Genomic DNA, 72,089 nt, shown 5'->3' with positions numbered 1-72,089 from the left:
TGCATTCTCTCACCCTTACTATGTATATAAATCTCTGCTATTTAAAGTACCATGTTTACTTGAGTCTAGTGCACCATCAAATGTAATGCACACCTTAATTTAAGGTATACATTACAAAAAAAGTGTTTGTGAAAGAAGAAAGGAGAAGCAGCACTTTTCTACCAGGTGGAAGCTGGCGACTTTGCCAGCCTTGGCTTGATGGAAGACAATGCCACTTCTCCTTCACCTCTCAGCTGAGAGAGGAAAGAAAAAAGGCTTTGTCTCTCATTCAAATAAATATGTTAACTTTCCATGTACCTAATTAAGTGTACTATACCCTGGTTGTTTTTGCTGCAAAACACCAACACAGCTACCACCTTGAAAACTTGCAAAAGTGTTCTTCGGTGTAAGAAAAGAAAATCTAAACAGCTGCCAATCCAATGTTGTAGCCTTAGAGCCAAGTGTTTTCTCACCTTAATACCATCCTTGTACCTTTCTAAAAAAATCTTTCCATTTCTTTAATTTTGTAGTGATTTTTTCTCTGATAAAAATTAGTGATAAAGGATACTCCTCTCTTATGCACATTTAACTTATTAACATAAATGTGTGAGTACTTCACATGTTCAAACGAAACCCCCAAGACAAATAAATGTGCCTTTAGAATTAATGTGTACAAAATGTATTGTTTTAACTGGCAATTGTGTTGAGCATAATGACTTTGCTATGTGCTACAAGCCATAGGCTGAAATGAAAGTGTGTTATACTGCATAAGTTGTTAACTAAGAAACATGGTGCTATGGCACATATGTCCTGTGTATATCCTTCAATTTATTGGTATATTCTTGGAATGAACATACATAATGGATTTGAAAATCTGAATCTCCTATTTAAACAAAGTTATTAATTATTATTATTATAATTGGTAAACCTAGTAGTTTGGAATAGAAAAAAATAATAAAAACAGACAAGAAAAGAGAAACATCTTGACTATAACTATTCTTCCTAGGGTAACAGGACCACTGTCATACCATCTGTTGTTTTATGGGTTTGGGTCAATTGTTTTATCTCTTGCAGTAAGGTTATTATCTGAAAGTTACCTAGTTAACTTTCTTTTTTGTTCTACCCTGAATGAAAAGATGCCATAGGTCTACCTTTAGAATCTTCCACGCCAGTTTTGTAGTGGTAGTATTTTTCTTTTCTAGATAAAAGAAATGTATAGCATTCTGCATATGTTTCCTGAAGTTTCTGTCTGTGGGAGTGAATCTGAAAATTTGAGTTCTTTGTGTGTTTGGGCCTACACTCATTCTTTCTTTATAACCACATTTTTTTTGGTTTTCATAGCTGTGATTCTCAATTTTTCCCCAAAAGCTCCACAGAAACGCATGCATACAGGAACACAATTTGCAACTTAATTTGGAGAAAAGTAGAGATGTCACAATATTCCTCTGCTTAGAGGCCTGACAGATTCCAGAAGCATCCGTTATCATTAGAACCCAAGCAAGCAAAAACCGATCCATAGTCCTTCAACGCAAAGCAAACAGCACCCATCAAATTGCTAATAGGAGTTATAGACCACTTGAAAAAACAGATCAATACACTCGCCTGTCTTTTCTAGCAGGTGCAAAGCATATTGAAGTGCTGTCTGGAGGCCCAATTATGTTTTCTTGACTGCTGGCATTTCCCCCACTTAAATTCTCTTCACTTTTCTAATCAGATGTTTGAGCAATACAAGATCTCATATATGCAGGAGAGGGGGAGCTAGATAATAGATATGGTAGATAGCAAAAAAACCAGCTCTGGGACCTAGGAATGTTTGATCTAGAGAAGAGAAGGTTAAGAGGTGACATGATAGTGATGTTTAAGTATTTGAAAGGATGTCGAATTGAGTTGGGGGGGGGGGGGGAGCTTGTTTTCTGCCCAGAAAATTTCCAGACTTTTGCATGTTGGATACAAGATTTAGGAAATTCCAGATGTGGGGAGATGCTTAGGGATATGTTTTAATATTTTCATTGCAGATTTAACTTTACATGTGAGCACACTAAACCACATATATACCTCCAAACGTGCTTATATGAATGAGATTTTTACAAATGTCAAAAGTGCAGAATATATATACAATGGGCCAAATGACCAAGAAATTTAAGTTTAATCTAAGCTGTTTAAGACAGGCAAAGTGAATGAATAATTTGTTTTATCAATTATTCAGAAGTGAAAAATAACATTGCCAAAAACTTAGCTCTATTATTCTGTTGCTTGAAATTCTTCCTTCCTTTTAATTCTAATGCACATTCACAAATCCACCTAGCTGGCTCTTGAGCGAGAGAATATCTATTTTCCACCCACACTCTCCACATCCTCCTCCTGACTATTTCCTTTCACCCTCTTGCAAACAATTGGTCATTTGCCTAAGGGGGAATAGTATCTGGTGGCTGAGCTGGTGTACGTTATTTTATGTGTACATGCTTGGTTTGCAAAGGTCAGAAGTGCAGAAAATACCAGGCCTTGAGGGAAGAGTTTATGAAGAATGGACAGCCGGCTCCAACCGAACAGCCTCTGCCACTTCACCCGGGGCCATGTCAGCTTTGCAGGGAGAAACCTTATAAGAGGTGATCTGATGGAGGGAGGCAGGGAGCAAGGGAATGGGGGTGCCTGAAGCCTGGCACTAAGCCACCCTGGCTGCTTCTGAAAAAGGTGTGCGAGAGAGAGAGCAGGCAGAGGCTCGGTGCTGTTGCCCATCACTGCCTGTGACATATTCCAGGGCTGCAGGTGGATGAGGAAGAGCTGGATAGGAAGAAGCAGGTACTCACGTTGCTCAGTTATATAGCAAAGAGCCTCAGGCCAAAACAGGATCCAAATGAAATGGAAAAAGAAAGAGTCTATCGTCATTAGCGGAAAAGGGACAAGGAGGCCTCCCGAGGCTCTATCTCTGGACTCTCATCTGCGTTCAGTTATAGCACACTCACTCACTTTTCATGTAATTTTATTGAGCAAATGATCCAGCCTTTTATAAGACTACACATTCTCCCCAAATGCATTAAGCAAATTAACTTTTACTGAAAGAACCTGTTGTCACTCCCTTTTCTGCTCCAGGAAACCTTGTTGCTCGGAAGGTCTTGTGAATTCTAGTCACCCACAGTTTTTAGATGATTAGAAAAATTGCCACAAATGGTCCAATCTTACTTGAGAGTGGCAAGTCCTCATGCTGTCAAAAACAACCCTTGGGGACAGGTTATGACTGTAATAGAAAAGATCACTGACTGGCATACCACTCCAGTGCAATTTTTGTTTTTTTAAAGAAACACAAACACGTGGCTTTAAAAAAACCCCTGTTTTTCTTTCTTGAAGTTTTTTTGTCATTCAAATGCAGTATTAAAAATAAACTTTTAGTATTTAGCATCATTAAAAACAAACTGAACAATAAAAGCAATTAAAATCATCTCTGCAAAACACATTGAACAATGAAAGCAGTATCAGTAAACAAAAACATTAAGACAATTTAAAAGGCCAATGTGAAAAGCAATGTCTTCTTTGTGTTTTCCATGCCTATGCATCTCAGCAGTCATTGAAAACATCCCCTCCCCTCTGTGTGGACTCCTCCAGAGCACGTGCATTTCTGAAAAGCCTGAAACAGGTGATTAGCTGTCAAACTGAGTCATGGGTGGCTCAGGGAATCACAAGTGGAAAGCAAACATAACTCTCTTAAATTCTCTCTTTTACACTTTGTAATGTTAAACAGAGCTTGAATTAACAACTGGTAGAAGACAGGGATCCAAGGGATTTTTTTAATTGCTCTGTCATGAGCTGGATCTCATATGCTCATCTCTGGAGTGAATATAAAAAACACCTTCCACTGGATGTCCCCCATCCACTCTCCATTTTAATCCTCTTTTTTAAAAAAAAACAAAAACAAAAATGAAACACAGCTGTGAGGATGGCAGGAGAGTATGTAGTTGGACTGAGAGTTCTGTGTTTGGACTCCCCCTGAGGTCCTGCATTTTAAAAACCCACTTCTTTGTCCTACATTTTGGCATTGTCTGGAAGTGCTCTTAGAGATACTCTTCACAACAATTGGACAGTAAGAAGACTTAAAGGCAGATACCTTCAACTCAGTTTAAGATAAAAAACTGGAGGCTCCTCATAGTGATGGAAGATCTTTAAGCTTGAGGGTTTTCATGGGGATGAGATAGGAAACCACGGGATTCTAGTTTAGGTCCACAGAATCTCTAATTCAGGGGTGGCACTTTAGTGAACCCTACAGTGGTAAAAATAGTAGTCCTGTGTGATCAATGAAAAATGTTTCAATGCTCATTATAAAATTAGAGGGTAGGGTGGGGGAGCAAGTCATTCCTAAAGTGTTTGTAAAATATCATAATATGTATCATAATTATAATGAAGTAATGAAATTTTCATTACTTTTTCGTTATGTAATTGCACAAGTGGGGAAGCTTCCAGAACTCATTTTCCCTTTATTTTCAGAGCTATCAGGATGAAACTTGCTACAATTGTAGAACATGTTGACCACTGTTACTCCCCCCCCCCCCAAGTTTCAGTCTGTTTCACACATCTACTGATTTTTGGGATTTTTAAAAGTTAAAGAGCTATCGCCTTGAATTTCTATTTTCAGTTATACGTAACCAGGCATTACCCCCCCCCCCCCCAAGTTTCAGAAAGGTTTGCACATTCACTGATTTTTAGGGAATTTTAACCAACATAAACTTAACAGTACTATTTCACCAGAGGACCCCCAGGGGCCATCCAGTCCAATGCCATTCTGCCAGGCAGGAAAAGCACAGTCAAAGCACCCCCTACAGATGCCCATCTAGCCTTTGAAATAATAATAATAATAATAATAATAATAATAATAATAATAATAGGTAAACTTTAGAGTTATTGCCTCTCAACTTTGCCTAGCTTACAGAGTTGAGTCAACTCCCAACAATCCCATTTTATCCCGAAATCCCTTTAGAGAATGAACACGGGTTTTCCTCCATCAAATCTTTCAGGAAGGAATTCTGGGAAATGTAGTTGGGGAAGTTGAGGACCCCTGTGGCAAAGAATTCAAAAAGCCCCAACCTAAACTACATTTCCCAGAATTCTGCTAGCTTCAGAATACTGGGCTGCCTGCGTTAAAGCCTCAATGTGTTGGTGTCTGCCTGTCTCTCTCTGGGTCAGCCATGTGCCAGAGGGGCTTTTTCCTTGCCTAGCCAGCCAGGCATCCCTCCCTCCCACCCACCTTCCCCAGGTCCCTCTTGCCATCCCCTTTGGGGAAAGAGAGAGGTTTTTCTCTCGACTCCAGGCCTTGACATCCTCCTCAGGGCGAACCAAACCAAACCTTTGGGGGAACCAAACTCAGCCCTTTTGGGGGAGAAGCAGTGACCACAATGGAGACCTGAAGCCACTTACATAAGTCTTCTGAAAAGTCATGGGTCGGTGTTTTGAATCTTAATCTTTTTGCGTGGGCAGTGCCAGCATTTCTTAATATTATATGTATGAATCTTACAAAATAGATGCACAAATGTCTTTTTGCACAGCCCTAATAAATAGAGTGGGGAGCCCCCGGTGGTGCAGTGGGTTAAAGCACTGAGCTGCTAAACTTGTTGACCGAAAGGTCACAAGTTTGAATCTGGGGAGTGGCGTGAGCTCCCGCTGTCTGCTCTAGCTTCTGACAACCTACCAGTTCGAAAACATGCAAATGTGAGTAGATCAATAGGTACCACTCCGGCGGGAAGGTAACGGCACTCCATGCAGTCATGCCAGCCACATGACCTTGGAGGGGTCTACGGACAACGCTGGCTCTTCAGCTTAGAAATGGAGATGAGCACCAACCCCCAGAGTTGGACATGACTGGACATAATGTCAGGGGAAAAACTTTACCCTTTACTAATAAATAGAGTGGATAAGAATGAGATACAGAAAGGAGGCATCTCTGTCCATTTTTGTCCACTGCTGGCATACTTTTCCTGGCAGACTCTCAGAACTTCCAAATGTTCACCTGTTCCACCCCACCTCTGTTTTAACTGAGTTTCCATACTCTGGGACCAAAGATATCAAGACTGAAAAGTGATATACTCTACATTGTCCCTTTCTTCACTTGATCTTTCCTGGCTACTTGTCAGAATAGACATTTTGTACAGATGAGCATCAACTATTATATTTCACAAAAATAACAGTTGTAAAAGAAGGTTAGAAATTACAGAGCCCATCACAGGAAGAGAACACAGTTCTGAAAAGCCATAATTGGCATGATGATGTTGAATCATTAGCAGGCCCAATGACTAATGTCATGTTTGGAAAAAAGTAAAAGCCGCAAAAGCAAAGGATTGAAAGTGAAAAGCAGATGTTGTGTCCTTTGGAAAAAAGCATGACTAAAAACACTGGGGCAGGATCTATTGACAGGATGCAGAGTATAGTCGTGCTGACATTTTCAAGGCAATTCTTTAAACATTATTTCCATCAATATTATTGTCATTCAGGATTTTAAAAACAATCAAGTTGTATTTTACAGTAAATGTGCATCAGAGCAGGGGCTAAAACAAAGTGATGTATTTTGTACTGATTTGAATTATAGATGTGTTACATGATAGTTTATTTAAATGCATGTTTAAAAACTTTTGCATCCTTAAGTTTATGGTAGCAGCTGGTTTTTACCTTTCAGTGAGGTCCTTCAGATTACATTATGACAAAAATTTGGGATCTGCTTAAAATAAAACAAATCGGATTTTTAAAAAATGATTGTGTACATGCTTTATTACCATCTTTTTATTTTAAATTTGTCCCTTATATTTGAATAATTTCATAAAGCTGAGTAAGAATTGGAGTGAAACAATCTCTGGAGAAATATAAGTATCCTGCCATTGTTTTATATAATATATTTAAGAACTATTTGAATATGATATGTTGCTAGGTAACATCTATGGTATTCATTGGCATAAATTATGATATAAATGATTAAGAATTCTTTGCCACACACTACCATCAGAAAGTTAAGAGTGAATGCCTCAAAGGTGTGTATCAGACACCCTTGTAATAGAGCCATGGCTTGTGGATTCTTAATGAGTACATCCTCAGAGCTCAACTATACATTACATGGAATTACAGGTTGTTTCCCTTATCCAGAAATCCAAAAATACTCCAAAACTTGAAACTTTTGCTATCAGCTGCCAACATTCACCTTTGAAGAAAGGGTGGCCTTCAGCACAGTATCTGTGTGGCTTGCCCACCTGGCAAGGAATTGCAGAGACATGGATGGTTGGAATGGGCCACAGTGCTGACAGCACTCTTGATAGTCTCTGACTGCTTTGTCTTTTGTCCCTAGAGAATGTCAAATTAGTCCAGATTCTTATCAGGCAGGGGCTTAATAGAGATATTTGCTACGTAGGTGCTCTTGGTGAACGCAGTTAATACGTCAAGGATGGCAGGAATCAACAGGCGAATGTCTCTGCCTTTCCTGTGCTCGGCTTATCCACACACCAGTTCAGAAGCAATATTCATTGAGATTGTGTTTGCTTAGACTGAATGTGACCATGAGATAGGGGTTGTGATGGGGCACATGGTGTTTTCTCCTATTTCCTTTTCCCTATGCTATGACGTGAGTCCTTGTGCTCTCTAATTTTACAGAATCCTGACTAGATTTATTTTATGTTTTAAATACACTACATTGAGACTGCAGACTCCAGGCTGCCTGGTGTATGAATGAACCCATGATTCTTCCTTAAGATTCCAGGTTGTGAAGAGGAAAAATCAAGCAAAAGCAGACAGGGGTGGTTTTACCATAAGATGAAATGAAACTGACACCTCAGGTAGCAGGTCATGGGAAGAAGCAATATCTAACTTCCTCCCACCCCAGAAGGTCCACCTAGGATCCAGCTGCACAATTAATTTTACATGAATAAGAGTTGCAATATGGTTCGGGGGGGGGGGGGGAGGGGAACATACATTTCCCATAAAATATACTGCACCTTATATCTAGTGAGAAGATATGAGCCTAGAGTATATTGTGTTACATCATTTACTTAGTGGGTTCCTGTGAGTTTTCTGGGTTGTGTGGCCATGTTCCAGAAGCATAATCTCCTGCCATGTTCCAGAAGCATTCTCTCCATACAGCTCAGAAAACTCACAGCGACGCAGTGATTCCAGCCATGAAAGCCTTTGACAACACATTTACCCAATGTTGTCATCAAAGATTTATAGCTGCTCTCCAGGACTTCAGGCAGGATTTTCTTCTAAGCAGTACCAGGAGGGCCTGAAGAATTATTTGGGTCTGAGGAACTGTCATCCTCATGGCAGGACCAGCCAGATGGCAGAATAGCATGAATTATGCCTGTTATACCTTCTGATCTGAAGTAAAAAGTTTATTCTATCCCAGTGCTATGCATATTCAGGGATGTAATGCACCTTGATGAAAGTGTGCACACACATACTTTTATGTGCATAATTTGCTGTTCTTTCTCTGGCAGCAATATTGTTTTAGTTGGCCCTGAAACTGAGGAGTGTTTATCTTGACAATTAAAAGTGGATTGAACAATTCTCTCAACCCTTGTTCTTGTGAATATTGTGCTAGATCTCTCCTTTTTGTGAGAGAGCTCAGGAAAGAATCCCAATCATGCAGCTTGCATTAATGATCCTGTGAATCTTTCCCCAGTATCTCTGGCACACAAAATATTTCATCTTATCATGAAGAAGCTTTATAGAAAACAACATGTCCAATAGCCACAATAATATTTCTACATTTTCTGAATTCCTTCCCTGGAACTGACTTAATCCCATCCTGATGGGTGTATATTATTGCTGTTTGTGATGTTGAGCCATGCCAACTTCAACTACTACTACTACTACTACTACTTTATATTCTGCCCTATCTCCCTGAAGGGACTCAGGATGGATTCTAAACATAAAACATTCAATGAATACAACAACGATACATCAATAGTAATGAAATTTAGTATCCTAACATATAAACAAAAAATATGACTTAACAACTTAAATTAAATAAAAACTGCAGCCTGTTATATCAGACATATGACAAAGCATCAAACATTGAACAGAAGCATCAATTTCCCAGATCCTTGGGGGCAAATAGATTGATCATTGGTCAAGATATCTATTGAGCTGGTTGGGAAAACAGGGCACGGATATGGATAGTAGCTATTAATCAGAGATATAATGGTAGTATTACCAACTCCTCCTCCTCTTCCTCCTCCTTGTAAGTCAGTGAGCAAAGGTATATCTTCAGCTGTTTCTTGAAAGCGGGGAGGGAGGGGGCCATCTTTAATTCCTTAGGAAGGTAGTTCTAGAGGTGTGTATGTGTGTGTTGGCATGAGGGCATGGAGAAGGCACTTTCTCTCATTCCCACCGGTTGTGCTTGGGACGGGGGTGGGACCAAAAGGAGGGCCTCCTCTGATGACTGCAGTGTCAGAATTGGTCTATAGTGGGAGTTGCGGTTTGTCAAATAGTCTGGACCCAAGTTGTTTAGGGCTTTAAAGGTAAAAACTTCATGAATGAGAGACCTCCAATTCACCCTCCTATCCATAGCTGTGCTAAGATCTTGCAGAGTTAGGACCATAGCTTCCTTATTTGAATACATCCATTTACAATGTAGACTTATTTTTTATTGCATTCTACCTTACCAAGAGTCTTTTTGACAATCTCAATTTAGTCATCTTGACTTTTAGGGAGATTTCAAGTTTGATTTTCTCAGGGACCATTTATTTGTATTTTTAGCAGTCCACCAGATCTATAGAACATTTTTCCAGAAACAGATTGTTTACAATGATATGGAAAACCTTAACTTTAACATTCAATTATATATCTTTATACACAAGAATCTTTTCTAGTCCCTCTATTGCTGCTTTTCCAATTCTTCTTGTGTTTTTCTTGACAGCAATCTTTATTCTGATTAAGGTATGAGCAAAGATATGGAAAATCTTTCACTTTTTCAATGTCTTCATTCACCTGTCTTAAATTATATGAATAATTTGAAGTCATTAATTTTGAATATTAATATTCAACAGTAAACTGTTCTTTGCACTTTCCTCCTTGACTTTCTTCATTAATCAGTCCACATCTTTGCTATTTTCTGAAGATGGAGTCATCTGCATATCTAAGACTATTGATGTTCCTTTCTCCAGTTTTCATGTTTTCTTCTTCCTAGTCTAATCCTGATTTATTTATTTAGTTAATTTATTTATGCCTCGTCTTTCTCCCTGAAGGGGCTCAAGACAGCTAACAACCAACAGGGTGGCTAATAAAGAATGAGTTGTTCCATGTACAAGTTAAACCGATAGGTAATTAAATGTAACCTTGCTTAGTTTTCTTGCCAATTGAAAAACATCCTATTTCTCTGTATTCTGTCCTGATGGTTGCCTCTTCTCCTAAATACAGGTTACGCATTAGGACAATCAAATGTTGTGATACACCCATTTCTTTACAATCATTTCTTTATGAGTAATCCATATTTTTCTGTGTTATGATTGATGAAGTACAGGTTGATTTTCTTCTGAAATTCCTTGGTGCACATCCACTTTTAATTGGATTTTTTCTTGGTTCCATCACTAATATGACTTCCTTTTGTTATGCACAGACATTATCTTCACAGACATTGGAGACTGCACCTCATGCAACTGAATCTCTTGATTTCCTTTGGAAATATAAAATGGGAGGTTACAATCCATCAAAGACTGGAGGCACAAAGTGATATTGAAGTCACAGGTAATCTTACTAAACATTTATAAGACTCTTGCTCTCAGAAGATGCTGCAAGACTATTACTAAGCCAATTTTAGAAATAAACAAGCCCCAGTTGCTCTATAATTGGTGGGGGGGGGATCTCTTTACTTTCCCAAGGAGGAAGCAAAGGGGAGAGCAATGAAATTGCATACTGTCATCATTTGTCCGTCTCCTGCATTCTAAACACCCATTAACAAATGCTGTCTTGAAAACCTTCTTCTGTTTTATTCACCCAAATTACTTTATTGATTTGCAGCCCCTCACTGAATGTGAATTGTATACCAGATCACCCTGTGGTCATGCCTTGTCCCCTACACAGATAAACTGAGGATTTTGCAATCATGAAACATCACAGATTTAGAAATGGGACACAGAGTCAGGACTGAGATACATGGTGTCAAGACTGGGAGATGTAGGATGTTATGCAATGATGGGAAACCTTGAGCCTGTAGATATGATTGAACAGCTGCTTTCATTGTCTCTCACAATTGTTTGTGCTGAATAGGCCTCAGAAATAAAAAAGTATAGTTTTGTAAAAGGAAGAAATAGATTCTTGAGGTGGATATGAATGAAGTAGGATGCAGACCTAATGGAAGGGCCTGAGGACATGATTGGCTTAAAACAAAGAAGAGGAGATCTTTAAGAATAAGGTTGTTGTAGTCTCTAGAAAAAAGGTAACCTATATATGTGCATTGGTTTTATGGAAGAAAAGTGCAAACATTCTATCTCCAGCATGTGGTGATTACTCAAAAAATACCCTCAATTTTTAAAATAAAAAAGCACTTTTATTTCTATAGTTCACAGACATTTCAAGCAATAAGAAGATTCAGGTTGAAATACATAACTTAAGTTGTTTGCCTTTGGAAGGAGACTAAATCCTGGATGCACATTGTAGTAGATTATATACAGGCTGAGAAGAAGTAAAAGCCTGGGTCAGGGAATTGGATTCAAAGCTGGGCTATAAGACAGGAAATTTTTAGAAAGAGGGAAAAATTAGAGAACAGGATAGTTTATTTGAGAAGGTGATTAGGAAATGTTTGGGAGAGGAGAAGAAAGTGGCAGGAGATCTGTATGAACAAATCATAACAGTAAAAGAAGAAATAATAGAGGAAAATTTCCAAACATGTAGAATGGACATGGAAATTGAGAGGGAAGACATCCAAAGGGAAATAAGTAATATAGCAAAATAAAAGTATAATGTATTAAGGAAAGCAAGAATGAAAAAACTTTCACTTTTTACCAGGGCAAAAGGACAGGTATTGGCATGGTTGTAAACAAAGAGGGGTGTTTAATCATATGATATGGGAATGTGATTGAGTGCAAGAATACTGGAGAATGATTGAAGGAGAAATCAATAGAATGTTAAATTTACAAATAGTAATAGTTAATAGAAATGTATGACATGCACAGATAACAGGAGTGAAGAATATACAAAAAGAAAAACTCTTTGACAAATTAATAGCATGTGCACAAATTGTTTTAGTGAGGGGTTGGAAAGATAAAACAAAATGGACATTGACTAATTGGTATAACTATATAGTTAATATGTTACATGTGGAAATAACAAATTGCAAATGGAATAATATAGATAAAATTGAAAAGGTTACAATAACTAAGAGGATGTGGGAACCAGTTAGGAATTATTTAGAGAATGTGCTAAGATGTGGAGTAGAAAAAGTAAGACTGAGATAGATATTTCAAATGTAACTTCTGTAGTTTGATGTATAAATTGCATGTACAAGGAGGGGAGGGTGGGAGTGGGAAAAAACCAATAAAGCAACAATAAAAAATGATTTAAAAAGAGAGAAGAAGAAGAAAAAGCCAATATAAACAGTTCAAAATGCACTACTGCATATGAAACCCAAAATCTCAGTATTTTTCCTTCAAAACTTTCCTTCTCTCTCTCTTGTACTTTATTACCTCAGAGTAAATATTCAGATCTTGAGATGGAAAGCCTCTTTTGACTATTGTTCCCAGATTCCCCCAGCCAGCATTCTATAGCCATGTATAAATATGTGAGAGGAAGTCACAGGGAGGAGGGAGCAAGCTTCCCTGGAGACCAGGACTCAGAACAATGGCTTCAAACTACAAGAGAGGAGATTCCATCTGAACATTAGGAAGAACTTCCTGACTGTGAGAGCCGTTCAGCAGTGGAACTCTCTGCCCTGGAGTGTGGTGGAGGCTCCTTCTTTGGAAGCCTTTAAACAGAGGCTAGATGGCCATCTGTCAGGGGTGCTTTGAATGCAATATTCCTGCTTCTTGGCAGGGGGTTGGACTGGATGGCCCATGAGGTCTCTTCCAACTCTATGATTCTATGATTCTAAATTTTAGAAGTTGGAGTCCAAAAAAAGTAATATTTCTGAGCTATGAGTATGGTTTCCTAAGCTTCCCTAAGTGAATGATTGAAAAATGTACTGCAAGTCTTTTCTCTCACAACAGAGAATTCAAATAAGGAGTCTCTTGTTGAAGCCTTCAGTGTCTCTGTCATTCCTTTAGTTATTTCTGAGATCACCACAAAAGGTTTCTGATAGCCTTTTCCTAAATTGGTTTTAAAAAGCTCTCTTATTTGCCATCTAAGTAATCCCCACTTCTCAATTTCCAGTTATATTACTTTTTGGTGATATTTGGGATCTGGCTGAAAGTGACATTTGCCATGTTTTTGCAGAATATTGAGAACAATAATACTCTACTAAACCTTTTACTAGGCTCATCTAATCCTCATGCCCTGGTAGCCCCCTGAAGGATTTTTTTTAAAAAAAACCCATTGGACCTGCTATAAACATAATACTAGTCAGAGTTATCCATCACAGTTTGTACCTGAAAGAGACTGATTTACTTGGCTGTGCACTTTATTCCTAGCTAATGAGTGGGATTGAACATTCTGCTCAGTTGGTATGCAGTTGTTATATCTCTATTGACCTTTTAAATGCAGGTTGTTTTAGGTAATAATTTCCTTAACTGTGGTGTTCTATTTTCTATTTGCAAACATGAATGAGCAGGTTCTACTATGAATTGGTATTGAGAGACAGCAGAAAAATATTATTTGCATAAGCTGAAAGGACTTTTGAAGGAATGTCTCATAGTATTTAATTATTAGTATTTTGATAACATTGTCACTGCTATGGTTCTATCATATAAAATCTGTGGATCTGTAGTTTTGTAAGGTATTTGGAATACTTTGCCAGAGAGCTCCAGTTCTGAAGCTACAAATCCCAGAATGCAATCATGCAGTTAAAGTGATATCAAAGCCTTTGTAATGTAAAACGAACAGAAGTTCATATTGCACAGATAGTTTTGTGACAGTTTAGTCACTAGATGGCTCTGCATCCTTGTGTCTGGATAGTATAAGGGATGTCTTTCGGTAGCACAATCACTAGGTGGCATTGGACTTTGACATATGAAGACAGTGCTCGAAGTAACAAGTAGACAATGCAGCATGTTGTTGTTTATTTGTTCCGTCGCTTCTGACTCTTCGTGACCTCATGGATCAGCCCATGCTAGAGCTCCCTGTCAGCTGTCGCCACCCCCAGCTCCTTCAAAGTCAAGCCAGTCACTTTTAGGTTACCATCCATCCATCTTGCCCTTGGTCGGCCCCTCTTTCTTTTTCCTTCCATTTTCCCCAGCATCATTATCTTCTCTAAGCTTCCTGTCTTCTCATTATGTGGCCAAAGTACTTCATTGGGTTGTTGTAGGGGTTTTTTTTTTTTTTGGGCTATATGGCTATGTTCTAGAGGCATTGTCTCCTGACGTTTTGCCTACATCTATGGCAAGCATCCTCAGAGGTTGTGAGGTCTGTTGGAACTAGGAAAATTGGGTTTCTATATCTGTGGAATGTCCAGAGTGGGACAAAGAACTCTTGTCTGTTAGAAGTAGGTGTGAATGTTTCAACTGGCCACCTTGATTAGCATTTGATGGCCTGGCAGTTTTTTTATGTGGCTTGTTAGTGCCTGGGGGAATCTTTTGTTGAGAGATGATTAGCTGTCCCTGATAGTTTCCTCTCTGGAGTTTCCATGTGTTTGGGTGTTGTTATTGCTGTTATAATTTTAGAGTTTTTTTAATACTGGTAGCCAGATTTTGTTCATTTTCATGGTTTCCTCCTTTCTGTTGAAATTGTCCACATGCTTATAGATTTCAGTGGCTTCTCTGTGTAGTCTGACATGGTGGGTGGTCCAGCATTTCTGTGTTCTCAAATAATATGCTGTGTCCAGGTTGGTTCACCAGGTGCTCTTCTATGACTTATCTGGTTGAAGTAGTCTGTAGTGCTTTTCATGTTCCTTGATTTGTTTCGGCATTGCTGCATTTGGTGGTCCCCATGTAGACTTGTCCACCTCTGTATGGTAGCTGGTAAACTACTGCAGAAGTGAGAGGATCCCTCTTGTCCTTTGCTGAATGTAGCATTTGTCGGATTTTCTTAATGGGTCTGTAGATAGTTTGTAGGTTGTGTTTCCTCATCCGCTTCCCTATGCGGTCAATTGTTCCCTTGATGTATGGCAAGAACACTTTTCCTCTCGTGGTTTGTTCTCAGTCTTGCAGCTCTTCTGGTGTCTTTGGTGGAGTATCCATTGGCCTGTAAAGCCCAGGTTAGGTGGTTCAGTTCATCTTGGATGAGGTGGGGTTCGCATTTTCTTTTTGCACGGTCTGCCAAGGCTTTAAAGGTGCTTCTTTTTTTTTAATTTCGGTGATGGTTGGAGTTTTTATGTAAGTATCTATTGGTGTGGGTAGGTTTTCTGTGTGACCCAATTGTTGATCTGGTTTGTGGATGACTAGGGCATCTAGAAAAAGCAGTTTTCCTTCATTTTCTTTTTCCATGGTGAATTAGATATTTGGATGGATGCTGTTAAGTTGGTCCAGGAACCTGTTTAGTTCTTCTCCATGGCTCCAAGTGGTGAAAGCATCATCCACATATCAGAACCATATTGTAGGCTTTTTTGTTGCTGTTTCCAGGGCTTGTTTTTCAAAGTGTTTCATGTAGAAATTTGCTATGACTGAGCTGAGAGGGCTCCCCATAGCTACTCCAACTTTCTGTTCATAGAATTCAGTAGCTGGTGGTGAGGCAATGGTGAAACAGAGCTGTGATGTCTTCTGGGAACTTCTGGTTGATTAGTGCAATGGTGTATGCTCCCAGGACCATGGTAAATAGAGACACCACATCGAAGCTGATCAGTTTGTTGTTGGTATTTAGCTTGAGGTTGCTGATTTTTTCTATGAAGTGGGATGAGTCCTTGATGTAGTGCATAGTGAGCCCAATATGCACTTCATCTTTGCCTCTAATATCCTTCCCTCCAATAAGCAGTCAGGCTTTATTTCCTGAAGTATGGACTCGTTGGAACTTCTCATGGTCTAGCATATGAAGAGCAATATGCCTTGGCAGGTACTCAAGCTCAACAGAAATCTTCTTTTACCAGAATGGCCTTTCAAGCCCCATTCCTTCCCAGTACTCTTCCATCTCTCAAAGATATCATGTGGATACATAAACTCTGGGGACTGTAAATATAATAATATGAGTTTTGCTGTTGCTGGAGATAGCTTAGGAATTGCTGGTTTTGTCTCATTGGCTTTAAGGTGAGAGGTTTTAGTATCTTGGACTTTGAGGTCCAGCTTTCCAGCAATGCTTTGATCTTCTGTATCTGTTGCTGACCCTGCTGCTTCTTTACTCTCTAAGTCTGTATTCAGGAGTCCTTTCGCATTACAAAAGTGTAGCACCCTATTCTACCTCAACTGCCACAGTCGCATCCTTTGGAACTCTGTGAATTAGGGTTTGATAAGATATTGACTGAGAATTCTACATAAAAAGTAAAGTATAGACTTCAGCATCCCTTATCTGAAATACTCCAAAATCCAAAATTGTTCATTTGTGGGGCTGAGATAGTGACATCTTTGCTTTCTGATGGTCCAATTTAGATAAACTTTATTTATGCACATACCATAATTATTAAATATATTGTATAAAATTACCTTCAGGCTTATCACGACACCTCTATTGATGAACTTACCGTACCCTGGGGAACCAGGCTTTATGACAGGACATTTAGCCAAATCCAGTACTTGAAGGGGTTAGAGATGTGAAGAGATACCAGCCAGATATGCCTCTAATGTAAAGAGAAAATCACAGGAAAGTGTTAAAACAACTCTTCCTTACTATCTTTTATAGCCCAAAGAAAAGAAAGACTGACAAAGAAGATAATCCTTGTTTAAATATCACCAGCAACAGCTGAGTCAGTGGGAGCCTAAGACTGAAAATGTCAGGAAGGAATTTAGATTCTCTGAGCAGTTGAGAGCCTGCAATTATCATAAGACACTTATGTAGTCCCTCTTGACCTCCCTTGGCCCAAATGGCATATACCCAAAGGGGAGAAAGGGAGGAAAGAGGAGAACACAAAATGCAAAGAACTGATCACAGAGGGTAAAATGTGTCAAATGTGACCTGAGCCAATGGAGGCAATGTAAGCTACCTTCAGGAAGAAAACTGCCAGACATGGGAATCCAACAGAAGGCATTATCGCAGGGGTACCCAACCGTTTTAGGCCAAGGGTCATCTTTGGTGCTGGCTTGGGACTAGCAGCCACATGTGTCATGCACCAACATGCATAACTCATTCTGCAGGGATTTGGAATTCAACATTATTCATTTTTTTCATTGAAATATGTCTATTCCACCCTATAATGTGCAGTCTTGTACAAGCTTAAACATTTGCTGGAGGACCTAGGAATTCCTAGAGATAACATTTTAATAAAATCCATGAATAATCAAATTCACAAAAGTCAACCCTGTCTGCGTAGTCATCAGCCTATCAGTTCTGGTTTTGCTTTCCCTACTTAAAAACAGTGGCAGTGAAATGTGAATCTACTGCACTCCTGACAAATGACCACCCCAACTCTGTTTAAAAAGTCTCCAGGGAAGGAGACAGCTCTCACCATCAGGGAGGTCTCACTAATATTCAGGTGAAATCTCTTTTCCTGCCATTTGAATCTATTGCTCCATGCTGTAGTCTCTGGAATAGCAGAAAATAAACTTGTTCCATCGTCCATAAGACATCACCTCCCAGCCTTGTCCCTGGTGCTCCCCTGTGGAATTCATATTTTCAATGATCAGAGGTTTCGGTCCATCAAGTGTGTATCGCTGTCAAGGTGTTTACATCCACATCCAATTCAACTGATAATAATATAACACCTCAGTAATATCCTCTCATTGTTATGCATAACTATGACAAATCTTTATTTGAAATGATGACATTTCAATCAGTTCAGATCTTTGAGCTCAGAAATGAATTTTTCTTGCATCAAGAGAGGTTGGGGAGTTTCTGCCTGAAGCCCACCAAAAATGTCTCCGGAAAGTTGGGATGGACAGCTCATTATTCTTAGCTGACCTAAAATCACTGTCCAAAGAAAGCAGAAATGGAAAAAGGATGACAGGGGTGTGGGAAGAGATTTGTTCATTTTATGGTCGAATGCTTTCATGGCTGGAACCACTTTCTTGATTTTGTTCAAATAATTTTATATTACAGAGGACAAAAAATGTGTGGCAGACAGATGGATAATACACACTGGGGAAAAGAATGGCCTTGCCCTTTTTGGCCTTGCCATTTTTCATTTGCACCTGCAGCTACAGCTAGTTCCTGTTGGTTCTGGTAAGGTTAATCATATGTGCAGCAGTATGCTGTAAACATCTATTCATGGTTTATATTTTGCTTTGGCTTTTCATACACAGCTGCATAATTTTAAAACTCTCATCCCTGCCCAAAATCATTATGGAAATTTCCAATACAGAAGCAGCATGGAAAACAGCAAAAACATTGACCATGCACTGAAGATGTCATATACAAGTTAGGACTGATAAAAACACAGTGTTGTTCTTGTTATGTGCTTCTAAGCTGACTTTGAATTATCATAGGATTTTCTTGCCAAAATTTATTCAGAGGAAACATGTTTTGTTTTCCTCTGGATATAGATTACTGTACATGGTCTTTCTTGGTGGTCTCCCTTCCAAATACATGCCAGAAATGACCCTGTTTAACTTTCAAGAACATTGAGGAACTTAATTCCCCATTCCTTTTCCTAGGCTCCCAAAATATTTCATGAGTGAATAAACTGTTTGGGTGAAACCATGGATATTAACTCTGTGAATAAGGAGTCGATACAGTACTGTTCTAAAATACTGTTTTTGATTGTTGAGACAACTTGTTCCTTCTTCCTCAGTGCAGAATTGCAAGTTGCTCTTTTGGCCTCCCCTCTGAAACCTTCTGGCCTGTTGCTGTCCAGGGTTCTGAACTTCTCTTGGAACAAAACAAATCTTACAACCCCACCTACACTTTTCTCAAACTTGCTAAGCATTTACCTCTTTTCAGTAGCAGTAGTTATGTATGAGTTTCAGCTTCATTAAACAAGCTGAAGTATAAATAAGAGGGAATGATAGGGTATGAATAGTGGAGCAGGGCAAACATATGTGGAAAAAATAGTTTTCTACAATATACTTTGTACAATTTACTTATGAGGTTTTCTATCTGCAGGTTTATTTATTTATTTATTTATTTACTGTGTTTATATACCATCTTTCTCAACCCTGGGGGGACTCAAGGCAGTTCACAACATAATAATGGCAAAAATTCAATGCCAACATACAGTACTCAAAGAAATCAAAATAACGTATTACTACATATAATCACAAACTTAAAATCAATTAAAATCATTAAACATAAGACATGCATACAATTTAAGCATTCAGACTTCCATATCTTGACTGAAAATATGTATTACATTAATTCATGGAATGGTTTTAAAAGCAAGCAAACATCCAGTCTATTGGTCCATTTAGTCTTGCATAATCCATTCTGACTTACTTTAGTTGAGAATTGCTCCAGAGAAAGGATTCTCTTGTTATCAAATTAAACAACAACAACTAGATACACAAGGTATTAAACCTAGAGTTTCTGCATTCAGTCTATGCATGTGTGTGTGCATTACCTGTCAATTTATGATGACCTCATGAATTTCATAAGGTTTTCTTAGGCAATGAATCCTCATAAGTGGTTTTGCTAGCTCCTTCCTCTGAAATATGGCCTACATCCCCGATACCTTTGGTGGTCTCCCATCCAAATACTCACCAGGGCTGACTCTGCTTAGTTTCCAAGATCAGACAGGATCTGGTGCCTTTAGGAAATTTTGGTCTCTAAGTCTATATTTAACACATAATACTGCATGTTGCTCTCTCTTTTATGTCTATCTCCACCACTACTCCAACACAAATGTGGTAGACAAGCAACTGGGAGATAAAGGTATTATAGCTAAAACTGCTTGGAAGAGAAAGAGTGAAACAGTCCAATTCATACAATTAAACTGACAAAGCTCATGAAGCCACTTCTTGGTTAAAAGAAAAAGGTTTAAACAAAAAAACCTATGTTTATTTGCAGTGGAAAACACAGATGATGTCACAGGCCAATTGACTTTAATGAGGCATACGTAGTTTGCATGATGCAGTAAGCATCCCAGTCTCAGTTTAATGAAAGGCTGTGAAGTTTGTGTAGCAATGTGGATTTTAATTCTATCTTTCCTGTTGTTTCTCAAGTCCAAGAAAGGTTGCCGGTGATGGTAAGATGTAAAGTGTCATTATGGGTTATTAAACTCTATTGCTTTGGGTTTTGTTGATTGGAGCTATAAAACAGGAATGGCACAGTTTTACAGTGAAAGCCAAACTGTGCTATAATTGCTTCAAGTGACAGACTGTAATTATTCAAGATTATAGGAAAGAGAAGTGGGGAGGAGGGGGGGAGAGAAGTGAGGAAGAAGAGATGAAGAGAAGAGACAGAGACAGAGAGAGAGAGAGAGAGAGAGAGAGAGAATGAGGGAGAAAGGATAATCTTCTGGCAAATGAGAGATGTACCACTGGTGTCATTCTGTTTTGATTTTATCCAGTGACATGACTAGAAAGTAGTAGTCATGTTCACAACCTTTACACAAGTTTTGTCGAACAGCACAACAACAACATCCTCAGACTATTTTTACTATTATCCTACCCTTTTGCTAATCTGGGATTTAGGGTAGTTCTATGCTGCCATATAATGCATTATAGAATTACACTAATATGCATGCATCCACACATTGCACACAGGATGATTCAAGTAAGTAACTCCACCCCAGATATAAAAAAACACAGAGGAAAATCCAGATCCTGATGAAGGATCTGTGTCGGGGAAGTGGGGATAATGATCCTGGGTCCCTAAGCGGGACCCCACATTACTGTCTCCACAGCTATTGCTGTCATAACCAACAGTTTGGTGGTTTTAATGCAGCTGCTGTGGAATGCTTGGAAGGGGTTAATATCCCTCCTGTTTGGATCTTGATGTTCAGATCCAATTCCTAAAATCTTGTTTTGTGCTTTAATGAATCCTGGAACTTGGCTGTGTGCTCATTTACTTGAAACCCTGTGTTTGCATGTGGACTGATTTCTTGGCATGACTTCGGGATTGGATAGTTTGAGTGTTTAAGTTATTGCTTTCAGTAAATCTTGTGCTAGCACAATCAGGGTGTTATTTTGGTTAAACTCTGCCTGCATTACTGGCCAGAACCCTAGAACACAACAATTGCAAGTTTTCTGGGTTCAGACAGCCCCCAAACACTCCGCCCCCACAAAACAGAAAACTACCACCACCTAGCAGTGCTCCATTATCTCTACTTCCTGGTTTGCTACCAGTGACTGGACCCAGAAACTTGGGAGCAGGTAAGCACGCTCCCTTCTCCTAAGCTACTTTTCACAGTTAGATGGGACAAACTATGAAGTACAGAGGATGGAGCACCAGTAAGTGGTGATTTTCTGGGTTTTTTTAAAGATCTGAAATGGGGTCTTGGGGGTGGAATTTAGTCCCATTTCCAGTCATGTTGAATTGATTTCAGTATGGCTGGGCTGTGGAGCCACTGTCCCACCTCCAAGGCAGTTTACAGCAACTCTATGTAGCCATAATACAATTCCAAAACAGTATTTTTCATAACGGCTGGAGCAAAAGATTAAAATGTATTTATTTTATTTATTAACTACATTTCTATACCGCTTTTCTCACCCCTTGGGGGACTCAAAGCGGTTTACAACATAATAAATGGCAAATTCAATGGCTCACATATATATAAAATATCACATAAATAAAAAATCAATAACATATAACTGTTAAAACTATAAAAACATCAAAAAATGTTAAAACTATAAAAACATCAAACATAGAGATAAGCATGAAACATGTTATTGCTGCAATTAACAATGTAGACCCCGTCTCTTCCCCCCCCCCCAATTCTCTCTCCATAGCGTTTCAGCCCTTCTTTTTATACCCTACCTTTCCCCACATCCCAACAGACACAAAGTTATTTAGGTACATATTGAATACAAAATGGGAGGAGGGTAAAAAAAGTCCTGGGCCTTCTTGGGGGATGGTAAATGTGATATGAGGTCCTTGGGGTGGGTGGAGGGAGAGTCTTATCTGATGATGGTAGTAGGCTACTGATTGGTTTTGTAAAAGTCCAGAGGAACATGGATTTTATTCGTTGTGGTGTCATAAGTCAGGTGTGAGCCATCACTTGCCAGTAGATTGAGGATGGGGAAGGGCAATGAAGTGCAGCTGCCCCTGAGGAGAGTTGGTGTGTAGGCTGCACCTTCCACTCTGGAGTAGCTGAAATCTCCTGCCCTCCTTTTCACCTCCTCCTTGTTGGCTGTTGGAGGGAGGGGGCAGCAAGGTGTAGTTGCTGCCGAGGTGAGTTGGTGTGTAGGCTGCACCTTCCACTCTGGAGTAGCTGAAGTCTCCTGGCCTCCTTTTCACCTCCTCCTTGCTGGCTGTTGGAGGGAGGGGGCAGCAAGATGTAGTTGCTGCCAAGGAGAGTTGGTGTGTAGGCTGCACCTTCCACTAAAAGGATACAGCTAAAAGAATTCTCATCATACAAAAGTTAAAGATCCATATAATAAACTAGCAGTGGGGTGAAAGGTAGTTCAGAGGATGATAATAAAAAAAACAAAACAACAAATGAATAAATAATACAGCACATTTTCACCATGAGCAACCAGTCCCCAAAAGCCTGCCAAAACAAAAGGATCTTCATTTTGTCTAAAAAAAAGAGAAAGGACTGGGCAAGGATGGGCAGTGTATGACCGCATACAGCCCCTGGACTGTTTAACAATATTAATAAACATTCACACCAAAGTATGAACTAAAATGAAATAGCAAACAAAAGATGGAAGAAAGAAAAGAAGTGACTGACTATGGTAGTAGGGCTGATGGGAATTGCAGCTCAACATCCTCTGGAGAGCTACACAATTTTTGTCTACAAAAGGCAACACATAGGCTCAGCTCTGCCCAGGAGGTATTTTAGTGGCTGCCTGGGAACTGTCCAGAGTCCTGCAAATTTTCTTCTATTTGGCTAACTTCCCAATTTTGCCTCTTTTTTATTGCAGTCTCCTGGTTAAATCTCTATTGGCTCCAGTGAATAAGACATCTGATCTCAACAGACTGCCACAGATTGTTTTCTATTTACATTTAAATCTTTCTACCTAGATATTGTGGCCCTGTTCTAGGTGCTTTCGCTAGCCAGTATAACACCTCCAATGAAAAATAATAATTAGCTATGATAATAAGATTGCAATGTAACTTTAAGACCAGATATGTTTTGCTTTATAATAACAATACTTATAAAATACAGTTTGCTGGTTTTTTATTTACTTATGCCAAAATAAAGCATTAGTCTCTCAAGTGGATATAGATATTTCAACCATATTTCCTATCAAACCCGTAAGATTTTTCTCCAGCAAATTACTCTTATCATCTAGGGTTTTAGAGTTTCAATGTCAAGAAGCCATAGCCAAAAGCTCTGGGTTCAGAGACCAGGAAGCATTTATATTCTTAGTGTGATGATCCCATTCAATTTCATGAACGCTAAGTAGGTTGAATAAATAAAACAGAGAACATGATAGTTTTCCTGCCACCATCTTGGATCTTCCCATCACTGGACAATGAAGTGATGGTGCATTTTCACCATTGCATGCCATCCACAAACCAAGTTCTCCCTTCAGAAAAACACTAGTAGTTATAGAAAACTGTGAGAAAAAAGTGAGGTAATGTGTAAACCAAAGCTTTAGCTGGCTGATTCGCAGATGATGAAACTAATGAAAACTGGCTCCTTAAAAAGACATTTGGGAGGATCCTCAAATCTCATACATCTGCTGTGCTTTTCACCTCACTGAGTTGCAAGGGATATTTGGCTTGGTGAAGCCTACATTTCTGAACTTGCCAGACTGTACATGTTGAATAGCAAGGGATAATCATCATCATATAAGAAGAAGCATATCACACGAGCACAAGCAGAAAGGAACTATACTTATGCTATAACTTTACAGAGTGTGTTTTCTTTGTATTCCAGCATTGATAAATTAAAAAAAAACCCTTCAAACTTAAGAAGGTCAGTGAAGGCATTTAAGGAAGGTCTTATGGGTTTTTTTTTCTTTGCACTGTGTCACAGAAGATCTAAAGGGGGGCATATGCTGCACAAGGCTCAAGGGACAGACTTTTCTTCAGACTTTGCTTTAGTGAGACCATAGACTTTGTGACCGGTGCAATGAGCTGCAATGTCATTTGGGGGTGGGTGGGGGGTTGTGATGGAATTATAGGTGAAATAAGGCCAGGCCATACCTTCCTCAGGTGTCTCTGGCAAGAAACTCTGGGACTGAGCTAGAAAAAGCTGGAGACGGAAAGTTTTCTCCGGGCACATGCTGTCCTTCTCTCCCTCTTAACCTCCCTGGACAACCTTTCCTTTGGCTTCCTTCTATCCTCCAGTCACCTCTTCTGCTTTGCCTGTGGCAGTGAATCCCTGCTTTCAAAACAGCCATTCAAACTGTTAAATCCTAGCCCTAAAATAGGCTTGGCACCTCAGATAGATCTTTCAAACAAAAACTCAGGTTGGATTTCTCATCCCCCAACATAGAAGTCACCAGCTTCATACAATTCTGTCTGATTCACCCCACCTCCTCTCTTTAACACACTGCTCGGATGGTACCCAAAGGATTGCTGCCCTTTATAACTCTGTTCTTTTTATCACCTTTGGTCCTTTGTCTGATCACGGTTTGAATTATTTCCTTTTTTGATCAGTTTAGCTAAGCCAACCCTCAGGGTACTTTTCTATTTTTCCATTTGCTTCTGCAACCACATCAAACACATTCCTTAATTCATATACTCTAGTACCCAAACAGATTTTTTTTCATTCAGATGTTGGGAGAACAAAGTTCTTATTATGACTGAATTGTTCTCTTTTGTGTATAATTCTCCTGAAACTCTTCCTGCTGGCTTGTCTTTCTTTCTTAAGAGGATAACTGCCTGATTATATCACAAAAACCCAAATATTTTTTTCTACACTGATTTTCATTCACACAAAAACCCAAATATTAAGATGGACAGATATCCTCAACTGACACTGACATTAACATTGAGCATGAACAAAAATGGGATACTAAAGTAAGACATCACTTCAATATCTAACCAAAGAGTGGAAAACTACAGATGGCCATTTTTCACATTATGTGAAAACCACTAGACTCCATACATTTTAAAATAATATTTTCAAGATAGGCTCTACAGGCCAATTGATACTCCACCTCAGACATCAGAATTGCTGCAAGACTGAGAACAAGCCATGAGAGTAAAGACAAAGATCCACCCAGAGGAAAAGTGTTCTTGCCATACATCAAGGGAACCACTGACCACATAGGGAAGCTGATGAGGAAACACAACATACAAATTATCTACAGACCCACCAAGAAAATCCAACAAATGCTACGTTCAGCAAGAGGGATCCTCTCACTTCTGCAGGGGTCTGTTGTATACCATGCAGCTGTGGACAAGTCTACATAGGGACCACCAAACGCAGCATCGCCCAAACACGAATCAAGGAACATGAAAGGCACTGCAGACTCCTTCAACCGGAGAAGTCAGCCATAGCAGAGCACCTGATGAACCAACCTGGACACAACATATTATTTGAGAACACAGAAATGCTGGACCACTCCAACAACCACCATGTCAGACTACACAGAGAAGCCATTGAAATCCACAAGCATGTGGACAATTTCAACAGAAAGGAGGAAACCATGAAAATGAACAAAATCTGGCTACCAGTATTAAAAAAACTCTAAAATTAGAACAGCACAACAACAGAGAGGAAACAATCTGGGACATCTAATCACCTCTCAACAAAAGATTGCCCCAGGCACTGCCAGGCCATCAAATGCTAATCAAGGTGGTCAGTTGAAATATTCACACCTAGCTCCAGCAGACAAGAGTCCTTTGTTCCACCCTGGTCATTCCACAGTTATATAAACCCCTTTTCCTAGTTCCAACAGAACTTATTATCTCTGAGGATGCTTGCCATAGATGCAGGCAAAACATCAGGAGAGAATACCTCTAGAACATGGCCATATAGCCTGAAAAAACCTACAACAACCCATTTTCAAGAGTGATTTTTCATCAAAACCTACTCAAAGTTCTGCAAAAGGTCACTAAATCAGATGAAAATTGACTGAAATACAAACAGGAAATGAGTGACATCACTTTCACTTCCATTTTGGGTTATTTGGGATTTTCTGTTTTTGTGAATGGGGGAGAGGCTTGGACTTTGGGAAACAAAACTACTACATTTTGTAGCAGTTTGAGGCTTGTGTGTATAAAACATTCCTTGGAAAAGGTAGATAATTTGAAGAATTGGTGTATGTAAATGCTTAGGAGGGCTTCAGGATCACAGGCTACATTTGGGCATTAATGACCCAAACAGGGCAAAAATACCAGAGCTGCCTGTTACCTGTGATAGACAACTGCCTGTCCTTCTTGTATCTGAAGGGCTGTGAAGGACAAGAAGACCCATTTGCTACATTAACCGTAACTACATTTCCATTGTCTGTACTTTCAACCTATATAACCCGTGAGCTAGCCTTTTATCTATTCCAGTCATTATATATTCTGATCATGGGACATGGGATGTGAGAAACTAACATGGCAACATCTACTTTAATTTTTGCTGGAATAAAAACATTGGTACAGGTGTTTCACATATTGTGGTCACAATACTGGTATTTTAAGTCGTCAAGATACTGACTCTCGAGAAAGAATCTCATCTAATGAAGCAGTCTGCTATCTTTAAAAGTTTACGCCAAATAAAAATTCTACATCCTTTAGGTGCTACAAGACTTTCCATTGTTATGCAAGTAAAGCAATTGCTCTTCCAACATTCTAGAATCCAAATGAGATAACAGTATAGTAAAAGTTACCTAAAAGTTATATGGCTATCTCCTTTTTTTTGTAGATCCACCTTGGTCTTGATTAATGAGATAATCCCAGTCATATGAAGGGTATTCTCACAAAGGCCTGTCATTGTATCATTTCCAACTTTATCTCTATATTGGGAAGAAAAGTCTGAAATGGTGAGCCTGGAATACGTGTGTAGATTCTCAGAGCACTTCATGGGAGCCCATTCGTATAGAGTAGGCTCCAGACTTCAGACATTCTGCCCCAAACCGTGGATGGGTTGCCAAGATCATAACAGTAAAAATTGTCAAGTGAAAGGTGTCAAGTGAATCCTTGAATAAAGAATATAAAAATGAAAGTATTCTGAATTATTACTAACATCACTATTATTATGTAAAATCCAAAGAAGGATGGAACATTGGGGGAAAGATATTTGCCTTGTGTAACTTTTCAATAGAAAACATATTTTTGGTCCCAACAGGAAGAAGAACCAAAAAAAAAAAAAAAAAACAACAGTAGAAAGAAACCAGAGGAACTATTTACAAAAGGCCAATGAGCAAAGGAGGAAGTTATTCACACAGATTGACTCATATTTATATCAGGAAATACAATGTTTGGCGTACTCATTGAATTGCGGCATGCCCCAATGTTTCACTGGATAGGGATTCTTCTTTGGTTCTCTAATTCCAAGCAAGGGTATGGTGCTATTTAATTCCTCTTTTTATAAGTAGGTGTAGGGGCTCCAAAGCACAAATAGGTGTGGGGGATTCAAAGTAGCACACCACTGGTCCTGTATTGCAATCTAATGCACCATTTGCCACATTAATAGACCAGTTGACCTATATCTCCCACTCATTCTTCACATTCACTCTAAGGGCCCTTCCACACAGCCATTTAACCCTGAATATCAAGGCAGAAATCCCACAATATCTGCTTTGAATTGGGTTATCTGAGTTCATACTGCCAAATATTCCAGTTCAAAGCAGATAATGTGGGATTTTATTCAGCTGTGTGGAAGGGGCTTCAGTGCAGATCCAACAGCTTACCACACTCCCTTTTTGTTATCCTTAGAGTACATAACTAGAGCCATAAATTCAAAGGATATGCCACCTATTCCCCTTTTTGACTGTTGTTGTTTGACAGTGTGTTGATTCCCTTATTTACTTCCAGTGTTTGAAAGAATATTCAGCTTGCTGTATAGAACAGGGAACTGCAATAAGATACAGGAGTAGTCTTTCATCTAGCAAAAACTTTGGGGATGCAGGAGAAGAACCGGCAATGGTTTTGCAAGAGCTGGATGCCTGCAATCTTAGCAGCAATTAGATTTAATGGGACACAAGTACTTCTTTCCTCTGCATCTCCTCCCTCCTCCTTTTTTTCTCTCCCTCAGGCTGAAGGGAGGGAGGTGGGCAGAGGGGGATCGGGAAGGGTCTTTGACGTCAAACCTGGCCTATAAAAGCCCAGGAAGAGAAGAGAAATCAAAGCTGATAGCTGAGCCAGGGAACCAGCCAAAATGCCAACCCCAAACTCTTCCAGTGCTTCAGCCAAAGGTTTCCGGCGGGCGGTGTCTGAGATGGACTCCAAGCAAGCAGAAGCCATCATGGTAAGAAACCAGGGGAAAGCCCTCTTGCACTTATTAGTCTAGGCAGTTCAAGCCATAGCACTGATTGTACTGACAGCTCACTGATGGATGGTAAGAACTACGAGTATAACTTTAGAATTTCGATTTAAGGGAGATCTCAAAGACTGGACAAAACTAGTTGTTAAAAGTGATTTTAAAGCCGTGCTTATCATTCATACATAGAGATAATACCACTAAGAGAAAAAGAGAAAAGGGCCACCTGCAAATGCAGAAATTAGATGTTAAAGAAAATATGCTCAAATATGATTAATTAAATGTTAGAGTGTCTTGAGAAGAGTTAGATTCAAATGGCAGAGGGTGGTGTGAGGGGAAATCTTTTACCATTCACTTGAGTTACCATTCAAGTGATTCTTGATTCCTAGCATTAGATTGAGGCTTTGTCTAATGCTAGTCAATAGAAAACTGATGTATTGTCATTTTAATTTATTTTAAATTGAATCAATGGCAATGTGGGGACCAGCAGACAAACATGCTATTACTATGCTATTACAGTGTGGTCCAGTCATTTCTCCCACTGTGCCTGATTCTTTGATCTAGAGCCAAAGACAAAACATATCACATGCAATGATTTTCAACTGATTTAGTTGACCCACATTATTGCCAGTCCCAAGTGTACAGCAATCAAGTGACATATTTGTCTCTCGGTGAATTAGTGAATTGGTGAATTTGAGGCTGAGAACATAGGCTCCTTACTCTGAAACATTCACAAAAAATTCAAGGGGAAGTCAAATGAACAATTCCATCAAGTAATGTTGAAATCTAGAACCACAGCATCACATTATGCAATAAGGTAAATAATATTCCTCTGATTGTTGTTTTTGCCAATAAATGACTGTAAGGAGAAGAAATAAGGACTGAAATCACAGTGCTGAAGGAGCAGCAAAACCTTTCTGTTTCTTCCACAGTTCAGTGACAATTAGCCTTTCCCAATAAAATGGCTTTTTTGACTCCAAGCACTAAAGTGAGAACTTTGCCCCATGCCAGTTAATGAACATTTCTTACATTCCCCTTTTCATTGAATCTATGTGATAATGGGGGCCAACAGGTTAACTGATGCTATGCTGTAATTTTGGTCTGTTCATTTTTTCAACCATGACATTGTTATATCTGAATTTAGTTTAACAGGGAAGCTGATGTTGATGTTAATAACAGCTTGTTTTCTGCTGCTCTGGAGACTAGGACACAAAGCAATGATTTCAAACTACAGGAAAGAAGATACCACCTAAACATTAGGAAGAATTTCCTAACTGTGAGAGTTGCTCAGTAGTGGAACTCTCTACCTTGGAGTGTGGTAGAGTCTCCTTCTTTGGAGGCTTTTAAACAAGCTGGATGGCTATCTGTCAGGGTGTTTTGAATGAGATTTTCTTGCTTCTTGGCAGGGGGTTAGACTGGATGGTCCATGGGGTCTCTTCCAACTCTATGATTCTATGATCAGCAATACAGGTACAGGATGCTCTCTGTATTGTGATGTGTGGGTGGGGGGTGGGGAAATGTTAATGCCCCTTCTTAAATGTTATAGTCCTAATGCTGAGCACTCTATATAGCTGCTGTTTCACAACAAAGACAACACAACCATTACCAACCACAACACGTCATGTAGTTTGAGGTTAGATTACAGGTTTTAGGTGGCAGGGGCCTTTCTATAAAAGTCTCCTAAAAAGTCCCAGTTCTATTGGATTTATATTGACTGCATAATAGCTTGTTGGATGCTTTGTAATACATGAAGGATCTCCTTCCATTGCCAATAAATGGCTGGTTATGTAGAACAATTTTCTACATAACCCCCGATAAAATGAATTGAAGATCCTAATTCTCACAACGGAAAACTCACAACAACCCAGTGATTCTGGCCATGAAAGCCTTTGATCCTAATACCCTTTCCCATAGATGGTCAGTAAAATAAGTCCCTGGAGATTTTACCTTTAGGTAAATACAAAGTGCAGTACTCATGCTTTTGCATGGAGAAATCCCTTCTTGGAAGAAGAGTATACAGTCTGCCCCATTGGTAATAACAAATGTTGCTCCTACATAAGGGCACACCAATGCATGTTTCTAGAAAGGTCAATGGAACCGGATCCCTACATACATGCATGCAACTTAAATTCATACACATTTGTCATCATCTTGCATCACATCAGTGAAAAATACCTTTCTATTACATGGAAGCAACATTTTTATAAGAAATCAAACAGAACCTGCATCTAAATACTGGTAGAATAGATATTCTAAGCAAAAGGTAGATTAAGATTTGTTTTTCTTAAACACCAGGCAGCACAGTATGTCAAATTGTTTGTGAACCCAAAGCAGTTCTCAGTATCATGGAGGAAAGGCTATTCAACAGTGGTAGTAGTGTGAGAGGCTGGGAAAAACCTCAAAATATCACTGGGTTTGCACAAGTTCCTTTTAGGTGACTTTCCGGCTTTAATGACAATTTGTGCTCTCCCATTTTTATCATCCAATTTTTTTGCAAGAATAAGCAATCAGGTAAGCTAAGCAAATGAAATAATGTTATTATGCTTAAATTTAAATGAGATGATTTCACATGCAGTTTGGCTCTCAGTTCAAATTTAGGCAAAAGGGAGATTTCTATTTTATCTGTGTCTTATTTCCTCTCCCTTTTGCCATGTCTTAACCATTGCTATGTACTTCCTAGGATTTTTCTCTTTTTTCCTGTTTCTATTATGGAAAAAGAGATAGTTGTGGACAGGTGTCTAGAGCTACAATAACTAAGTGGCCAACTAAATTTAAATGAATTATCAGCTCATGTACATGTTTTTGTTTTTCCTCCAAGGAATTTAGATAATATAGTTAATGATTCAGTTCTTGTGGGTTTTTTTGGGCTATATGGCCATGTTCTAGAGGCATTTCTCCTGACGTTTGGCCTGCATCTATGGCAAGCATCCTCAGAGGTGAGGTCTGCTGGAGCTGGGAAAAAAGGGGTTTATATATCTGTGGAATCACCCTGGTCATTCCACAGATATATAAACCCCTTTTTTCCCAGCTCCAGCAGACCTCACCTCTGAAGATGCTTGCCATAGATGCAGGCGAAACGTCAGGAGAAATGCCTCTAGAACAGGCATGGGGAACCTTCGGCTCTCCAGGTGTGGTGGACTTCAACTCCCACAATTCCTTGAGGCCAAGGTAAGCCTTTGGGGTGAATGCCGAGCCTCAAGGAATTGTGGGAGTTGAAGTCCACCACACCTGGAGAGCCGAAGGTTCCTGACCCCTGCTCTAGAACATGGTCATATAGCCCGAAAAAACCCACAAGAACTGAGTGATTCCAGCCATGAAAGCCTTCGACAATACATAGTTAATTATTATCTTTACAATGGCTGTGCAATGGCTAGGCATTTTGGGGGAGGTGGAGTTCAACACATTTTTTTGGTTTAATGTGGTCTCTAACATAAACTCTCAAATTCAGTCAAATTACCCATTAAGGGGTGAACCTGTGCTTCTCTGTGCACATTAAAACGAATCTCAGTTGAGGCCTGTGAGAGGCATTATGATCTAGATTTAAAACATCTATGTCAAAATAACCTCTAATAACCTATTAGTTTCAAAATGTATGCCCACTCTATTCCAGCATGAGATTAGATAAATGGACCCATTCAGAATCCCTTGTCACACTGTTAAGAGTTTTAAACTTTGTGAGAGCATTGGCCTTTCATCGAGATTATTTTTGTTAGAGTTCCCAGAAATTGCTAGCCAACTATTGGGGAAATTCTGGATTAGTCCACAAAAATAATGTTACTTTCATCATCCACCCCAAATCAGAACAAGATCATGGCATGGCAGTCATGTTTCATGATTGACAACCACATGGCAATGTTCTTCTCCCATCAAACAGGTATTTTTCAGAGTAGCTGTCATTTAGTGCAAGAGGTTTCCAGTGCCAAACCGAAGCGAGGAATATCTCCTACCGTGATGGGAAGCTGGGAGTATTACAAAATGAAATGGTGAATCACAGTTTTCATGCTGAAATTTATCTCTTGAAATTGCTGCCGCAACTCCAGAAGCAAAGGTTTAACCACTGTGTATTTGTCTTTTCAAATGTAAATATTATTTCACTTGCAGTGAGAAACAGACTTAGAAATGTAGTGGCGGGCAATAATTGTAAAGGTCTGTAGTCCCCTAATGGCATGACCTATAATAAAAAGTTGAAAATCCAATGCAACCAGCTTCTGACTCCCTCTACTTTGCATCACAAGAACTACATTTCAGGTCTATATTTGTCTACATTCTTCCTTTGAGGAACTAAAACATCTCATTGTGAAGGGGAAAAACTCCAGAATGCTACAAGTGGGAAAATAATGAGAAAGAAAGATGATGTTGTTTTGAGTCAGTACAGAACATTATGAAAAATCCTTTCTTTTCATTCTTGTTTAGGAATTAAATAGTCTCTTCTCAAAGGACTGTGGAAATAATTTTAGAAATATATGTGGTAAATGCAGCAGGTTTAAGTGAATGTATATCTGGCTAATATCACCAAGGCATGACAGTTTGTTAATAGGTTTGTTGGTTTGTTTAATTAATTAATTAATTAATTAATGAAACATTGAGAGTATGCTTCAATAGAAAGGAGCAAAAATCTCAAGTAATGATCGTGCTATTAACAGCATGCTTAATAGATAATTTGGCTGGAAATTGAGAAATCATTGTTTCAGACTTCTGGAGATATATTCAAATAGACAAGAGGTGTTGTTGGCATTGAGGCGTGCCCATCCTTAATGTTGATATCAGACTTATACATTTTCTATGCTTTGAAAAACCCATGCAGTGACCAAAAGAGTCAGTGGGAAAAAGTAACTGAGAAACATGCAGGCAACTAACAATATTTTAAACACATTATCTGCCTCTCATCATGTTAGCTCTTTCCAACAACTCACAAAATAAAATCAAATGAAAAGGTCTCAACTTACCTACCAAAATGGGCTTCTTTTCAGGTGTGCCTCCAAAGCAAAAAGGTATGAATTCCTTTTCAAACCACAACCTTGTGAATCTCATTGATAGATTATCCTCCATGTGCAGAGCAGTGAGTTTTAGACTAACCGTGTGATGCCCACAGTGGCTGAATATGTTTGGACTCAGGATTTTTCTCCCTGCATCATACTGGACTGATGTGATAAAGTATTGACAGTGGTATGCTTAAGGAAAAGATCAGCACTGCAAGGATATATTGCTTTGTTTTATTTAAGCTCCCCAGGCAGTTTACAATAATAAGGTTTAAATAAAAATACTCAAATACAAATATACAAAGGGTCACAAACAGATCAATCTGCCCCCCCCCCCCCGATATACGGATCCGAAGCACATTCACCGGAAAGAAAACTGTTTAAATGTGATACACCTTCTATTTGCAAATGTTATCATTTCATTATGTTAGCCTTTGTTCTTACTCCACTTTTCACATCCTTAGTCATAATAGCACAGGTCTGTTCTTCCTGCCTTTGTGAAAAGGGTGATGATAGTGGCATCCCTGAAGTCTGCTGGGAATAGTGCAAATAAATCGTTGCATCTAGTGGCAAAGTTTTGTAAAATGAAAAAGATAATTCCTGCTCTCTTACAACAATGTGCAAAATTCATTTTCCTAAAATTGTATCTAATTTTTATTTAACTTTATTTTATTTTAAATCCCATTTTTTCTTCCTGCACTTGATCCAAGGTGACTCATAACAAATTAAAACATAAATTAAAAGATGTAGAATTTCTTAAATGTTTATTTGGATACTATTGTTTATTCTTTTTCCTAACATTTTATATTTTGCATATCAATTTCTATCATTTGACTCTCAAAGATGCCTTAAACTGGATTGTCCCACTGGCCCATCTAGCTCTTGACAATTGACACTGAGCCTGACCTGAAGATATCTTTCCATAAACATGACTTTCCATAAACAAAGTATGCATTCTACTTTATCCTCCAACACTTCACAGATGAAAACTGAGATATGTGTTGCCAAGCAATACCAGAACATGATTAGAATGGCAAATGTTACCAAAGAAGAAGTAGGAGTGGCTGCAGCAGTTTGCTTTTGCCTGAACCTACTGGGAAGGGTAAGATACTACTGTCTATTCCCTACTGTTCAAGTTAATGGAGTGCAAATTACTTATGCACCTTGAACTCAATAGACAGCAGCTGCAGTAAATTAGGGACAAAAAAGTGGGTGATGGAGAGAAAAACTGGGATATTTTAAAATCAATCGAGAAAGTGGAATGACAGAGGATTAATCAGTACTGTCATTTCAATCTGGAATTGTTGTGCATTACACTTCACCAGTGATCCAGTTGAAACCATAAAAGACTTCAGAAGGCAGCTTGATAGTTGTCTTGAAACATTAAGATGTTAAACTCAGTCAAAGAAGCACAGAAACATCAGTACAACAAGAAAAGCTAGCAGTGCTGAAGGTTAAGTAATTGTTCCATGGAAATGTGCTCCAGGTTTTACCTAGCATGGTTCCCTCTCTAGTGCCTTCTGCCATATCTTCTGCCAAACTATGGTGCCAATCTCCAGGAACAGCCCCATGGACATTGCATTACAGTAATCTAACTATCAGAGATAGGACATTGAAGGTAAGTAATCTTATTTCAACAGTGATTAGACTAGTTCAAGAACTCTCAGACTGAACATAGCTGATAAATATATGAATATATCTCTAATTCATGGTTTTTGAGTATGGTGGTTCTTACAAAATTTGTCTTAGTTCGTCCTTTGTTTATTTTTAGATGTGGAAAGAGATGAAGACTGTTTACTCTGGCTGTTGTGAAATGACAATTACCCCCTCCCTCCTTGTGTTCTTTCTCTCAGTCCCCACAGTTCATTGGGAGACGGCAGAGCCTCATTGAAGATGCCAGAAAGGAGAGAGAGGCTGCTGCTGCTGCCGCCACAGCTGCGGCAGCATCCGCCTCTGAAACAGCTGAACCCACTGAAACAATTGTCTTTGAAGAGAAGGATGGCATGGCCATGTTAAACTTGCTATTCACACTCAAAGGAGCAAAGACTTCCCTGCCATCCCGAGCACTTAAAGTGTTTGAGGTGAGCAAGTGATGTTGTCTTTTTAGCTAAAACCCACGGAACACTTTCCCATGAAAGGAGGTAGCCTAGTTGTTCACATGTTTCTAGATGCCTGACATAAACCCGAAGACCATCAGCCCATCCTCACTAAAGAATTATAGTGTTATTACTCCACTTTAACTACCTGGGTTCCATCTTATGGAATTATAAATTGGTGAGGTGCTAGAATTCTCTAGCTGAGAATTCTAAATGCTTCTTCCTAAACCGCCAATTTAAGGATTCCATGAAATGAAACTTAGTCAGTTTAAGTGGAATAATATTGCTGTACTTCTGCAGGGTGGGCTCTTAGTATTCATGGAGGTTTGGGTCAAGGACCCCTTGTGGATACCAAAATCTGTGGATGCCAAAAATGATATAGTAAAATGGTGTCCCTTATATAAAATTACAAACAACTCAAATGAATTCTGAGGTCCCCCCTGCCTCGAATATTTTTGAATCATGGTTGGTTTCCCCAAACACCTTGCTATTATGGAGCCCCCAGTGGCACTGTGGCAGGACTGAAGACCAACAGGTCGCAGGTTCGAATCTGAGGAGAGCGCGGATGAGCTCCCTCTGTCCGCTCCAGCTCCCCATGTGGGGACATGAGAGAAGCCTCTCACAAGGATGGTAAAACATCAAAAACTTCCTGGCATCCTCTGGGCATTGTCCTTGCAGACACCCAATTCTCTCACACCAGAAGTGACTTGCAGTTTCTCAAGTTGCTCCTGACACAAAAAACCCTTACTATTAGCTCTGATGGAATAGTTGTAGTTCTCATTGTGAAAACTTTAAAAAAAACACACACACAAGATACAGGGAGCCAGAATCAAAAGTGATTTGTTATCAGAGAGCCCCTAATGCTTTCCAAAACTGTGCCTCAGCAGTCAGTGAGTAGGTGGAGGTGCAGGAGTTTGCTGTCTTACGTTACAGTCGATTTAATAATAAGCCTCTACAAAAGAGATACACTGGTGGATCTGTGGGAACAAAGGATGCAGACCACTCCATACTGTATTTAAAACCTTTCAGTGAGATTTACAAGAGTTAAAAATCTCTCTTGGTTTATTCTGAAGAGTGTTTAATGAAAGCAAACACCAATGCATGCCTGGCGTCCACCATGAAAGATTCATTTCCCCGATCCCTCCGGCACTGCAGGTACAAGATATGAAAACAGATGGATGTAATGACATTTACCTCATGATGAAATGGGCTGTGGGGAGGCTGGTTTCACTCTCCTGTTTTACATTACATACAACTCAAGCAAAGGTAATGCAATCAGATCTGTCAGATTAATGTTAAGGTATTGATTGTCGTGGAGGGTCAACGTTCTAGGGATGCATTAGAAAACAGGGTGCTAAATTAAATTTGTTCATGACATTGCCTTCTGTCCTCTTTTGGTCTATCTATTGCAGCCTTCTCCCCTACTGATTCTCAAAACGGAAGCTAGATTAACTCTTTCAGAAATAGAAACACAGCATTCTTTTTTTTTAGTAGAGAAGGTAAAGCTCTGGGATGTCATCAAGAATTTTTCACCGGAGTTAACCAATCCTTTTTAAGAAATAGTCAATAATGAAATGAAGGAAGAGCTACTTTTGAAAATATTCCAGCCACTATGGCATTAGTGGATCCAAGTACCCACAGTTTTACTTACCCATGCTCCAAAGTAATTCTCTCTCTAAAGTGTCTGTGGGCCTCTCTAAATTCTCCAATGTTATGGTATTTTGCAGACCATATATATTCAAATTATATTCTTTATTATCCATGGCTTCAGGCATTCACTGGGTTTTTGGAATGTATCACTTAAAATACAGGGGTTATTCTGTATAACACATTGAAGTCCTCAAGCCAGGTAACAGTGGGGGGGGGGGGGGGGTTCCATCAGTGTAATGAATCCATAGAACAGTGGGGGAAACCGTTCCCCCAGCCCCTCCATCGTCCACATTACCACTTTCCCTATCACACTTCCCCCGCACTGACCCCATTCTAACTAATGAGAATATGGGGAGCCTCTCGTGTTTTCTGGGCTTCATCCTAGGATGTTTCCAGGATGGCGCTAGGATGGAGCTCCTCCACAGCCCATCACATGACACAGGGTTATTTCTGGTGGGGTTCTCTCCTGGAAACATACTAAGACCGAGCTGAAGGCTAATGTGATGATGTCCAATGTCTTGGTAAAGCTGTCTCTCTTTCCATTAATAATAATAATAATAATAATAATAATAATAATAATAATAATAATAATTTTATTTCCTACCCGCCTCCCCTTGTGGCTTGAGGCAGGTTACAGAATAATAAAAACACATTAACATTGTAAAAATACTTCAAATACACATATTAAAATGTATTTCTATAAAAGATACACATTGAAATGTATTTCTATAAAATACATATTAAAATACACAAAACAAAGATTTAAAAAGGACACACGTTTAATAATTATAATTATAATTATAATTATAATTATAATTATAATTATAATTATAATTATAATTATAATTATAATTGCATGGTCATGCAAAACAGCAGCACTGGGAGGATTGGGATTAGATGTTTCCTTGATTTTCTGACTTCTTGTGCAATAAGAAAAAAAAGCTTAGAATAAACCTTGCCTTGTAAATAACCTCTTTATTGAAAGTGTTAGATTTTTCTACAGGCAGTGTTTAATTCAATTTCAGTTGAGGTGTTTTGTTGCTTTATTCTGAGTGATGGCTTCTCTATGTGTCTGTGTGTGTGTGTTTCTCAAGACATTTGAGGCCAAAATACATCACTTAGAAACAAGACCCAGCAAGAAACTGCGAGAGGGGACCATTGATCTGGAATACTTTGTGCGATGTGAACTCCATAGCTCAGACCTGGGCACCCTCATCAGCTCTCTGAAACGGGTCACTGAAGATGTAAGGAGTACAAAAGAAGACAAGAGTAAGAATCTTGTACCTTAGTTCATGATATTTTCTTTTTCCTTCTCCTTTTCTTTATTTTTGCCCTTTCCTTTTCTCTTCTTCATTTCCTGCTAGTCTTTTTTTTCTTTTGGAGAGACATACACCATGACCCATTGCAACCTTTTCACCTCATATGGCCAATCATGTCACCTGGGGGTACAACTGGCTATTTGATGTGCCTGGCTCATGGAAGCCTTTTTTCAAAATGAATAACTTCCATAATGTTGATGAGGGAGGGGAACCAATGGGACTTAACATTCTGGGGGCAAAAGATGGATTGCTACTTGCATCCCCTAGTGACACAAAATGGGGGAGGAAGTTTTCAAAGTCAAGCGAAGCCACTATTCACAGACACATTGAATCTTTTCTTGTCTCTGAAGTCTTATACCAGAGTGGCCAATATTGGCCTAGAAGGACAAATGGTTTGATTAAATATAAACAGTTTTCTGTGCTTCTAAGATCACAATGTCACTCGGGTGCAAACACCCTCCAAAACCAGGCATTCAAATATAGGCAGTTTGGTGCTATCTATTTTTACTGTCTTTTGCCACTGTTGCCTCTCTGCTAGGAGAACATCAAACATCTTCTAATGTGCCATTGCATGTTCAGTTGACACATTGTGAAATAAATGATGATAGCCCAGATTAGTTCCTGTTTGATCTGATATCTCAAGACAAAATAGGATGACCCTACAATGATGAGGGGTGTTCACACCACCTAGATTTACTCCTGTTTCAGATACCTTATGCTTACCCCATAATAATTTTTCTATAATGTTATAAACCTTTCCCACAAAGATTTTCCATTTGTCTTTCTTTACAATGAAGGCAGAATAGCATACGAGTAAGTATGTAATGTGTGATGTGTAATAGTACTATATTTCCCAAAAGTACTGATAACAGGTAAATTTGGTTTGTATGTGTTTTACCACAGGAAATGTTACACAGGATGCTAAAGAAGTAGTTAGACATGCATTCTGTAGTCCTTGCTTCTTGAGCACATTAAAACTTACATGGGATAAGATCACCATATCATTTATGTGCTGACAAAGTTATTTCTAATTCTCATTCAACTTCCTCTTTCTTTCTTTTAGTTCACTGGTTTCCAAGAAAAATCTCTGAGCTAGATAGATGTCACCATTTGGTCACCAAGTTTGATCCTGATTTGGATCTGGATCATCCAGTGAGTGAATAATTCTGCTTTTCACAAATTCTCTTTCTCTCAATATTATTTTCTCCTCTATCTGAGTCCATTTTAGCTATTTCATCAAGCTTGGATTTGCTGTTCTTCTGAATATACTAGTAATGCAGTGGATCTAGGGCTTACAGGATGAAAGTCCCAGGACTTTTTGATTAGCAGGGACTCTTTTGTTACCAGATTGTGTGTGTGTGTGTTTATCACACATTTGGAGGTCTGTCTGCATGGCTTGGGGGTCAAAAATTGTGCTTGAAATTGATTGGAAATTGTGTTGCTGTGTCTTTAAAAATGTTGGGGTTGGGGACTTTAGGGAACCAATGAAGGTCTTCAGGAGTCACAAAACTGGGATCCAGAGGCCATGTGTGATTCATAGGCTGCAATTTGAGGATCCCTGTTGAAATGCAAATTATTTTATGATAGCTTGATTCTGAATATATAGTTAAGACCCATTCTTATTACAAAAGGCTTGCAGAAGATGATAAAAATGAAAACTACTAGGATGGCACACTATAAGGCGTGTAAAAGATAATGTAATTGTATGACAATATTAACACTTCAGTATGAATTACATCATTGTAATTAAAAGTCAGATTATTCACTATATTGTACTCTAGCATTCCACATATGTGTATTCTAACTACATGTGTATTCCAAGATCCTGTACCTATCCATGATAACCCTATAGAATAGGCAATAATCAAATGGTGATTATTAATCTAAATGAATTGAATGGTGAACCACAGACTCAAACCTGCACAACTCTTACAAAAGTCTAATGCATTAATCATTGCTCCACCTTTCCCTATTTTGTGATGATTAGATGGTAATTATAATTAGAGTGAATTTTAATCCTTTCCCTTAGGATGTGCACATGGGTGTTTGCATGAGGAGCACCTGAGAATTTAAATGTATTGAGTCTACTTCCTGGAATAGACTCAAGAAAGGAAGCAATAGTTGCTTTTCTAGCAAAAAGTAGTTGCCAGGGAATGTTATCCTCGCTTACCTTGGACAACTTATAACAACATTGTCTATTAGGATTATTAACACTATTTAATGCCAAAATGTGAAACAATATTCTTGCTATGTTCTTTCCTTGAAGGGATTCTCTGACCAAGCGTATCGGCAACGAAGGAAAATGATAGCAGAAATTGCTTTCCATTATAAACAGTAAGACTTGTCATATTGCCTAGTGTTACTGGCTAAGATAGCCACTTCATTTTTCTCTTTGTTCTGTTTTTCACCCATTGGTTCATCTCCTTCCCACTGCATAGTTGCCCATTCCATGCAGCCATTACCACTACTTCTTGAACATGGAGAAATAACCAAAGAAGTTAATTGTTGAGAGTAATACTTTATGTGATATTTATAATACCTTTGATCTCTGAATGGAATAGATTTATAAAAGTAATTTGTGGGATAGAATGTTTTTCAATGTTAATATATTGAATTCTCACATTTCAATGTGAGAATGTAAATTAGATAGATTCTAATTCCATGTTTTCTTCTGTGCAACATGAAATGCAAATGTCCTTTGGCAATTGAATTTTTCCCAAATGCTGTTATACAGTCACCAATAAAAATACATATAAATTGTGTATATTATGAGAAAATGTTTACAAAAATGTGAACATAATGATGCATTATAGCAGGGGAAATTGTTTGCAATAAATGTATTATTAGATAAAATTGCATACAAAACATATACTGGAGGAAATGTGCTTATAAAAACATGTATTTATTTCTAGCTGAACTTTAAATTGATGAGCACAAAACCAATGGAAATTAAGACTATAACAATGAGAAAGCAGGAGAAATCAAAAGTGGAAAATGAAATCACATTCAAGCAAAAAAAAATGCACATATAAAATTACGAACAGCTAAATGTGGAATATGAATGCACAGTCATTCTTAAAGAATTCCAATTTTGGAGTTTCCAGAAGTATCTAGATTTTATAGCCAAACTTCAAATCATATAATAAAAAATTAAAGTATCCCCTTCCTCTTCCTTTTTCTCTCTTTTGCATTGTCTCATTATCATTTACATTGGTGATTTTAAACTCAAATATGTTTTCTACATTCATTTAAGCTTTTTATACCATACTACATACTGACTGTTCATTTTCTATAAATAAGTTTTATTTTTATTAAATTAAGTATTTTATACTACAGCAACATCACGTGTAAACTTGTCATAATAAAGAGGGCCAAGAATGTGTTGTTGAAGCCTTTCATTGCTGGAATCACTGGGTTGCTGTGATTTTTCCGGGCTGTAGGGACATGTTCCAGAAGCATTCTCTACTGACATTTCGCCCACATCTACGGCAGGCATCCTCAGAGATTACCTGCTGTAGATGTGGGTGAAACATCAGGAGAAAATGCTTCTGGAACATGGCCATACAGCCTGGAAAACTCACAGAAACCCAGGACCAAGAATCCCTGGGAACAATGAGTTGTCTTACATTTGAACATAGTTAAGCAATACATTATGCCTTTGCACATCTCCTTCTTGTCCTCTTGTTTTAAACTAAACCTGTCTTCCTCTATCAGTGGTGACCCAATTCCTCGAGTGGAATACACAGCAGAGGAGATCACGACCTGGTGAGCATGACTGTATCTTTCCTAGTTTTCACTAGGACAAAATGCAAAAATTTAGGTAATTTTTTTTTGCTATATCTGCACTTCAACGTTTCCTAAGGGTCTCTCAGTACAGTAGAATCTCGCATATCCGACCTTTGCTTAGCTGAAATTCTGTCTTATCCAACACTCTTATCTGACACTCCCTTTTTCTCCAGCATTTCCCCTTCAATTAATGGAGTGCTCCCCAACCCTTTCTCCATTCCCAATAAGTGAAAAAGGCAAGACGAAGAGAAGGAGGAGGGAGGAAAGGGGAAAAAAAGATGCAGGATCAGAAGCAGAAGTGTCCTTCCTCTTTCCCTCTGTGATTTCTGTGTTCCTCTTCTGCATCCAGGCATTTTCTGTTGGGCTGCTCTAGCCCCAAGCATTGCCTTGCCTTAACCCTTTGAGTCTCCATTGTTAGTATTCTAGCTGTCTAGTGCCATGTTGGACAGGTAACAGTAGGAGACTCCGTATTATCTGACATTTTCGTTTATCTGACTTTCTGCCAGCCTGTTTTGTCAGATAAGCGAGACTCTACTGTACATGGATTTTCTCCTGTTCACTCTGGATCTTACTAATTGCCATCAGTGAATGCAGGTGGGAACTTTTTACATCCTATTGTTCCAACCATTCTCATAATAAAATCAAATAAGAAATCTGTATTCTTACCAGAAATCCGGCTTATTTCAGCAGAACTGAATATGGGGTGATTCCCACTGTCCATGTACTTTTGCTGTTTATGCACAAAATCTGTATTGCAGAACAAGAAGTGCAGAGATCTGAAGGCACCATGGGTGGGGAAGGCAGTCTCATAGTTGGGATGATCAGCTGCTATTTTGCTGAGGGGTTTAGATGAGAGGCACCTGCCTCAACTATGTCTGCAGATGGAGACATCTGATTTTTCTCTATGGTTGTACAGGAGGGAGGTGTACAGTACACTGAAAAGTCTATATCCCAGCCATGCCTGCAAAGAACACCTGGATGCTTTCTACTTACTGGAGAGATACTGTGGTTACAGTGAAAACAACATCCCTCAGCTGGAGGATGTCTCTCGTTTCCTAAAAGGTGGGCACTTTTAGTTCCTGGAATGCTAGAGCTTCATTATGAACAGTGAGAAAAATTCACATACTAAGGAGCAAAATTCAAAAAGAGACAGAAGGAAGATTTCCCGAAACAACAACAGAGAATCTACAGAGAGAGAACCTATACACATTCTGAAGGATTTAATTGGAATCTGTTGTATATATCTTGAGCTCATGTCTTCAATGGGGGTAAAATCCATAAAACAATATAATAATATATTGCACCTTAAATTACCATAATACTTTTGAACCATATTCCTTCATAGCCTTAACACTGGGAGAATTCCTGTACCACCCATTGTCACTGCAGAAGGAGCAGTCATGTAATAAAAAATAGATCCACTATACCAAGGAATGGAGCTACAGAAGAGAGTATTTATAATATTCTACAGGAAAACATGTTAGAAAAAGAAAACCTTTTATCATGCTTTGAGTCATGTCAATTTATAGTGACTCTATAAATTTCTTAGGATTTTCATAGGCAAGAAATGCTAAGACAGTGGTTCTCAAACTGCACCCCCCACCCCCGCTCCCCCTGCCTAGGAAACGTGATGCTTTCCTCGCAGCATGAGCAGCGTGGCCTAGAAGGCCTCTTCAACATTGCTTTGACTGTGATTTTTCTGCAAAGCAGAAGCAGGTTGGACTGGGTGCCCCATGGCTTGCTCATGTTGTTGTTGGTGCAAAGGCTGCATGACCATCTGGCTTCTCCTGCCCATATTGACTTCTGTTATCAGCTTTATCCACTGTTCTTTTTTGGCTTCAGAGATGGAGGACAAAATGTTCTGTTCCACATGAAGAGTTTGTTCACTAAAGGGGTCTTCATCATGGAATCTAATAGTCTTCTAACATGGCAGCTGAATCAGAGTAATGCCCTGAAGGTAGTGTGTTCTTCAGCCTCTCGGTATAGAAGCCTGTGAGCAGTTTTTTTGCTATTTCGGTAAAGCGCTCATATTCCTCAGGGATTGGGGTAACCAATATGATCTTGTCATCTAACGTATTTGAGCATTTAGATCAACCTGTCTTTCTGAAGTTGAATCTTCATTTAAATCAAACTTCCTGGGGTCTTATAGTTGGGAACAACTGGCATACTATTGGCCAGTGCTGTGTATTTGATCTTGATGGTCCCTTTGATTTAGTGCATTGCTGCACAATGCATTAGTTGGAGGTGCTTTGACTTGATTTTCCTGCAGAGTAAAAGCAAGTTGGACTGGGTGGCCCCTGGGTTGCTCCTTCTTCCTTCCATTATTATTATTATTATTATTATTATTATTATTATTATTAAAAAGGCTGCATGGCCATCTGTTGGGGGTGCTTTGACTATGCTCTTCTTGCATGGCAGAATGAAGTTGAACTGGATGGCCCCTGGGTTGCTCCTTCTATTATTATTATTATTATTAGTAGTAGTAGTAGTAGTAGTTAAATTTCAAAGGCTGGATGCCATCTGTTGACTTTGGCTGTGCTTTTCCTGCATGGCAGAAGGTGGTTGGGTAAGATGACCCCTGAATTTCTCCTCCTCCTCCTGCTCCTGCTCCTGCTGTTGTTGTTGCAAAGGCTGGGTTGGGGGTGTTTTGACTGTGCTTTTCCTGCATGGCAGAAGGGGTTTTTACTGGATGGCCCCTGGGGTCTTCCCCTGAAACACTGTTAAGTTTATGTTGTTCTTATTATTTAATATTTAAATTGTTCTTCATTTTAAATATTCTTTCTTTCTTTCTGCACTACAAGCAAGACATGTGCAGTATATATAGAAATTTGTTCATTTTCTTTTCAATTAGTTTGCACAAACATTCTCCACCCATCTGCCACTGGCCTGGCCAGCTGTCAGATTTTAAAATGCAATGTGGCCCCTGTGTTTCTTGAGGCTCCATGAAAAACTTTTCCTTCAATAAGGGCTCCGTGGCTTTAAAAGTTTGAGAACCTCTATGCTAAGATAGAGTTTTCTATGCTAAGATATGGTTTTTCTTGTCCTTTCTCTGGCATATGGTATACAGCACCTGGAATTTGTTATCTGTTTCCCATTCAAGTGCTAACTAAGACTCTCTCTGCTTTACTTTCAAGATCAGATGGGATATGGTGCCTTTAAGGTATTTTAATGCTCTATAAAGTACTTGAGAATGTAATTACTACACATTTGCAAAAGCAAAGAAAGAGAATGTTATAAAATGACTGTTCATATGAGCCTTTAAGTTGACCTTGACTTATGGCAACCCTATCCTGGGGTTTTCTTGGCAAGGTTTTCTCTGAGAAGGTTTGCCATTGCCTTCCTCTCAGCTTGAGAGAGAGTGACTTGTCCAAGGACATCTTCTCAGTTTCCATGATTGAACAGGAATTCAAATGTTGGTCTACTAGAGTCCTCAGCCAACACTCAAACCACTACACCACACTTCTATATAAACAAAAAGATAACTTATAGTAGCTATTAAAATGAACAATTTTTACAGAATCCTAAACTTAGTGATTTTGATAGAAACTGAAATATTGGAAAGGCTTTTTAAAATTCTTAAGTCTCTCTCCCTCAAGTCCATTTTTGAAATAGATATTTGTTTTCTTAGTTGTGAACAATTATATAACCCCATGAAATGTGGCTTGAATTATATAACCAAATAATCAAGGACATGTCTGGTTTCTTTCAGAGAGAACTGGGTTTCAGCTCCGACCTGTGGCTGGTCTGCTTTCTGCTCGTGATTTTCTAGCCAGCTTGGCCTTCAGGGTGTTTCAGTGCACACAATACATTCGCCATGCCTCTTCTCCCATGCACTCTCCAGAACCGTGAGTAGTGTCTTGTACAAATGCCTCACATCAACTGTGCCATGTTGTTTGACAACTAGAGTATCAAAGCTTGGCTTGCTGTTCCAAACCCAACAGCTAACTGGTCACCTTTCTTTCTGAACTGAAGGGACTGCTGCCATGAACTCCTGGGACATGTACCAATCTTGGCCGACAAGACATTTGCACAGTTCTCTCAGGTGAGTAAGATGTGAATTGCCTTGTACTGAAAGCACAGACTGCATCTGATTAGAAAACCTCTAGAACATTGCTGAAGTTCATTGAACCTTCTGAAGACAGATATGCTTCAGAATAGAATAGAATAACTTCATTGCCATTGTACATTGTACAACAAAATTAAATGCTTTTGTGGCACACATAACAAAAACAACACACCCGTCCCTCTACATTCCAACCACCACCACACAGCCCTCAATGCCACTCCAATGGGAAACCATGGAGTTCAATATAGTTATAGCTCTAGAATAAAAGCTATCCTCACAAATGCAACTGACGGGGACGAGTGACAGGGCCTTCTCAGTGGTGGCTCCCTGTCTGTGGAACACATTCCCCAGTGAAATTAGGTCAGCTTCATCTCTCTTTTCATTTAGGAAAAAGCTCAAATCGTGATTTTAGGTCCAGGCATTTGGCTAGCAGGCTTAACTGGAATTGCATTAATACATATGAATTGATAATGGACAGGCTTTGGATTGGGTCTCTGAATGCTGAATTGAACTTGGATGTGGCTACATTGTTGTTAGTAAGATTTTAAATTGATATTTTATAATGTAATGTTTTAATTAATGTTTAACTTGTGTTATATTGTTATGTTGTATGTGTTGTCATTGAATTGTTACTGGTTGTAAGCCGCCCTGAGTCCCCCCTCAGAGGTTGAGAAGGTTGGGGAACAAATGTTTGAAATGAAATAACTCTCTCCGTTTGTTTGTCCTTGTCATCCTGTACCATATACGAGATGGTAACAATTCCAAAAAAGAATAAGCTGGGTGAAATGTGTCCTTAAGAATGTTCTGAGCTTTCATAAGACTGTGGGACTTATAAAGGCCCTCCAAAGAGGGGAGAGGGCAAACAATGATTCTCTTTGCAGTAGTGGCGACCCTTTGGAGCACCATCCTATCTGCCTCTGTGCAGTTAGTTTAGGACACTCTCTATAGCACAGAGGTAGAAAGTCACCAGCGGTTTTTCATTCAGTTGTTGGTTCCTTAGAAGTCTCAGATAGTACAGTCCCTGCTGGGCCCTCTTCACCAATGCTGTCTTATGGGTGCCCCAGGTTCAGATCCTCCTTAACAGTGACAAGAAACTACAAGAAAGGAGATTCCATCTGAACATGAAGAACTGTGAGAGCCGTTCCTGACTGTGAGAGCCATTCAGCAGTGGAACTCTCTGCCCCGGAGTGTGGTGGAGGCTCCTTCTTTGGAAGCTTTTAAACAGAGGCTGGATGGCCATCTGTCAGGGGTGATTTGAATGCAATATTCCTGCTTCTTGGCAGGGGGTTGGACTGGATGGCCCATGAGGTCTCTTCCAACTCTTTGATTCTATGATTCTATGATTCTATGACACCCAGGAATTTAAAACTGGCCACTCGCCCTACTTGGTCTACAATTCAGCCCTCTACATGGGCTAAATTTCTGGTCTAGTCTTTCTGTAGTCCACTATGAGCTCCTTGGACTTACTGATGTTAAGAACCAAGTTATTGTCCCTGCACCACAGGAACTGCTGATCCACCTCATCCCATCAGGTAAGAAAGGTGACAGGGAAGAATTAGGGTGTATAAGTTGGGCAGTAGTTTCCAGATATAGTCAAATATCATCCCCATACTCTTCCAGCCAACATGGCTGTGAAGGAAAGCTGGGGGAAAGTTGCACAAGACACAGTGACAACTCTATGATTCATCATTAACTGCCATGGTTCCATCATACTGATTCATGGGATTTGTAGTCTAGAACGGCTACTAGAATTCCCTAGCAAACAACAAGATTCCATGTAATGCTTCCATGGAAGCCCTGGCAAGTAAAGTGTAGTCATAATGCTATCAACAGTATAGTGTGAAAGGATCCCTGGCTGTAGAAGGGTAATGTATAGAATGCAGTTTTTAACTTTTCTTGCTGACAGTTTTGAAGGACTGCAAGCCTGAGGGACCTGAGTAGAAATGTGGAGTGAAGAAATCTAGCACATGGCAGAAAGAAGACCTTCCAGTGCTGTAGACATATTTAGTTTGATACATTTTAGTTTGCTTGTGACATGTGAAAGTAACTGCTCAAATGTGCCAGTTTCAATGAGCATGGGTGCTGCCAGAAAGAAAGAGGGGGTGATGCCAGCAAAGGTGCCCAAATATGGCCAGGAGGTCTCTGGAGTTCTTCAGCTGTCTGCTGCATCAATGCTGAGCAACATAGGTCCAATCCGTACCCTTTTTCCTGGACTAGGGGTGGATTAAATGCTCTATATAGGTACCATAGCAAATTCAAGAGAAATATAGGTACCATAGCAAATTCTAAACTCTATGATACAGGATGGAATCCATGGCCCTGCATATCCATTCCAACGGTGTGAACCATCATCTCTAGTAAAGTGCAGAATTTGCATATAAAGTATAAAGTCCTTAATTGAATTCATTCGCAGTGTTTATAGACAGTCTTATTCTTTTTGGTATTAGGACATTGGACTTGCCTCTTTGGGAGCAACTGATGAGGAAATTGAAAAACTTGCAACAGTAAGGTTCTATCATTTTTTTTCATTTTAATTCATTGAATCCAAGAATATATCTGTTTGTCTAGATCAGGGGTCCTTAAACTAAGGCCCGGGGGCCAGATACAGCCCTCCAATGTCATTTACCCGTCAACCTAAGTCTGAAATGACTCGAAAGCACGCAGCAGCAACAACAACAATAATAACAACAATCCTATCTCATCAGCCAAAAGCAGGCCCACACTTCCCATGGAAATACTAATAAGTTTATATTTGTTAAAATTGTTTTTCATTTTAATTATTGTATTGTTTTTAAGTGCTTTTTTGCACTACAAACAAGATATGTGCAGTGTGCACAGGAATTCATTCATTTTCTTTTCAAATTGTAATCCGGCCCTCCAACAGTTTGAAGGACTGTGACCTGGCCCTCTGTTTAAAAAGTTTGAGGACCCCTGGTCTAGATTATAGCTTTATAAAATGTCTTACAGGCAGTTGCTACATCATCTCCCAGGCTGTAGAGTTTTGCTACTAGTCTGCTTTGAGACAATAGCTTAGAATAGCTGTATCTTAACAAGCAAAACAGTAGTGTTGTGTGTTAGGCAGTTTTCCTGAAAAAAATAAAGTGCCATTGGGATGGGGAGGTGGAAGTGGAAAACAAAATCCCAACTATTTTGAATAATTGACTTTCTCTGAGATTTCATTCTCTTCCTAGCTTTATTGGTTCACGGTGGAGTTTGGCCTCTGCAAACAGAATGGAATTGTCAAAGCCTATGGAGCTGGGCTCCTCTCTTCCTATGGAGAACTAATAGTAAGTCTTCCTGGCATATTTTGGTCAGCAGTCATTCCAACCTCTGCTGTGAGTGATATCTTACCTGTTAGATATAGATTTTTCAGAACTTGAAGGTAATTACTTACTAGGTAATAATTAATTGTTATTTCCAATAAGAAAGTTATAGCTAAGTTATTTTACAGTTGTAACTTGATAAGGGATAGTCCCACTCTTCTTAAAGGGTAATGTTAGTATAAACTTTTATAAACTTATGTCTACTTCATCAGATATGAGTCTATGAAAGTTTATGCTACCAAGTTCTTCCTCTCAATTAGTTTTAAAGGTGCTACAAGATCTTGATGCATACTGATCAGAATAACACAGCTAACACAAGTCTGTATTTAAATAGTAATATGTGTTTTGTAGTTAGTGGTAGCATTCACGTTTTTTAATGCAACACAATGCCACTATTTTAGTAACACCCCTACCCCCCCCCCCCCACAAAATACTCTGAAATTTCCAGCAAGAAGCCTTGCCTTTCTTTTATCCTTTCACCCAGCACTCCTTGTCTGATGAGCCAGAGTTAAGAGACTTTGATCCTGATTCTACTGCTGTGCAGCCCTATCAAGACCAAACCTATCAACCAGTTTATTTTGTATCAGAGAGCTTCAGTGATGCCAAAGCTAAACTCAGGTAAGATGTAGCTGGACATATCAGCAGACCAAAAGGAGTCTATTCTTATAAGTACAGTTGAGAGACTTCATTGTTTTCCTTTTAGATGAGAATACTCGACATTTGTTGGAAATATTTTTTTAAAAAAAATGTTTTATTAATGTTTTTTTATTAAAAAATAGCATGGTAAAAATTGATAAAATTCTTCCATCTGGACAAACACAGTCCGTAGCCCTTATCCCCTGTCATTGTATAGAAAATTCAAGAAGATAGCTCTTGGTAGTTTTGTTTTTTAAAAAATGTTATACACAAAAACATTCAAAATTCTCCCCAAAATAAGTGGCTAAGTGAAAAATTCTGAAATTTGGTGGACTAACAGTGGTAAAGGTATTCTACAATTGTAGCATGTTTCATCCCAATAGCTTTAAAAATGAGGGAGAAAGGAGCCCCAGAAGTTTTCTCAATTATAGTAATTTGTGTGCAATTAATGTAATGAAATACTAACAAAATTTTCTTACTCTCGTTATATTAATGCATTTTTTACTAACTATACTTTAGAAACACTTTAGAAACAAAATGCCAGCAATGCCAGCAAACACCCCCTCCCCCCTTTTTTTTGTAAGGACTTTTGAACCATTTTTAATTGATCTCACATTCCTAGTATCCACAACTACCAACCAGATTCTGGCCCTTATTTTTCACTTATGGAAAATTCCTGCAATTGGACAGATGTGTCTCAATTAAGTTACAATGCAAAAAAAAAGTCACTTTAGGTATGATAGGAACTAGGAGTCAAATGTGCAACTATAACTAGAGATACAGGCTATGAACAACGGAATGTCTCCCCCTTTTTTGCTGTTGAATATTATTAAAATTGCCACTAGAGGATGCCATAACACAAGCCACGTGGAAGTAGTAGGCTGGATAGTTAGATATGTCCTTTTATTGTGTGTGACTTTATGAGTCCTGGTAGACCTTGCTTGAATGTCTTTAAAATTGGAGAGTCTCAGATGCACTTGCCCAAATTCATTGCACCATTCTTGATAGTTGTTTTCTTCTTTCTTGCCACTTCATAGCCTTTCTTTCTCTGTCTAAAACACAAAGTGGCGGTAGTGCAATGGATTAAACCCTTGTGCTATCTGAATTGCTGTCCTGAAGGTCAGCACTTTGAACCTGCGAGACAGGTTGAGCTCCCATCTGCCAGCTCCAGCTTCCTATGCAGGGATATGAGAGAAGCCTCCCACAGGGATGGCAAAACATCTGGGTGTCCCCTGGGCAACGTCCTTGCAGATAGCCAATTCTCTCGCACCAGGAAGTGACTTTCAGTTTCTAAAGTCGTTTCTGAAACAAACAAACAAACAAAAAATGTTGTGGGATTGCCATTCCCAGCATATTGCCATATGCCAATACTAAGCATATGAGTTTTCTGAGACAACTATAGGCCAACTATGATGTGTCATAATGAATAATGTTACACTGGTCAGTTGTTGTTATTTGTTTACATTGTCGAGATGCTTTGGATAAAAGAAAACTGTGGTGTATTGAAAAATATTACTAGAATGTTTTAAAAAGCCAGAAAAAGTTCTAATATAAAATAAAAATGGAACGAATTTAAAAATACTATGAGGTAGACATTCAATTTTCTAAACATTTAATTTATATTTTAAAATTAAAATCCATACTTGAAGTATAGTTATATTTTTCAAATATTCTTAACAATCACAAGTTCAATCTGAGTTTTGCTGAAAATGTAGGTATCAGACTTCCCAAGTGGTGTCTTCCAGGCATTTGGACTACAACTGCCATAGTCTCCTGATAGAATAATCAGTGGACACTGGTGATGGGATCTGAAGTCTTTAAAAGACTGGAGACTACTACACTGAGGGATATCACACTGAGCTTTTGACTTAACTCTATTTTTTTTAATTGATTTATCACAATTATTACATACTGTTGCATTTTATACATCAACCTCTTTAACATGTTGTTTTGTTGTTTTGCTTTGACATTTCCTCCCCTTTTCTCTTTTTTTTCCCCCCTTTTTTCACCTCAGTGCTCCCCTCCACCCGTCTCAAGCCACATTTTTTACATTTCATCTGTCCAAAATTTCATTTCTTCTTGTGACGGTAATTTTCCTTCCTTATTTTTTAATCCATTTACCACAAATTTTCCCCATATAGCATCAAAATCACTTTGTTTCCATATACCTTTTTTAACCTTTAATATACATGTCAGTTTATCATTTAATGCTATTTTCCATGCTTCCTTGTACCACTCCTCTATTCGTATATTCATTTCTTTTTTCCAATTCCTTGCTATGAGCAGTCTTGCTATAGTTAGTAAGTTTGTTATCGCTTCTTTATCCTCCTTTTTCAGTTGCTTATTGGTATATAATGATAATAAGGCTATACTAGGACTTTTGTCTATTTTCATATTCATTATACTTTCTATTTCTCTAAATACTTTCTCCCAAAAATTATTTACATATTTACATTGCCACCACATATGTATATATGTTCCTGGTTCTTTACACCCTCTCCAACAATTTGTTGAATTGTTTTTATTCATATATGCTATTCTTACCGGTGTTAAGTACCACTTCCATATTAACTTGTAATAATTTTCTTTAACACGTATCGATAGGTTTTTTAAATGTCTTTGTCCCCATAACTGTTGCCACTCTATTTCACTTATTTTTATCCCTAAATCCTCTTCCCAAATCTCCTTAAGGGTACTCTTTTTTATTTTCCCATCCTTCATTTCAATTAGTATCTTATAGATTTTGCTAATTATACCTCTCAAGTTTTCGTGTTCTTCTACTGCCCTTCCCTTCTGTATTATTTGTTCGAATTGATTGAGTTGGCTTCCGTTTCTATTATTTTTTTTCCAGTTTATTAACCATTGTTCTAGTTGTATACAATGAAACCATGATAATTTTATTTCTTTAAATTCTTCCAACATCCTTTCCCTCTTCATTTCCACCTTCATCCAATCCCCTATTCTATCTAAATTTATTTCCCTTACCTTTTTATCCATTGCTTTTTAAAAATTTTTTGGGAATTTCTTTTCCATCACTATTGGGGTTATAATTGATCCTTCCTTTATTAACCTCCCCTTGTATTTATTCCATACTTTCAGTATGTTGCTCAGCATTGGGTTTCTAATTTCCCTCAGTTCTTTTCTAGTAAGCTGTTTAAAAATATATATTCCAAGTTTCGTCTTCCACTTTTCCTGATTCATTACTAAGCCAATCTATTCCCTCTTTTTTAACCATTCCTTCTATAACCAAATTTAATCTACTTGCTTCATAATATTTTTTTATATTAGGTAGTGCTAGTCCACCCTCCTTTTGCGATCTATACCATAACTGTTTGTTTAGCCTGTTTCTTTTACTTCCATTGCAGTACTTATTAATCATTTGTTGCCATCTAATTAGCTCTTCTTCTGTGATTTGAAGTGGTAACATTCTAAATATAAAATTTATCTTTGGAAGTATTTTCATTTTTACTAATGCTATTCTTCCAAACCAGGATAAATGTATACCTTCGTACTCTATTAACTTTTTCTGAACTTCTTTTCTTAAAGTTACTACATTTACTTCCTCTATCTCTTTTAAATCCTTAGTTATTATTACTCCCAAGTATTTTAATTTATTCTTAATTCTTATTCCCATTTTTCTCTGTTCTATAATTTTTTTTCTTCTTCTCTTGTATAATTGAGTAGCATCATTTCTGACTTGTTCCAATTAACTTGTAATCCCGTTGCTTTCCCAAATATCTCCAAATGTTCTTTTATTCTATCTATTTTCTCCACTATATTTTCTATAAATAACAATGTATCGTCAGCGAATAAGCTCACCTTCTGTTTCTCCTTTTTTCCTAATCCTTCTAAATTTTATTTTATTTCCCATTCCAAATTTATTCAATATTTCCCCTAGTGTCTCCCATTCCACACAATCGAACGCTTTAAAAATGTCTAATGATAGTATCCCTGCTTTTCCCTTCCCCTCTTTAACCCAATGAATTTTATTTAGTGCTCTCCCTATCAAATTTGACATTTGTCTTCCTTTTATAAACCCACACTGATCTTCTTTTATGTACTTATACATACATTTATTCATTCTATTAGTTAATATCGCGGACAATATCTTTGCATCCTGGTTTATTAATGATATGGGCCTGTATGACCCTGGGTCTGTTAAGTCTTTGTCAGGTTTGGGTATTAATATTATTAATGATCTCCTCCATGAATCGGGTATTTTATCTCCCTTCATTATTCCATTATACAATTCCAATAATTTTGGGGTTAAAACTTCTCTAAAGCTCTTATAATACTCTGTCCCTAGACCATCCAGGCCTGGGGCTTTTCCTACTTTTAATTTATTAATGACTTCCTCTATTTCTTTTTTCTTAATAGGTTGGTCCAATAGCTCTTTATCTTTCTCCTCCAGCTTACTCTCCCAATTTTCTTCCACGTATTTCCTGATTGCCTCTATGGGACATGCTTTAGTTTGATATAGGTTTTTATAAAATTCCTCAAATACTTTCAATTTCTCTTTCATAGCTCTACATAATTTGCCTGTTTTATCTTTTATCGTGTTTATCATTCCTTCCATTTTCTTTTTCTGTGTTGATTTGGCTAGGATCTTTGAATTCCTATCACTAAACTCAAAATATTCCCTCCTTAAATAAATTAAATTTTCTTGTACTTCATCTATTTCCATTTTATCCAATTCCTCTTTTTTTGCTCTTAACCTAGCATAAATTCGTGTATCTCTCTTTATTACATATGCTTTTTCAATCTCTTCTATTTCTCTTTCTAGATTCCTTTTCCTTTCTTCTTGCCTTCTTTTTAAGTTAATTGTCTCTTTTATACATAACCCTCTGGTCACTGCTTTCATAGTATCCCATAGGACTCCTTTTGTCACCCCCTTTTCGTTGAAGCCCCATATTTCTTGCCATTCTGCTTGCACTTTATCTACTATCTCTTTATGATTTAGTATTCTTGTATTTAACCTCCACCTTTTCATTTTATCATAATCACATTTCAACGCAATCTCAATTGAAACCAAAGCGTGATCCGAAATCTTAATCATACCTATATCAGCATTTAGCACTTTACTTGTCATGTTCTTGGAGACAAAAATATAATCAATTCTTGTATACACCTTATGTACCGATGAATAATATGTGTATCTACTTTCATTCCCTTTTACCAATCTCCACACATCCTTTAATTGCCATTTATTCATTACTCTGCTTAAATCCGTTGTTTCAATATTTCTAGCTTTTGATGCTATCGTAGTTTTATCCTTCTTTAAATCCATACAGCAATTACAATCTCCTCCAAATATTACATTTTGTTGATGATAATTCTCTATTTGCTCTAGCACTTTTTCATAAAATTCTTGCTGTTTCACATTTGGTGCGTATACATTTACTAATACATATTTTTCCTCCCCTATTTCCCCATATATTATTATATATCTTCCCTCTTCATCTTTCAATACCTTGTTTATGACAAAATTACATTTCTTTGCTATTATTATTGCTACTCCTCTTGACTTTGATGACCCAAAAGATGTTTCATAGTTCCTTATCCAGCTCGACTTTAGCTCACTCGAGCCCCGTTTATTTTGATGTGTTTCCTGTAGGAAGATGGCGTCCGCCGCGTCCTTCTTCAGTAGAGATTCGATCCGCCTTCTCTTAATTACCGTCCCCAATCCCCTCGTGTTAAGCGTTGAAATTCTTAATTAAGACTTAACTCTATTTTAATATGAGTCCAGCCTGGATTTTCTTGAGGAGATTTATTTGTAGTGGGTTTGCATCTAAGGCTGGGAGTGTGCCTTGCCCATGGCCGTACCGTGGGCTTCCATGGCTGAGTGGGGATATGAGGCCTGGGATGGATCAAACACTGTAGAATTAATTCAGTTTGATACCATTTAACTTCCATGGCTCAATGCAGGGTCTATAGTCTTCTCTACCAAAGAATCCTTGTGGCTCACCAAAAGAGAACTCTCAAAATCCCATAGTATTAATCCATGATATTTAAAGCCATGTCAAAGTGAATTAATTCTTCAGTGTAGATGCTCCCTTAACAAAACACTCAAGTCACAATTCCATGCTAGTTCTCTACTTCCCCTGCTGACTACTAGCCCACCTGTGGTCACTACCTTTTATGTTTGCCCTCTTGTCTTTCAGGGCCTATGCAGCACACATCAAGCGTCCCTTTTCTGTGAAGTATGATCCTTACACATACAGCATTGAGCTCCTAGACAACCCCCAGAAGATCCATCACTCACTGGAGAATCTGCGCGATGAGCTTCACTCATTAATTGATGCCCTCAACATTATCAGCTAACACCTACATTTAAAATACATTTTCCTCATATTCCTCTCCCCTCTTTCTCCTTTATGCCAATGCCTAGCACTGCTGTTGCAAAACCGGCCTACTTCTGTGGCTTCTTATCATGGCATCATTGGGACTAACAACATCCCTGTGGTTTTTGTAAGTTTGTGTTGCTTGCTTACTCATACACCCATAGTGGAGAGGGGGATGCATGTTTAGTGACCGACTAGATGTGGTAGAAAAAGGAAAGAGGCCGGTGAGCTTACTCTAGAGACCCATGTGTGTTGTTTCTACTGTTTTGAAAGGGTATGAATCAGACAAAAGAAGGGCCATGCTTTCACAATGGATAAGTGCTCTCTTTCTTTGGTTTTCTCAGTTAAAGGAGGGAGCAATGGGTAGGTTTAGGAGGCCAATCTTGTGCCTCTTGGACTGTCTGGAGGCCACATGGTCTGCCAAACAAACCTGATGATTTTAATTATCAAAGAAACAGTCCTCTGCAATCTATTAAAAATGAATGACCTTTTCTGGAGGCATCCAAAGAGGCAGCTCACCTTTTTTTTCCTCGTCTGGCCCAGAGAGTTTGAATTAAATGCTTTGGGGGAACCATAGTCCAGAAATGTCTACTTTGATACCTTGTCATTGGTCAGAAGTAATGCTGGACTATCTAAGAGTAAGTTGGTGAAGCACAAACTCTGATAAGTTTGGCCAAGTCGGTGAACCTGTAGGATGTTTTGGGTTGTTCTGGATTTATTCTTTGAGCACTGTGCCAGCTAAGTACAAAAAGGCCCAGCACCAGGTGGCTATTATCTAGGCCAGTGGTTCTCAACCTGTGGGTCCCTAGGTGTTTTTGCTTACAACTCCCAGAAATCCCAGCCAGTTTACCAGCTATTAGGAATTTTTGGGAGTTGAAGGCAAAAGAACTACTGGTCTAGGCATACATTTCTTGTTAAGGAATGAATGAATAATTTTACTATTAAAAGTATGGAAAACTTTGAAGTTTTCAAATAATAGTTGTAGTTCAAGAGTTATGAGGTTTTATTTTTTGGAGGAAGCAGGGATGAGGAGAGAAAGAAAGAAGAGAGAAAGTGGGGGCTTTGAACAAAAAACATCATTTTCTGCACTGAAAATAAGTTTCCTGGCAGAATTTTCTATGTGGAAATGGTATTTTCTATGCAAACAATGCTTTTTTCTGAATATAAAACTTGTTTTTTCTTAAGAAAGTACAACGTTTTGTGCTAAAAAAGACACACACACCCATATATTTTTGTGTCTGGAATTCTCCTTGTTGAGATCTCTTTATATTCCCACCTTATTTTACCATTTCTGTGCACCATCTAGTGAAGTGGAAGAATTCAGTAGGTCTTGTAAGTCTTCAAATCACTTATGGTGATCTTAAAGTGAGTCTATTAAGGAGTTTTCCTGGCAGAATTTATTCAGAGGAGACTTTCCTTGCTTTCCTCTGAGAATGAGAGAGTGTGAATTGCTCAAAGTAATTCAGTAGATTTCACTGGTCAAGTGTGGATTTGAATCCTAGCATCCCAGTGTCCTAGTCCAATACTCAAAACTACTATACCACATGGTCTTTCTCAGTATGACTTTCTCCCTATTTAATATGTTTAGCATTTCAGCCAGTAAATTCCAATTGTACAAGAGAAGGAGAGCAGTATCAAATACGTAAGAGAGTGAAGGGGAAGAGTAATATTGCATAACTCAACAAATTGAATTCTTGGGCCCTGGAGGAAAGATTCTCAACAAAATGCATTGAGCAATTTACTATTTTATTATTGAAGTTCCCGACATTTTGAAGTACTATTTGAAATCTTTGGGGTTTTTTTTCTCCAGGCCTTTTGCAACAAACTCAATGTGACTTAATGGAAAGACCAAACAATCCTTTTATAAAGTCCTTATGGCAAAATCTCTCTTCTAACAAAGTTATTTCAGTGAAAACAGAGCTACAAACCCTAGTATGTTTGTTGACCCATAGAAAGATGCTGAATATGAGATGAACTCTCAAAATTTCAAGATAATGACTCAGAACAAATTCCACAGAACATCTAATATCTGATTGGAACAATCTTTTCGCCAATTTTAATCCCTTTGTCTGGGAAGAATTTCCTTAGGATGAAGCAAACATTTGAGAACAAGACTCTGTCTACAATTTTCTGTGTACTTTTTTAGTAGTGTCACATAGAATCATAGAATCATAGAGTTGGAAGAGACCATGTAGATCATCTAGTCCAATCCTCTGCCATGCAGGAAAAGCACAACCAAAGTACCCCTGACAAATAACCTCTCAATTTCCTCTTCTGCTGGCTGAACATACCCAGAAGAGAAAGTTGAGAGGAGACATGATAGCCATGTATAAATATGTGAAAGGATGTCATAAGGAAGAGAGAACAGGCTTGTTTTCTACTGGCCTGGAAATTAGGAACAATGGGTTCAAATTACAGGAAAGGACATGGAACTCAGTTAAACTTAGTTACTATTAGCAAACAATTGGTAGCACAGTGTAGTAGTTCGAGTGATGGACTATGGTTCAGGAGACCAGGATTCGAATTCCCATTTGTCCATGAAAACCCACTAGCTGCCCTGATACTTTCAGTTGCAGACAATGTTATGATGCAGTCATCATAGGGTCACCATAAGTTGGATATTACTAGAAGGCTTAGGCTACACATAATTTTTGTTGTTCAAATGTAACTTTATGGAATAATATTGGAGGCTGTTGCTGTCAGAGTACGTTTTTGTACCAGTGTAAGGCAATTTTGGGAATGGTGCAGTAGAAGGACAAAAGAAAGCAATCTGTGGCATCACAAGAAGCTACTCTCTCTGAGCAGCTTCTGTCTCTTTTGACAGAAACCATTTCCAATGCCACATAACTCCCATTACTGTGGTGCCTGTGGCTATTTTATCCCTGCTGCTTTGCCTCCATCACCACAGTCCCCAAGCCCATCAGTAAAATTAAACTGGCCAAGAGAATTGCAGCCTTAATTTTACTGGTTGAAAATGACACTCAGATGTTGCAAGCCACCACAAAAGACAAAGAAGCAATGAGGCCATACATACCTTATAACCAGAAAAATAACTAAAACAGTCAATGTTACACATTACTTAATTGTGGCACTACTCTATAACCGCTGGAATCAACATCCAGCCTCAAGCTTCAACATTGTTCCAGAGATATTTGTGCCATAGAGAAGTTCTTTGGATAAAAGCATCCTGTCGTTTTCTGAAGGCTGCAAGGAAGTACTTACTATTAGATTTCATGAAGGCTGCCATGGTACAAGAAATTGTGCTATGGCATTCTGCTCAGGGACTATAAAAAACTTAGAAGTTTTCCTGGAGCCATCAGGAAATAAAGCAATTACGGTAGTTCTAAGGCCTTTCAGTTGTAAAATCGCATCCATTAGAAGCGAGGAGAAAGATTTGTTGGTCACTTGGGAAGTTAAGGCAGAGATTATATTTTTGCAAAAGAAAGAAAGGTATATCCTTTATTTTGCTTACCTTTTTCATTTTTACTGAGAAGGAAATTAATGAAAACACCAGCTTGGATATATAATATTATCAGGGAGGGTATTTGAAGCTTCTTGGTCAGGGATGCATGTGTTTATTTTAAAATGTAAGAATTGCCTCTGGCTAAATAAGTGGGATGTCAGTATTGAATTCTTCATTAACCACAAAGAACTCTAGCTTATTATGGCATTTATGAAAAGTTAAAAGTTCAGGTGTCATATTTGTCCAATGGCATTTGGCAACACTATCTCAACAGAATGTATGTCAAGGTAGAAGTACAAATATTCTGGTATTGTTTGATTTTCAGCATAAGAATAGTATAAACCAGTTCTTTCCTCTTATCCTCTTAGTTTGTGATAATCTGTGGCTACTAGTTAAACATACATTCAAAAAAGAACTATCAAATGTCTGATCAGATGGACACAGGTGTCAAAATGGTGCACCACACTCTTTTGTGTTTATTTTCTTTCAAAAAAGAAGAATGCATTGTTGCAAATATTTTCTGGTAGAAAAAAGACAGAGAAAGCAGGAGGAGCCTAAATTTGAAATGTCTATTTTATTATTATATACCAATTGTCATGTTGAAAAAAAATCATAGAATTCACACAATAAAAAAATAAAAACATTCATTCACTATAATAGCACCAATCAATGAGAGAATAGCACAATAGAATTTCTCTTTCAGAATAAGCAGGTTTTGTACTGACCATCCAGAAAATGTCTACCTAAATAAATATGCCTTAAATGGTTAAATCAGCCAAATTAAGGGATCACTTGATCTCTACAGGGGACTCTTCCATATAATGGGCACTTCCAAGATTTGGAAAAGTGACTCTTTCAGGCAACAATTCCCAGCATCGTTTTGCTCAGTGGTTCTAAACCTGTCGTTCCCCAGATGTTTTGACCTTCAACTCCCAGAAATCATAACAGCTAACAAACTGGTTGGGATTTCTGGAAATAGTAGGCCAAAATACCTGGGGACCCACAGGTTGAGAACTACTGCTCTAGCTAATATGATCACTGGACATGCTCACAGGAAGATTCTGGGAGTTGTCAATCAAAAAAGTACCCAGGCTTATCCTGGAAGCATCCTTTGAAAGAAGGAAGGCTGTCATGGGAAATTGCCACGAGACTAGTGCCACAGTGACAGAATATCTGAACAAAGGCTAAGGAAATATTTCTCAGCAATGCTCCCTGGTCTCTCCAGTGCATTGCCATTTGGCAGATAGCTAGCACCAGTGCCTGTAAAGTCCAGTGCTACGCGAGTGTTAGGCCGATATCCAATGGTTCAGTGTAGCAATGATGAAGTGGTATGTATCAGAATGCTCTGGAGAGATGGCTAAAGAATCAGGCCACTAGGTGAAAAAGGAGACTCAAGAAGACCATGAAAAAGAAGGAACACCAAGCCTCCTTTTCGGTCTGGCTTCAGTTTATTTATGATGTTTGGGTGTATGAAAGCCTCAAAGAATGGGTCTCAATGCTATTGCTGCTATTGCTGCCACTATCCCTGCTGCTGTGTGGCTGGATCTGTCTGTCTTGCTGTATAATGATGGTATTTGTCTCTCAGTCGTGAGTCATGCTGCTGCTGAGACACTTCGATTATTCATAATAAAGTTAAATTTCTGGTCTAGCATTTGGGCTTGTCTTCATGGTCTTTTTCAGTTTTTTTCTCATTTTTTTAAAAAAGCATTCCCATTCCAGGGCAGGCTGCCCTCCTCCCGCTCTCGAATAGGCCTCTATCCATGCATTTATTTAGCTGAAGAAATGCACCCCATTAGTTTGACCCCAAGTCTCCTACTTCTTCAGAGTCAACATCTGGAGTTGTCCCTGGAAGTAGATTGGTAATGAGTGAAGATCTCATTTATGTATGTTTCATGACTTATTTGTTTTATGGTATGCCTTTCTCTCAGAATGGTAGCTGTTACAAGGAAGTCATGTGTTTCCTGTAGCCAGCCACAGTCAACAGTCTGGATGCAGCCTTCTGTATAGGTAGCACTTCAAAAGCAACCCCCTTGCGAGCAGTAGTGATCATACGTCACTGTGGTGCTTCCAGAAACAGGTATCATTGGTACAAATACACTGCTGGACACCACCAAAAAGCTTGACTCTGGAAAGAAATTAATATAAAAGTATACTTCAACTAGAAACACAAGTCCTTGAAGAAAATGTTATCCATCCAACACAGGTTAAATCCTTATTTCCTGAAGTACATTTTGGCTCCTCTCGAGCAACATTATTTTGATCAGATTAAGCTCTGATGCAGTTTCCTTCATCCAGGAGTCATTGTGCCTCACATGAAATAAAATGCAAACTGAAACAAAATGTGGATGGTTTTAATTTGGTCAGATGTGTTGGATCTGAGGGAGGTGCACTCCCCAGAATGTACTAAGCAATAAAATGAAATTCTGGAGAACATACAGTGTACATTCTTATCACAAGCAGGCACATATAAATATTACAAGTAAGGTTCTGACAGGCCCCATCTACTTTGCCATATAATGCAGTTCAGTGCAGTTAAATTGCATTACAGGCAGTCCTCAACCTACGAACAAGATAGGTTCTGTAGGTTTGTTCTTAAGCTGATTTTTTTTGTAAGCCAGAACAGGTGTGTGTGTGTGTGTGTGTGTTTGTGTATTTTAACTTTGGATAGCAAGGTTAACACCCTGTGGTGTTTGCTTTGTCATCTGTGTTCAGAAGATTTCACCTCACTTTCTTTCCCTGTGATAATTGGATTTTGAAAAAAATGGCTTGTTATGGAAACAAGGATTGGTGAGAAAACTTCAGTGGAGACACCTTTTCCCCATGGTAATTCTTCCAGGAATAAATTTCCTTTCCTGGGGGTAGATTTCGCCCGCTTCCTGTTGTTTCACCCCCATTCTTAACTATGAGTCATTTGTAGGTCAGATGTTTGTAACTCAACTATGGTTATATAAAAGAGTGAATTTCATCAACTTCTCGGCTGGTTGCAAAACAAGTGACACCTGCTGAACTTCCCTTTTCTATATAGCCATTAAAGATAAGAGACAGCTCCAGTTTTCAATCTGGTAACCTGAATTGCATGAACTTTTTGAACCAAGGTGTTGAATTTGGACAGGTTTCAGCAGCCTATAAAAGATGCTATTTTTTATATCTGTGCATCAAAACAAGATCACAATCCTTTATTTTGGGCTTCCCCTTATCTCTCTCTCTCTCTCCCCCCCCCCCCCTATTTTTCTTCCCTAAATTTCATTTTCCTTGCCTCCCCTGCCTGGAAAAGACAAATGTCTTGAAAGCTGTTGAAACTCCAGCCAGCCAAATTTTCTTAAAAAAAAAAAACCCAACTTCCTCCACTATCTGTGTGAGCTACCTATCTTAAATAAATCTATAGCTGATGCCTGCTGGCTGAACCCAGATGGTCAGCATCATCTGAAAGGTAATCTCAGGGTAATGAGTCTGCAAAGGGAATGGTGATCATTGATCATTCTTAATGGGCTGGTGGTGAAGGTAGGAGAATAAAATTAAAGGGCCTGGTTATTGGGCCTTTGCCAAGTGAACTTCAAGTTGAGGAGTTTCAAACCAGATTTGGGCAAAACTGGGAGGTCAGCTTGGGGAGAAACATAGAATCTCAAGTATATCACAGCCAAGTCTCTGAAATATAAATAAGGCGCCTTTCCTCCCTACTAAGTGATTAGTCGCTCTCATAATTTCTTTATGCATTTTTAGTGTTAGTTTCTTAACCAAAAACATGAATGTTATGTCATTAACAAGTACTTGCAGGACATTATAATGAACAAACCTTTAATATGGCCAAGCAAGGCGTTAGCTCCATCCTTTCCCACCACAAGAGACAGAGAGAGATCAAGAATCCCACATACCATTAATCTTATTTAATTTATTTATTCATTTGTACTCTGCCTTCCTCCCAGCAGGGGACCTAAGATGGTAACAAACAGCTAGCTAATTGCATGTAAACATGCTGAAAACACTTCTATATAAATAATATGGCATTCCGCTAGCTTTAATATGTGAAAAATCCCAAATGTTCACACCCCTCAGGAATTAATTGCTTCCTTCTAGTAAAATGTCCATTGTTTTTAAAAAAATATCCAACCTAATTTGTACAACAACAAAAGAGGCCTATTCAATCCATTTGGGATCTTCTTACACATTTTCAATGCAGCTGCTGCTAAGTGTAACCTTAATTACTTGACAACATCTGCTTAGCATTAATTCGGTGCACCCATACAATCAGATTTAGTCAGAGACTGTGCTCCTGGTGAAAAAAAATTAATGTCACAATTGCACAAAGAGCAAATTCAAGAGCAAGTCAGCTTGCTCACTCAATGGGATTTGTGTGTGCATGCATGCATGTGGCTGTGGAGTTGATGTTTTGCAATAGGAATGAACTGGCCAATTTTCCCATTAGAAATGCTAGATCTCATGCTAATGAATCTCCTGCATTATCTGTTAGTCAAGGCTTCTAAAATGGTATTCTGAAACCCAACATGATGGAGCACAAAGGGGCCTGAGAAAAAAGCCAAAGGAGCTGCATCTGGTCCCCGGGTCTGGGTTTGCCCATATCTGTTCTAGGGAGAATTTAGAATTTATGTGTCTTTTTAAAGTAGTCAATGGGATCCACAAAACTTTGCTCCATCACCATATAGGTAGGGATTTACCTCAAGATAATAGCATATAAATTGTGGGAGTTGAAAAAGGACCTGATTCAAAGTAGTTTTCCCTTCTCCAGCCTTCACTGGCTATTTTGCAAAAACATTTGAAGGAAATGGAAAATCTCACTACATATCTCCAAATGTACCCCTCAATATGTGAAGAACGATCCAGTGTTTACCTGCTTCAGAATAAGAGGCAAGGAACCAAATCACAAATACTAGTGAGGCCCTTGACTATGCTGGCCTCCAAAAAGGAACCTTCCCAAGTTGAGAATGCAGGGAACCTGATTTTTGAATAAACACATGTGAAGATCAAACTGTCCTAGGACCTCTTCACATGGGACAAAATAGCCCCGTTTTGGTACTCAAAAGTGTTTTTCGGATAGGTCTGACAGAACTACCCACACTTTTGTCCCCTTTCCCCATATGATGGGGGAAAGGGTGGCAGGGCAATGCATGTTGCCACCCTTTCTCCCATGTGATGTTGACAGGGTGCTAATGCAACCTGTCTCTTCCCCACCATATGTTGAGGGAAGGAGAGAGGGTGTGTGGGGTGCTTCAAGACACCCTGCGTGCCCCCCCTTTTTGCCAGTGACTGCCAGGGCAATGGCACAGCCCCCATGGGCCATGTGAAGAGGTCCCTAGGAGCTCCTCTGGACATTTCTGAATTGCTGTTGGAGTTGCCACAGTTTACTGTGTGGTCTGGAGAAGCTGTTTATCACAGTTTTTACAGGCCTGCTTTAGATGGAAGTGGTTGTCAGGATTAAAGGCATTTAAAAAAAAACACACACACACACCATGCTTTTATATGTAGTATATGTTAGAGACATAAAAGCATGAACCTTTGACAAAGTAGGAAATTTTTAGTCAAAAGAAGGCAAATTTTAGGTCCCGCTTGCTTCCCCCTCTTCTTCAGTGCTTCACTTACAGATGTGATACATTAGCACAGCACATGTACATGAACCTGCGTGAATAAACAAGAGCTGACCTGAGACCCTTATCTACAGCTTATTCCAAAGCACTCTTATCCTTTAATATAAATAAGAGAGATTAGCATGATTTTGTGGGGCTTATTTTTGTACTTCACAACATCCTTTTAAAAGGGCCAGCTGTTGAATCGCTCTATTTGGATGCAAGAAGCAGAAGTGTCAAGATTATTAGGAAATCACTATTTTTACAAGAAATTGGGAAAAAACCCAGGATAAATGCTTAGACATAACTACAAAGAGACTTTGCAGCCTTGGTTCCCTGTTTTAAAGGCAACTTACAGCTCGGAAGGGGAGGCTTAAGCTTAATGGTCTGATTTTATTGATTTTTACTGGAATAATGCATGAAGCTGTTAGTAATTGTGAAATTTTACTGTAAGTTGTGATGATTGTTATGATGCTGGCATCTAATTGTTGCCTTTACTGTGTAAGCCGCCCTGGGTCCCCTTCGGGGTGAGAAGGGCGGGGTACAAGAACCCCAAATAAATAAATAAATAAATAAATAAGGTGAAAGCTGCAATACCCACTTGCATGTGTTATGATCAGATCAGCAGATTGAGTCTGCTGGATATTTGGAAGCTTGCAGACAAAGGTGTGCAGATTTGAACCAACAGCACAAGCTTGTTTTGGGCTGGTTCTCCCATGAGTCAGAGATAAGTGGGCAATTGGAGCAGTACATTGTTAGTAATTTAAAGGAGGAAGACATTTATTATTATTAACTGTATTTGTACCCCGCTACCATCTCCTCAAGGGACTCAGTGCGGCTTACATGAGGCCAAGCCCAAACACAACAATACAAGCAATAAAACAACAATACAAGCAATTAAAAACATAGACAATAAAATAAACAACATTATCAAAAACAACACATAATTAAAAACAGAGGGGAGGCCAAATGTAAAGTTAAAATTGGAGATATGCTGGGACATGAACGGAAGATGATACTGGTGTTTATGAATGGGCATACGAGCAGACTTAAAAAATGTAAAGTGCTTTGGAGGACAAAGTGCTATGGGAACATTATTCTGGGAAGGCACACTGGAACAGCCATGTCTTCAAGTTCCTCCTGAAGACTGCCAAGGTTGGAGCCTGTCTGATGTCTTTAGGGAGTGAGTTCCAAAGTCGAGGGGCCACCACCGAAAAGGCCCTCTCTCTCATCCCCACCAATCGCGCCTGCGATGCTGATGGAATCGAGAGCAGGACCACGCCGGATGATCGAAGAGATCATGTGGGTTTGTATACAGAGATGCGTTCATGCAGGTAGGTGGGTCCCAAACCATTCAGGGCTTTGTAGGTAAGAACCTGCACCTTGAATTGGGTCCAGTATATGAAAGGCAGCCAGTGGAGCTCCTTAAACAGGAGGGATGATCTCTTTCTGTAAGGAGCCCCAGTTAACAACCTGGCTGCCGCTTGTTGGATCATCTGAAATTTCCGGGCCGTTTTCAAGGGCAGCCCCACGTAAAGCGCATTGCAGTAATCCAGTCTAGAGGTAACTAAAGCATGGACCACCTTGGCCAGATCCACCTTCCCGAGGTACGGTTGCAGTTGGCGCACGAGTCTTAATTGTGCAAAGGCCCTCCCGGCCACCACCGATGCCTGAGCCTCAAACTGTAAGTGAAGAATCCAGGAGGACCCCCAGACTGCGGACCTGTGACTTCAGGGGGAGTGCAACCCCATCTAGCACAGGTTGCCACCCTATACCCTGGTCTGGTTTACAATCGACCAGGAGGACCTCTGTCTTGTCGGGATTAATCTTCAGCTTGTTCGTCCTCATCCAGACAGCCACAGCAGTCAGGCACTCGTCTAGCACACGAGGGGCTTCCTTGGAGTTAGGTGGAAAAGGGTAGTAGAGTTGTGTGTCATCTGCATAGAGATGGCACCCAACTCCAAAACTCCGGATGACCTTGCCCAGTGGTTTCATGTGGATGTTAAAAAGCATGGGAGACAAAAAGGAGCCTTGCGGGACTCCACAGGTCAAAGGCCAGGGGTCTGAGCAGGCGTCTCCCAGCTTCACCATCTGGGATCGACCCTCCAGGAAGAACTGGAGCCACGACACGAAATGATCTGTTGTGAGTTGCCAAAGTAACTCCAACCTTGGATGCAATATACACATTGATCTCGGGGGCTGTCAAATCGAGGGTAAGGGAGTATATATTGCATTCTGCCTCTTTCTTTCTTTCTTTCTTTCTTTCTTTCTTTCTTTCTTTCTTTCTTTCCTCAGCACTGCCTTCATTTTCCTCCTTCTCTAAATCTGGTACTTTGTTCCAGTATTCAATGTTTTATTAAATCAGATAACCCACAAGATATTTCTTTTACATGATATGGTACTTGTGCAGTACCCATCTGCTAGGGCTCGTCTGCTTTTAACAGCTGCCTAACACGAGTGTTTGGGGTTCGGTCTTTTAAACCTCAGCAGTATCTAAACTATAACTTAATCCCAAAACAGATGTATAAAATGAAAATGGTGCACACAGCTGCACTCCTAAATAGCTTCTGTGGGGTTTCAAATTATTCAAAATGGCTTACTTTAAGGAGGGAGGTTCCCTCACAACTTGCAGGACAAATTCAATTGCAGAGAGATTTTAGAGGGTCCACATTCTAGAGATTCAAAGTCTAGAAAGTTATGAAACGTTCCATCTTAAAGCTTTTAATGCCATTAATTAATCCTTAGGAGAGGCATTTTGATCAGAGATGGGTGAGGTGGGGAGATTATATAAAAACTGCAGTGTTTTACTGGGGTAAGAGGTTTGATCATCTCAAAAAGGCCTGAAGGCTGAATTGGAATATCATATCCTCTGATGGAAGCTTTGTCATCAGGATTCTCCTTGGAAGGGGTCATCTACTTGGAGAAAGAAAGCTCAAAATGTGGTCAGGAAGAGAAGGAACTGGCACTGAACCCATAAATTTTAATTTGGAAGGACTCTGCTGATTTATCCTCTATCAATTCACTTGCAAAATGTCTCATTGTCCCCCTTCAGCATACTTAAGTCACTGCAAACTGAATTGAAAATGCAAAAGTATTTTGAATTCAGTTAACGCATTAGGAGGAGATGAAGAAATACTGCCCTTCCCAGTAGATTTAGGCACAATCAATCTGCCACAACCTTTCCTAAGTTGTATGTTTATTCTTATTAATATTTGTCATCTTTACCACATGTTGATATTATTTGGTCACACATTTCCTGATTTTTATCCATGAAATGTTGGGGTGTTTTGGGATCTTAGATGTAGATTTGGAATCAAGGCTTGTGATTCTTCATCCCTGCTTTACTTATTTCAGACTAAAAGTCTTAAGAATTAGAGTACTGATAGAAACCAGGGTTTCACTGAAATGTTCATAGTGTGAACAGTTGAAAACCTGAGGAGATCAGGTCAAGGCTGACTCCTGGGCACCTTCTCCATTGTTATCAAAGTTTAGAAACAAAACTTGAAGTTGCTTGCCAATATTTATTTTATGTTTTACATCTTTGTTATCTCTGTAAAGATAGGGGAAAGGTAGAAGAACTATGGAGACAGGGGAAGCTAGAAGAACTATGAGAGGTGGTAGTAGCACTATAAAAATAATATGGAAAGACAAGAAAAATAAGGGGTGTGAAATTTTTCAAGAGGCAGAGATGGTAGTCTACAAATCTTCACATCTGCAAAAAAACACCTCTTTGTTTTTTGCATGCACAACTTTTTGCATGCACACATGTGCTTTGTGTGCTATGAGTAAGAAGGCAAGCTCTAATGATGCTAGCAGGAAGATGAGAAGAAGGAAATGTTAGCAATGAATGTGTCTGTAGTTACTGCAAAACTCAGTCTGATCCAAGGGATAAGGCTTTCTGAGTAAAGGCATACAATCGAATGGCTTTAGCTGTCCCATAGGAATTTTTTAGAATGTTCCCTGTCCACCTGTTAGTCTCCAATGCAAAGTTGAGAAGTGTGTCTCCCCAGATATCCCCACCATAAGTGGCAGCAACTACCTATGATGATGGAGATATGAACAGGTCATTGTTTTCATAATGCTTTTACAGTTTGGTGTCTCCTGTATCAGAACTTTTGATGATCCTTGATAAAGTACAGCCCATAGCAGAACAGGAAGACAACATTCCAAATGGATAGACTCATCCTGGGAAGCCATAGCCCTGAATCTGCAAGACTCTTGATGATACTTGGAGATCTCTCATGCATAAGTTCACCATAGGCTGAAGTCAACTTGAAGGCAGTTAAAAACAAGAACAAAGATATTTCCAAAGTTATGGGGAAGGAAGAAATAACTAAATTCCACAAAAGAGAAGTGAAATTTTGGGTCATGAGTTTGGATCACAGACCATGGCCCTTTTTGTTTTGCTATCAATTATTTTCCTCTCTGTCACATGGGGCATTCTTGAAAATAGTTTGCCCTTACAGTTAAATTATTCTTCTGAAAATCAGCTTCCACTGAAGGAAACAGAGAAGAGATCTTTCTGCCTGCCGAGATCTGTGTGCCTGGCTCCAGTGGAAACATCTCCCCCAGCCTGCCTCTGACTTCATCCCTCTGACCTTTGCAATACTAACAGGGCTTATCAGAAGGATTTACACCTCGTTGTCTAGATACTTGACAAATTCATAATCAAACACTATCTACTCATTGTTGGTCTGCCTCCTAGAATCACATATCTCTACACTGTTCCAAATCTTTCAGCCTAGTGCAAGACTTGTTATTGCTCCATGGTCTTCAGAGGTCGATGCCTAAAAATTAATCTCCCATTTTTTCCTCTCTATATATGTGTGCATGTATGTGTGCATGTATATATGTATGTATATTTATCAAAATGAATATATAGATATAGATGGCACTCCTGTTCATTCTTCTGATTGGGCTACACATCTCAGTCCTGTCCTGATTGTATCACTAAATAAAAATGAAACCAGTGTGGCAGGCCCGTAGCCAGGATTTCGATTCGGGGGGGGGGGGGGCTGAGTTTGTTTCGGGGGGGGGGTGAGTCTGAGTGAAAGGGGGTCTACCCTAGCAAACCTTTTGTATCGTTACCCCAATACCCCCATGCATATGGGATATATTGAGTATGGTGATCAGATCATGATATGAATAAACATAACAGTTTAAATAATGTACCAGTAAGACCTTTTCGCGGACCACCATGAGAATTTGGGGGGGGGGGCTGAAGCCCCCCAAGCCCCCCCCCCCAGCTACATGCCTGCAGTGTGGTGTAATGATTTGTGTCTTGGACCTGGGCTTCGGGGGACATAGGTTTTGACCTTCACTCAGCCAATGGGTCACCTTGAGCAAGTCTTATTCTCTCAGCCTCAGAAGAAAGCAATGTAAATTCCTCTGAATAAATGTTGCCAAAAATGCTAGCATAACAGCAAGAGATACTTCTAGGAAATAATTATTTCCTGAGTTTCAGTGACTTATTCCTTTTATCCAAAATTAATGTTCTTCAAATAATGAATATTAGAACAGTCACTGTATTCTTTTTAAGCAAGCTTTCGTGAACATGTGGATATGCCAGTTTTAGGATGACAAAAATTTGTTCATCAACTGGTGGTGTGTGCAACTCAATATTTCATCTACATCAACAGAAAACAAATCTGGATGAGAAGGAGGGATGCCATCTTTCTGTGGGATCTTATTCTTTCTGGCAAGACAACCATCTGTTCTAGAGAGAAATACCCACTTCCAGTTGGACAGAAATCTACTTTCAAAAACCACAGCAGTTTTTCCTGAAAGTAGTGTCCTCTACAGATGTCGGATATCCATTATCTACAGTAGCCATGCAGTCCAAAACAAATGGAAGAGGTCTGCATTAGGGAAGGCTGAATTACGGGTCTTGTCTATCACCAGGGTAAGCAGGATTTCTATTTGAAACCTCTTTTTTATCTTTCAAGGAGCTTCTCATTAGCTCACTCCCCTCATTAAGGTCAGAGATAACAGCCAGGGCATCCTGAGGTAGCTGTCTGAAAAGATAGAGAGCACATCTATAATGGGTGCAGATAAGGAAGAGAGGGAGAGAGTGCCCTTGGTCATGGCACTGCAAGTGCAACATGCCCCTTTGTAAAAGCAGCATTTCCTCTTTGCTCATTGCTGTTGTGGTTGCTTTGGGCCTTCAACTCATTTCTGACTCATGACGACCTCTATCATAGATTTTTTTAGGGGGAAGATTTGTTTAGCAGGCATTTTTCCATTATCTTGCTCCAAGGCTGTGACTTGACCAAGAT

At 39.0% G+C, this 72,089-nt stretch overlaps 1 protein-coding gene across 1 annotated transcript; it reads left to right on the top strand.

Moving 5' to 3' along the window:
• Positions 1-28,430: 28,430 nt before the first annotated feature.
• Positions 28,431-61,878, top strand: TH (tyrosine hydroxylase). The gene is made up of 13 exons (XM_060768506.2): positions 28,431-28,564; positions 35,409-35,636; positions 38,396-38,570; positions 39,684-39,772; positions 40,887-40,954; positions 42,335-42,385; positions 43,323-43,468; positions 46,116-46,251; positions 46,379-46,448; positions 48,920-48,976; positions 49,664-49,759; positions 50,280-50,413; positions 56,593-61,878. Exons 1-13 carry the CDS (start codon positions 28,475-28,477, stop codon positions 56,750-56,752), a joined length of 1,500 nt encoding a protein of 499 aa, XP_060624489.1. The 5' UTR covers positions 28,431-28,474; the 3' UTR covers positions 56,753-61,878.
• Positions 61,879-72,089: the final 10,211 nt, after the last annotated feature.

This window comes from Anolis sagrei, chromosome 1, assembly GCF_037176765.1.
Source record: "Anolis sagrei isolate rAnoSag1 chromosome 1, rAnoSag1.mat, whole genome shotgun sequence".
Lineage (NCBI taxonomy): Eukaryota > Metazoa > Chordata > Lepidosauria > Squamata > Dactyloidae > Anolis > Anolis sagrei.
The sequence above is the reverse complement of the archived record's forward strand: the minus strand, read 5'-3'. Positions and strand labels throughout refer to the sequence as shown.

Bases quoted from the DNA above. Each gene is read 5' to 3' on its own strand.
- TH (XM_060768506.2), top strand. From the start codon at position 28,475: ATGCCAACCCCAAACTCTTCCAGTGCTTCAGCCAAAGGTTTCCGGCGG. The intron at 35,637-38,395 runs GTGAGCAAGTGA...GTGTTTCTCAAG, and splicing joins GAGCACTTAAAGTGTTTGAG to ACATTTGAGGCCAAAATACA. The intron at 43,469-46,115 runs GTGGGCACTTTT...GGTTTCTTTCAG, and splicing joins TGTCTCTCGTTTCCTAAAAG to AGAGAACTGGGTTTCAGCTC.